Genomic DNA, 54,764 nt, shown 5'->3' with positions numbered 1-54,764 from the left:
AACAGGCAGCCAGTGCAGAGACCTTAACACCAGTGTAATGTGTGCGCTCTGTCTGGTATTGGTCAGTACCCGTGCTGCAGCATTTTGTATGTTTTTCAGTTGACCAATGGCTTTCTTGGGAAGACCAGACAGGAGAGCATTAAAGTAGTCAAGCCTGCTTGTAATAAAAGCATGGATGATTGATAGGTGAGAATTATCTGTTAATTGAATGATTAGAATATTCCGCCCTGAAACATATAATTGTATGGAATTGATTAGAATGTACAAAATCATAATCAATAAATGTGTAGTCCTAGTCAGAATTAGGGTAAAGACAATATGTCTTTATGGTATTTTAAACACAGACTGTCTGAGCTTGGTGCCGACCTGACTAGAGATTTGGGAGAGAACGGGGAGTACGACTCAAGGACAAGGTCTCCCTAATCTCTGTCGGCTGGGTAGCAGGACATAGCAGTGTGTGCGTATGGTTGTGTGAATGTGTGTGCGTGAGAAGTCAGTATAAAATTAATTGTTTTGTATTCTTGACTTTAGAACGTTCCCGTGAATAAACCTTTTTGACTATTTTAGCTGGGCCTCCGTCTGTTTCATTCGACCAGGATCTTACAAATTCTGGTTTGCAGACTGAGGAATATAATTAAATTGGGTTATGTACCTTCAGAACAAAATTCTCTGAACAATGAGTCTGACTGTATCAGTCAGAGAGAAACAGCTGCACCTTGGCAATGTGGTAAAAAGCTATTTTGGTCACATTCCTAATGTGTGATTTGAAATTGAGTTCAGAATCTAAAATAACAACTATCTTGATTGCGCATTAATTAAAATGTGCAGCCAGATTCTCTCTCAGTGCTTTGGCTCCAACAATAAGTACCTCGGCCTTGTTTTGTGAGCAATCCAAGTATTTAAAATCACTAAAACAGTCGAAAAATGTATCCGTGGAGTTAAAATCCTCTGGTGATACAGAAATGTAAAGTTGTGTATCGTCTGCCTAGCAGTGAAAATCAATGGTGTGCTTTCTGATGACCCTGCCAAGGGATAACATCAGTGGCGGTCAGTGCTGTTTAAGATGGAGGTTGATTTTCTTTTTTTTTATGAGCATGCCCTTATTTCTATTAAAGCATATTGGATGACTGTCATTCATATTCCATTCACCCAGCTCAATGTAACCCATCATTTGTATACCCATCATGAGGTTGCTACAGCCTAGCCAATGAATGACAGTTTACAATGTAGGTGCAGACAGGTCGAGACACAAATTTGAGGTGACAGTGACATTCAATACTGCCTTGCACACTCCTGCCAGCATCTAACTGATATACGGTGTAATCATTAGTCCAACAGTTGCAAACAAGAGTTTCTATTGGACAAATTCAGGTATGTTTATCCCCATTTTGTTCCGTTTGCTTCCTTTTAAGAATCGTTTTTCAACATAAACGGTGGAATGAATACACCCCATATCACGCGTAAACAAAGTTCACTTTCATAGCTACCACGTTGTATTCCTTCTCGCATCTATGCGCTCTCCTCTCACCTCTTCCCTTCGATTGTGGACTTCAATGCACAACACATCAGCTGTATGTGACCAGGCAAAAAAAAACACTACACACAACTAACATTGTTGTCACCATACTAGCTAAAGTAACGTCATAGTCAGCATAGCTAACAGAACTAACGATAATGGCGCCTGAGGAGATGGCTGCTGTTTTACGGTCCCCTAACCAAATTTTTCGCGTTATTCATAACTTATTTTGTACATAATGTTTCTGCCACCGTCTCTTAGGACCGAAAAGAGCTTCTAGATATCACGACAGCGATTACACACCCTGTACTGGAAGAAGATTTTTCTTTTTCTTTAACGAGACGGATGCGAAGGATTTACTCCCGACAAGGCCCTCATCCCAGTCATTCGCAGGAGAAAGAGACAGAGATATCTGGGACGCATGTCTGGGTGCCTTGTAAGGATTCTACGGCGAGTGGGTAATCTTTCTTTACCATTGGTACTATTAGCCAACGTACAATCATTTGATCATAAAATAGACGAACTACGAGCACGTATATCCTACCAAAGGGACATTAAAAACTGTAATATCTTATGTTTCACCGAGTCGTAGCTGAACGACGACATGAATAACATACAGCTGGCGGGTTTTACGCTTTTTCGGCAGGATAGAACAGCAGCCTCTGATAAGACAAGGGGTCAAAGGAAGTATCGAGGTTTTGCTCGCCTGAGGTAGAGTATCTCATGATAAGCTGTAGACCACACTATTTACCATTAGAGTTTTCATCTATATTCTTTGTAGCTGTCTATTTACCACCACAAACTGATGCTGGCACTAAGACCGCACTCAATGAGCTGTATACGGTCATAAGCAAACAGGAAAATGCTCATCCAGATGCGGCGCTCCTTGTGGCCGGGACTTCAATGCAGGGAAACTTAAATCTGTCTTACCAAATTTCTATCAGCATGTTAAATGTGCAACTAGAGTGGGAAAAAACAATGGACCACCTTTACTCCAAACACAGAGACACGTACAAAGCTCTCCCTCGACCTCCATTTGGCAAATGTGACCATTATTCTATCCTTCTGATCCTGCTTACAAGCAAAAACTAAAGCAGGAAGCACCAGTAACTCGGTCAATAAAAAAAGTGGTCAGATGAAGCAGATGCTAAGCTACAGGACTGTTTTGCTAGCACAGACTGGAATATGTTCCGGGATTATTCCGATGGCATTGAGGAGTACACCACATCAGTCATTGGCTTCATCAATAAGTGCATCGATGGCGTCGTCCCCACAGTGACTTTACGTACATACCCCAACCAGAAGCCATGGATTACAGGCAACATCCGCACTGAGTTAAAGGCTAGACCTGCCACTTTCAAGGAGCGGGACTAACCCAGAAGCTTATAAGAAATCCCGCTATGCCCTCCGACGAACCATCAAACAGGCAAAGTGTCAATACAGGACTAAGATTGAGTCGTACTACACTGGCTCATACGCTCGTCAGATGTGTCAGGGCTTGCGAACTATTACAGACTACAAAGTGAAACACAGCCACGAGCTGCCAAGTGACACGAGCCTACCAGTCAAACTAAATTACTTCTATGCTCGCTTCGAGGCAAATAACACTGACACTTGCATGAGAGCATCAGCTGTTCCGGACGACTGTGTGATCACGCTCTCCGTAGCTGATGTGAGTAAGACCTTTAAACAGTTCAACATTCACAAGGCAGCAGAGCCAGATGGATTACCAGGACGTGTACTCCGAGCATGCGCTGACTAACTGGCAAGTGTCTTCACTGACATTTTCAACCTGTCCCTGACTGAGTCTGTAATACCAACATGTTTCAAGCAGACCACCATAGTCCCTGTGCCCAAGAACACTAAGGTAACCTGCCTAAATGACTACCGACCCGTAGCACTCACATCTTGAGCCATGAAGTGCTTTGAAAGGCTGGTTATGGCTCACATCAACACCATTATCCCAGAAACCCTAGACCCACTCTAATTCACATACCGCCCTAACAGATCCACAGATGATGCAGTCTCTATTGCACTCCACACTGCCCTTTCCCACCTGGACAAAATGAACACCTATGTGAGAATACTATTCATTGACTTATTCATTGACCTTAGTGTTCAACACTATAGTGCCCTCAAAGCTCATCACTAAGCTAAGGACCCTGGGACCTCCCTCTGCAACTGGATCCTGGACTTCCTGACAGGCCGCCCCCAGGTGGTAAGGGTAGGTAATAACATCCACCACGCTGATCCTCAACACGGGGGCCCCGCAGGGTGCGTGCTCAGTCTCCTCCTGTATTCCCTGTTCACTCATGACTGCATGGCCAACCCCATCATTAAGTTTACCAATTACACAACAGTGTTAGGCCTGATCACCGACAATGACAAAACAGCCTCTAGGCTGGAGGTCAGAGGCCAGACCATGTGGTGCCAGGACAACAACTTCTCCCTCAACGTGATCAAGACAAAGGAGATGATTTTGGACTACTCGAAAAGGAGGAGCGAGCATGTCCCCATTCTCATCGACGGGGCTGTAGTGGAGCAGGTTGAGAGCTTCAAGTTCCTTGATGTCCACATCAACAACAAACTATCATAGTCCAAACACACCAAGACAGCCGTGAAGAGGGCACGACAAAGCCTATTCCCCCTCAGAAGACTGAAAAGATTTGACATGGGTCCTCAGATCCTCAAAACGTTCTACAGCTGCACCATAGAGAGCATCCTGACTGGTTGCATCACTGCCTGGTATGGCAACTGCTCGGCCTCCGACCGCAAGGCACTACAGAGAGCAGTGCGTACGGCCCAGGACATCACTGGGGCCAAGCTTCCTGCCATCCAGGACCTCTATACCAGGCGGTGTCAGAGGAAGGCCCTAAAAATTGTCAAAGGCTCCAGCCACCCTAATCATATACTGTTCTCTCTTCTACCGCACGGCAAGCGGTACCGGAGTGACAAGTCTAGGTCCAAAAGACTTAACAGCTTCTACCCCCAAGCCATAAGACTCCTGAACAGCTAATCAAATGGCTACCCAGTCTATTTGCATTGCCCCCCTCCCACCCCCATATTTACGCTGCTGCTACTCTGTTTATTATCTATGCATAGTCACTTTACCTCTACCTACATATTACCTCAACTAACTGGTGCCCCCACACATTGACTCTGTACCGGTACCCCCTGTATATAGCCTCGCTATTGTTATTTTACTGCCGCTCTTTAATTATTTGTTACTTAACACTTATTTTTCTTAAAACTGCATTGTTGGTTAAGGGCTTAAGGGCTTGTAAGTAAGATTTCACTGTAAGTTCTACACCCGTTGTATTCTGCGCATGTGACAAATACAATTTGATTTGATTAACGAGTTAGTAAACCCGCTACAATCATGCAGTAATGTTACAGTGTACAGTCAGTAAGTAGTTACACTGGCGGGCCACAGTGGCAATACCTCTGTAAAACTAAAAGCATACCTTGACTTGGAAGAGTTCCAGCGTTGTGTTGGAAAGTCAAAGCCAACTAGCTAACATACCATCCCTCTGTTTGAGCAGGGTGTTTCAGTAAGCTAAACTAGCTAGCTGCATTTGCTAACTAAGTAAGTGCAACTGAAAAAAAGGAAAAAAATCTATATTTCTCTCTTGCTTCTCCGTCATTTTGGAAGAAATGAATTTGTTCAAAACTGTTCAACTACTGTCTTCCTCTCTGAGTCAACTACTCACCACATTTTATACACTGCAGTGCTAGCTAGCTGTAGTTTATGCTTTCAGTACTAGATTAATTACTTGATCCTTTGATTGGGTGGACAACATGTCAGTTCATGCTGCGAGAGCGCTGATAGGTTGGAGGACGTCCTCCGGAACGTAAGTCTATGGAAGGGCGTGAGAACCATGAGCCTCCTAGGTTTCGTATTGAAGTCAATGTACTCAGAGGAGGACGGAAGCTAGCTGTCCCATGGCTACACCATGATGCTACCCTACAGAGTGCTGTTGAGGCTACTGTAGACCTTCTTTGCAAAATAGTGTGTTTTAATCAATTATTTGGTGACGTGATTATATTTAGTATAAGTTTATCTAAAAAGGATAACTTCAATGTTTTACTATTTTTATTTTTATGAAAATCACTGAGGAGGATGGTCCTCCCCTTCATCCTCTGAGGAGCCTCCACTGGGTAACATATATAAACTGAACAGTACCGGACCCAAATATCGATCCTTGTGAAATGCCACGTGATATATATTTTCTCTGAGTTATGTTCACCAAGGATGACAAAAAAAAACAACTCTCAACCAGTTAAATAGGTCCTAAACTATTTTAGAACTGTACCGCAGAGACCAGCCCACCTCTCCAGTCTGTCCAGATGAACATAATGGTCAACAGTGTCGAATACAGCACTTAAATCTAAGAGAATAAGGACAAAGAGATGTTTGGTATCTGTGTTGGCTGTAAGATAATTTACCACTTCAACTAAGGCTGTGTGCAGATTGGAATGTTTCTCAAATACAGCTGGCACTTATAAAACAATTTAGCTGTTTGAACACCAGTTTCTCCAGAATTTTGCTTAAGAATGGAAGGTTGGAGATTGCTAAGAGCTGAAGAATCTAGATTACTTTTCTTCAGAAGGGTTTTCACCATAACAGTTTAGTGGAGTGGGGAAAGTGCATGTGAACAGGGAGTGATAAACAATAGCTTGCACTTCTTCAGATTTGCAATTAAAAACAGTTTTGAAGAAGAGGATAGGATCGAGAAGGCAGGTAGAAGGCTTAAGTTGAAATATCACTTTCCTGGGCATGTCTGTGTCAAACAGGGGGAATAAATCCATAGTCCCTTTGCGTGGTAAGCTAGGGTACATATCAAACTTCTCACTGGGTCTTGCTTGACTGATAAGAACCAAAATTAGGCTGGGTATCTCTGAAATATGCCGTAAACTCATCACATTTAGATGTGAAGGAAAGTTTACATAGGTTTGGGGGGGGTACGATTTATCAGGCAATCAATTGTTGAGAAGAATTATTCTGATTAATAGTGATCAAGTTAGAAAAATTTGCCCCTCTGGCATTTCTAATTGCCTTGTTATATATGCCAAGTTGCTCTTTCAGAATATCATAATGGACCTGCAACGTTGACTTTATCCACTTCCGCTCTGCCTTAATGCAATTTATCTTTAATGTATTAGTTTCCTCGCTCATTCAAGGGGCTCTCTGTTAGGATGTGGTCTTTTTCAACTTTACTGGAGCATCAATAGTAGCCCTTAATTTGCTCTTAAAGTTAACAACTAAATCATCACAAGAGGGGGGCAGAATAGGTGGTGGGGTTTTGTTCATACACAATCAAATCTGTAGGAACTTTAGAGGTAAAATAGCATTTCTTAATAATGCATTCAGTATTACCCTATGCTATGGTAGTAAAGGTAGTACAAAAGGTAGTAAAAAATACACAGTGATTATCAGATAAAGCAACATCAACAATATTGGATATGTCAATACAAAGCCCCTTGGTAATAACCAGGTCCAGAGTATGGCCGTGGTTATGGGTGGGCCCAGCAACATGTTGGATAAAGTCCATAGAGCTTAAAAGATTAATAAATTCAATGGCCTTGGAGTCAGTTTCTTGGTCAAGATGAATATTAAAATCACCCAACACAATGATTTTATCATAGTTCTCAAGGACAATATAGAGTAGTTCAGATAAATCAGTAAAGAAAGTGGGTCAGTGCTTTGACGACCTATACAGGGTTATGGCCAGCACTGGTGTCTGAGATTTAAACAGTATAGCATGATGCTCAAAAGACCCAAATATCACCAAACAAAATGTCCTTACAGCTGAGAGCATTAGAAAAAATAGAGGCTGTCCTCACACCCTTTTCCCCTTTTCTGATAGAGTATGAAAAGCTGTAGTCCAGGGGGAGGCTTCAATAAGAGCGGCACTACAGTCTGATGACAGCCATGTTTCAACAAGGAACATGCAATCAACTTGGCATTCAGGGGCCTCCCGAGTGGCGCAGCGGTCAAATGCACTGCATCGGAGTGCTAGCTGCGTTACTACAGATCCTGGTTTGATACCGGGTTGTGTCGCAGCCGGCCGTGACCGGGAGACCCATGAGGCGACGCACAATTGGCCCATCTTTTCAGTGTCCTGAGGGGGGAAAGGTTCTGTCGTGACCTCTTCAGGACTGTCTTGGTATGTTTGGAACATGATAGTTCGTTGGTGATGTGGACATCAAGGAACTTGAAACTCTCGACCCGCTCCACTACAGCCTCGTCGATGTTAATGGGGGCCTGTTCGGCCCACATTTTCCTGTAGTCCACAATCAGCTCCTTTGTCTTGCTTACATTGAGGGAGAGGTTGTTGTTCTGGCACCACACGGCCAGTTCTCTGACCTCCTCCCTATAGGCCATCTCATCATTGTCGGTGATCAGGCCTACCACTGTTGTGTTGTCAGCAAACTTAATGGAGGGTGTTGGAGACGTGTTTGGCCATGCAGTCATGGGTGAACAGGGAATACAGGAGGGGACTAAGTACACACCCCTGTGGGGCCCCAGTGTTAAGGACCAGCATGGCAGTGCTGAGCTGTAGTCAATGAAAAGCATTCTCACATAGGTGTTCCTTTTGTCCAGGTGAGAAAGGGCAGTGTGAAGTGTGATTGAGATTGCATCATCTGTGGATCTGTTGGGGCGGTATGCGAATTGGAGTGGGTCTAGGGTGTCCGGGAGGATGCTGTTGATGTGAGCCATGATCAGCCTTTCAAAGCACTTCATGACTACCGACGTGAGTGCCACGGGGCGGTAATCATTTAGGCAGGTTACCTTCGCTTACTTGGGCACAGGGACTATGGTGGTCTGCTTGAAACATGTAGGCATTACAGACTCGGTCAGGGAGAGGTTGAAAATGTCAGTGAAGACACTTGACAGTTGAGTACATGTCCTGGTAATCCGTCTGGCCCAGCGGCTTTGTGAATGTTGACCTGTTTAAAGGTTTTGTTCACATCGGCTACTGAGAGCGTTCAGTGCCACAACTGTGTTCAGTAGGCTAATCCATAAACTGTTTACGCACTCAGAACCGGGGTCAGTGCAAACAACACTGAGCTAACAACTTGTTAATGAGTCCTGTAATTTACACTTTTTATGTAGCATGTAAGCTTCTAAAAAATAATCTGTCCTTTTACCCGAACACCCTTCATTAATACCTGAACACCAACCATCTGCTATCCCATTACTAATCCTCTTAAGGAAAAACTCACTTAACATCAATGGAATGTAATTGTATTTTGGCCACCCAACAGCATTGTAAGGCTACATGCTAAAGCTAAAAAAGGCAACAAAGGCAACCCAAACAGCCTTAGCATGTTGTGCTAGCAGCTATATCCTCTCCTGTAAAAATAATTTAACTTAAACTCTCGGACTTCGGTTGGTTCTTTAAAATGGCTGGAGACCATAGCAAGATCCATTTACCAAGATTTAAAAAATGAAATCGATCTCTAAGTACCTCTTAGGATCACATGACTGGGGGAGTCGTCTAAGGGACGCATCCTAATAAGTCTCATTGCAATAGGCCAGACCAGTTGAAAGTTCAAGACCGTCCCGATCAGCCCTGACCTCCTTTCAAAGACACTCAGATGATTATCCCCATTTCTTTATTAAAGCCAAACAAAGAAGATATAGTGGAACAGCACTGACTACAGATAAGACAAAATGCTCAAGGATATGAAAAGGATGCCTAAAGTGTTACTGTGTAAGAAAAGCGGTGGTTTTCCCACCATGATCCATGCTGCCCTGATGAGGTGGAGCTGTGGGGAACCAAGGAAACTGGACACATGAGGAGAGAGAGAGAGAAAAAAAGAGAGATCTGAGGAAAATAGGTAACAGGACAATGGAGAAGAACACAGAGGAAGGCCCACTGAAAAGAGATTAATGAGATGCATCGGAGGAAAGAGGGAGATATTAGCATGTCATGGGCTGAGGAGGACAGCTGTTAATGAAAAGCGGAGGTTGGAGGGATGACGGAGGGAAGGATGTGGTGATGGAGAGACGAAAGTGAGTGAGGGAAAAAGCTATGGGACAACAAGAGGAGAGAAAGGGAGCAACACCAACCTCATTAAATCAAATGATCAATAAAATCAGGTTAAGCTATAAAGACATCAACAACCCAACTATAAATTACCTCTCCTGCTTTTAAATTTACACTGTGCTCAAGACAAGTGCCCAGAGGTCAGTTTTGGCAGTTCATAAATTGACTGCAGTCAATGTTAGAATAATAGGCTACATCTCAGGCACCAAGTGCGCAAGAGCAATAATTTAGATATGACGCAAATTTAGGACCTAACTCAGCAAAACCATTATAATCCTGAAGGAATAGAACTACAATGTCCTCAAAGCAAAGGATTGTCAAAGTTGTTCAAGTATTATTTTGTTGTGATTGTTCATTGTATTATCATTCTGTCCAGACAACCAATGATAGACAAGTTAGGCCTATGTAGGTCATGAGGATGAGACAGAAAGGGAGGTGAGGAGAGAGGAAGCACAGAAGAACAAATACAGCTTTGAGGGAAATATCTCAATGTTATGTTGAGATGCAGACACTTAAATATGAGTCTAACCATATTACCATGCTCTCCCAACTCTGTTCCTATCCACCCCAATTATGAACACATTTCGGTCGGTTTAGGGACTCAGATTATTGTTGCCTGATTTCCATTGAAAGCCTTCATGCATTTATTCCCAGAATTATATATTATAGTACTGGTGCTTGCCTAGCCAGCCATGTGTTAGAGAAACAGGAACACACGTTTTCGTTAGAGGCCATCTACGGTTCAAACAATAACAAAGTGCGCCACCCAGCCACTGTTTTAGTAAAGAGCGGAGGGATGGGCTGGAGAAATTGAACCACTCTCAAATGTATAGACAGACCTATGAATCCAAGGACTGACCATGCTTAATATCATTTTTCCCCCCAAGAACCAAATGGGTACATATCCTTCATTTAAAAGTCAAAAAAATGTATTTAGCAATTTTGAACCGTTAAGCAGAACATAATTTTGATTAATCGACATGGCAATTTAGAGCTGCAGGAATGAATTTCCATTTTGAACTTGACCCCTGTGGTATCAACTAAAATTGAAGCAATAATTAAAGGATTAATAATCAAGTTTATTATTTAAGTTCAGTTCACTTTGAAGGGTATTCTGACATACAATAAATGTATAAATACAAATCATTTTTAGGCTATTAATCTACTATTTTTTACCTACATACAAATATTTTACCTGCACCTTTACCTGCACTATTTTCATTGTAAGCAACAAGCGTGTCAATAATAAACTCTTACTGAGTGTAGACTAGACCAATGCCTCCTGGGGAATTGATAGCCTATCGAAGTTAGTCTTCTATCTTGTCAGGCTAAATACCGTAGGTAATAAGCTACTGTTTGCCCCATTCTTCAACAAGCATTTCTGGAGCCTGAATGTATTAAACAAGCTGCAGTTATTTCCACAATCATAAAAGCCTTATAGTAGCCTATATCACCGCATGCTGTGTTTATTAACAGTAGATGTAAACGTATGTCTATGAAATGCATGCATTTTGAATAACATGCAGAAAAGCATTACTTACATCTTTAACGTTCTCCCCCTCCTTCGCATGGCGTGTGACACTCAACAGAATCACTTTAGTTTCAAGACGCCCACTTTCAAATCTTCAAAATAGATCATTATTCATTCCACTCCAAACTGGAATTCGGTCACTATTTTCGGTCGCTTCCATGGGGTCCTCTGTTGCATATCGCCAAACCAACGGCGCGCAATGCACCTTGAATTGAGTGCTTGCTCAATGCAGCTTTTTAGTTTCCACGCAACCAGAAAACTAACATTGCTGTAGCCATCGGGAAATTGGCAGGGACACAACACGCGAGTGTACGACGCCTATGGAGGGTTTCATCCAAGTGTGATCCTGCCAATTATGACAAATAATTATAGTGCAAGTGCAGCCACGGAGCGGAATATATTTTAGACACTGAAAAGACAGCGTTTGGCTACTGACAGCTGAAATCATTGTCCTAAGTGGGCACATAATAATGAAACTCCATTTGTTTGGTATTATACTCTTGTCTTCCAAGAGCTTGTGTTTTGACCAACAGTTTACGGATTTGAATATATATTTGAGTTGTATTAGAACACACACACATACAGACACACTCACTCATTGATTCTTTAACAATCTAACTTATAAATGCCTCATGAGCTTAGTTCAACTGTCATTCCCCATCAGAGCCCAAGATATAAGCTTGTGGCTCTCCAATATTTGTAAATAAAGTCAATGTAAACAAACAGTGTATAGCTTCAAAACATGGTTCAAACTATCATTTTCATCTCATGGATGGTCAGTCCTTCCATCCATAGGTCCATCTATACATTTGAGTGGTTACAGCCCCATCTCTGAGCTAATTACCAAAAACACTGGCTTTGTTATCGTTTGAACTGCAGATTGCCCTTTTAAGAAAGTGGGGTTTGACTAATCATGTTTGATCTGCAGGTTATTGTTCCAGTACTGTGTTGCCAGTGCTGTCTCCGGGCCTCTTCCTGTGTGTTGCCAACCGATAAGGAAGCCATCCAATCAAAACCACACTGTGATAACAGACACAGGCTGGGGCCCAAGAGTGGCTGCCAAGCAAAAAGGGTATTAATGGAATTTAAATCAATCAAAACACCCCATGTAAGTCCCCCTCAATGTCTCCTCAAACCATCAAATCAGTGTCAATGACAGGATGTGTGTGTGTAACTGAGTTACGAATGTATGTTGCTTTTACAAAATAGCTCAAGAATAGACTTGATAGGAATTAATTTGTGTTTTATCACCCGGGAAGACTAAAGATGCTATTGTGTATGCATTGGCCACATAATTACAGTGCTCAGCGAGAGTGGATTATGCTGCTTTTCCTCGTCAATTAGGTACGGATTAGATACGAGGATGAGCATATGAAGATGAAACAGCAGAAAATGCGACAAGTTTCTTATCATCGACAGGAGACGCGTCCCAAATGGCACCCTATTCCCTGTATGGTGCACTACATAGGGAAAAGGGTGCCATTTGGGATGCAGACAGAGGGGAGAGGAGGAGATAGCAGCACTTCCAGTCAGTCAAATGCCTTGCCTTCATCTTCTGCATGCAGCATCAGATTACTTCAAACGGCCCGCAATGGTGGACCTATGCATTCTGCATTAACAGAGTGTACCAAACAGTGGAGGCCGCTGAGGGGAGGACGGCTCATAATAACATCTGGAACGGAGCAAATGGAATGGCATCAAACACCTGGAAACCAAGTGTTTGATGTTATTGATACTGTACCTTTCCACTTATTCCACTCCAGCCATTACCACCTGCCTGCCCTCCCCAATTAAGGAGCCACCAACCTCCTGTGATACCTAATACTGATAGACTACCCTCCAAGTGCTCCAACTCCTTCAAGTGAATCAAAGTTAATTCTCCCCTCTTTGATCCAATCAGCTGAGCCTCTAAGGAGGAAAAGTTGCCTGGATCGCTTCCATCAACATGGTGGTACTGGAGTGCTGCTAAGTGTGAACTCAGCTGAGGTGCATACTGAAGTTGCTGTAATGTATTAACAATGGAACGTTGTGCCAAGATTAGCGAGGCTACGCTTCGCTCTCTCTGGCACAAGAACAAAAGGAGAGTAATTAATGAGATCCAGGGTCTGTGGTCCTCCCCTCTGTCTCTCTCTCTCTGTCAATCTTTCTTTCTCTCGCTCTGCTTGTCCCTCTCTCTCTCTTTGTCTCTTTCTCACCCTCTCTCTCTTTCTCTCTGTCTCCTCACTGCTCCCAGCTCACTCCAAGATCAAAGCCGTGGCTTGTCTTTGTGAGCATGACAGTACTTCCAACTTATTTATTTCCCTGGCAGTTAATTTAAAAAAAAATCTAAAGCGACAAGAGTATATAAAAATAATTCCCCCCACCACCTTGGGGAACAGAGTTACTGCAGGTCAGCCTATCTGTGAGGAACGCTTGCATCAAAGTCTACAATGCAATTAAACAATGCACCTCACTGTGGAAATTGGACATACACTGCTCAAAAAAATAAAGGGAACACTTAAACAACACAATGTAACTCCAAGTCAATCACACTTCTGTGAAATCAAACTGTCCACTTAGGAAGCAACACTGATTGACAATAAATTTCACATGCTGTTGTGCAAATGGAATAGACAAAAGGTGGAAATTATAGGCAATTAGCAAGACACCCCCCAAAAAGGAGTGATTCTGCAGGTGGTGACCACAGACCACTTCTCAGTTCCTATGCTTCCTGGCTGATGTTTTGGTCACTTTTGAATGCTGGCGGTGCTCTCACTCTAGTGGTAGCATGAGACGGAGTCTACAACCCACACAAGTGGCTCAGGTAGTGCAGTTCATCCAGGATGGCACATCAATGCGAGCTGTGGCAAAAAGGTTTGCTGTGTCTGTCAGCGTAGTGTCCAGAGCATGGAGGCGCTACCAGGAGACAGGCCAGTACATCAGGAGACGTGGAGGAGGCCGTAGGAGGGCAACAACCCAGCAGCAGGACCGCTACCTCCGCCTTTGTGCAAGGAGGTGCACTGCCAGCGCCCTGCAAAATGACCTCCAGCAGGCCACAAATGTGCATGTGTCAGCATATGGTCTCACAAGGGGTCTGAGGATCTCATCTCGGTACCTAATGGCAGTCAGGCTACCTCTGGCGAGCACATGGAGGGCTGTGCGGCCCCACAAAGAAATGCCACCCCACACCATGACTGACCCACCGCCAAAACGGTCATGCTGGAGGATGTTGCAGGCAGCAGAACGTTCTCCACGGCGTCTCCAGACTCTGTCACATCTGTCTCATGTGCTCATGTGCTCAGTGTGAACCTGCTTTCATCTGTGAAGAGCACAGGGCGCCAGTGGCGAATTTGCCAATCTTGGTGTTCTCTGGCAAATGCCAAACGTCCTGCACGGTGTTGGGCTGTAAGCACAACCCCCACCTGTGGACGTCGGGCCCTCATACCACCCTCATGGAGTCTGTTTCTGACCGTTTGAGCAGACACATGCACATTTGTGGCCTGCTGGAGGTCATTTTGCAGGGCGCTGGCAGTGCACCTCCTTGCACAAAGGCGGAGGTAGCGGTCCTGCTGCTGGGTTGTTGCCCTCCTACGGCCTCCTCCACGTCTCCTGATGTACTGGCCTGTCTCCTGGTAGCGCCTCCATGCTCTGGACACTACGCTGACAGACACAGCAAACCTTTTTGCCACAGCTCGCATTGATGTGCCATCCTGGATGAACTGCACTACCTGAGCCACTTGTGTGGGTTGTAGACTCCGTCTCATGCTACCACTAGAGTGAGAGCACCGCCAGCATTCAAAAGTGACCAAAACATCAGCCAGGAAGCATAGGAACTGAGAAGTGGTCTGTGGTCACCACCTGCAGAATCACTCCTTTTTGGGGGGTGTCTTGCTAATTGCCTATAATTTCCACCTTTTGTCTATTCCATTTGCACAACAGCATGTGAAATTTATTGTCAATCAGTGTTGCTTCCTAAGTGGACAGTTTGATTTCACAGAAGTGTGATTGACTTGGAGTTACATTGTGTTGTTTAAGTGTTCCCTTTATTTTTTTGAGCAGTGTATTTATACTTAGTTTCCTTTGAGTTGTTATATGAAATGAATTCCCCATGGTGGCGTTGAGCAATCTGAGTCTTTTTCCAAATGTGATAGAAATAAGCCATAGAACTAGAATTACACTGACAATGTCAGTTACCATGTCAGCCATATTGAGTGTAAGGCTGTGGTCAAAGGGGCTTTACCCGTTCTAATAATTATATATTTATATGGGATAGATCAACCTTGTTCCTAGAGAGTTGATCATATCTCAGGAGGATTCCTTCATCACAAGGGAAATTCTCAGTGCGCTATATGACAAGCTTATGAAAACGTTATTCAAATTTCTGCAGATATGACGTGAGAAGCATTGGCAATCAGGGTCGGGGTCAATTTATTTGAAGGCAGTCAGCTCAGAAAGTAAACTGAAATTACAATTCAATAATTGAAACAAGAGCATTTATTTTCAATGACTTCTCAATAAACTGAAAAGTAGAACCTATTTAATTAAAATCACTTCCTGAATTGACTGCCTTTAATTCGAATTGAACCCAACCCTGTCGGCGATGTAAAAATGATAGAGACCAGAATGGATTTGTGAATCAAGTGTTGGTGTCTGATAGTTTGTAAAGGGCATGTGGAGATGGGGATTCGATTGACACAGACATGACGACACACGGACACATCCACTCAGACTGTCTAATTTAGCTTCATCTCCCTCCGAGCCTCAGTCAGACATAATCTGTCAACATGAGTGGAGGGAAAAAAATTGGAATGTGTCAAAATCAATGCAAACCAACGTCTGATTTTTCACTTCTATATTGTGGCCTTGGTTGAAATCCAGTCAAAGCACTCATGTTCTGTTTAACTAGTGCGACAACACTAGCTAATGGACTTACATTTACTGGGCTGGTTTCAATATGGGGCTATTATCTAAAGAGTGACTGAGGTTGTAGGCTAGTGCACAGTACCTCAAAGGTGAAATTATTATGGTAACCGTTGCCATCGCCTGGCCCTGTTTCCTAATGCCCTTTCATTATGATTAATATTTTTCACCCTCTCATTGTGTCAAGCATATTCACAAAGGGAGGCAGGGAGGGGCATACACTTCAAAGGTCACTGCATGCGTACCTCTCCAAATATACTTCTTCTGGGAGTGACTTGGTCAAAACAGGAATGGGACTTAAAATGTTGTCAGGTCAGATTTCAGGATGTATTAACTTTGCATATGATATTGGATATTTATCTATTTACAATGTTGTGTCACATCTGGCCGTGATTGGGAGTCCCATAGGGCGGTGCACAATTGGACCAGCATCTTCCGGGTCTGGCTGTGGTAGGCCGTCATTGTAAATAAGAATTTGTTCTTAACTGACTTGCCTAGTTAAATAAGGGTTCAATAAAACATTTTTTTTATTTTACTATCTACATGAGTCAATAAGTGAAGACCCTCGTGTGAACTGAATTACATTTTTACACACACTGAACATTTTTAATAGACATTTCTGACATGCTTCACAACTGCTCAGTAAAACGCTTTTGGAGAGTTCATTGCAAGCAGATGCTTAAAAAACGTTTCTCTACCTCTATCCCAAGAACCACTATCCTTGTCTGACAGAGGACATCAAGCAACTCGAGATCCCTGTTAGACAGCTATCCGCAGATCTGCGACAAATCCTGTTTCCGTCTCCCCTGCTGCCACAACAGTCAGACTGCATCAAGGCCCCAAAAACACACCATCAATAAGTAAACAGGAAGGGAGGCAGGCAGCGAGTGTCCATCTCACTTCATTACCAATGTGCCTCTTCAACTTCAAATGGGCTTCTATTTTCAGATGCTTAGCGTGCTTGTGTACTCTGAAGTCTACCCCTTGGTCTGTGTCTGTGAGAGACTGTGTGTATGTATGTATGTGTGTGTGTTTTTGTGTATGTGTGTCTGTGATTGTGTAGGTGTTTGTCCCTCTAGTATTGGTTCATTCAGAAAGTGGATAGTCTGTTGTACTGATTGACAACAATCACACACTTTTCCACCGAGTATACAAAGTCTCACTGCACCACTTTATACACGGACAGGCCAGCCAAGGTGCATCATTAATCATGCAGTTAATTTACAGCTGCTAGGTTATCCTTAAGGACCATTAACAAATTAGCATCTTAGAGTTTCTCTTGAGTATGCAGTCTGCGTCATATCTGTGAATCTACAGTATTTTGTGTAGCACAGGAGGTTGGACCTTAATTGGGGAGGACAGGCACATGGTAATGGCTGGAGGGGAATTGGTGGCATGGTATCAAATACATCAAACATATGGTTCCATGTGTTTCATACCATTCCATTTACTCCTTTCCAGACATTATTATGAGCCGTCCTCCCCTCAGCAGCCTCCACTGTTGTGTATGTAGAACCAGCCATATATACAGTACTGTATTATATGGGTCACAGCATCACCCAGTATAGTCTACACTATAGTTCTGATATTAAATAAAACATTGCCAAGAGTTTGACATATTCATTCTTAGCAGGAAAACAAACCAACAGGGACATGAAGCCATGGCCACCGCCTACTAGTGAGATAAACCCATTTAGTACTGAGGGGCCTTGAGCCATGGGTTAAATAATTCAAACGTTTTTGACAAACCTGTAAGGCAAAAAGGGCTCCCTCTTCTGGTCAGACAGCACTCACAGTAGGAAACAAACTCACTCTCTGAAGATTATTTGAAGGCTTCAACAGTATGATGACATGTTAACTAAACATTGGAATACAATTTCTGGTCATTTGCACTCATGCAAAGATAATGTCCCTCTCCTTACTATCTAAAGAACAAGTGCCTAAAGTCCCTGTCAAGTGATCCAGTACCTTTCTTTACTTCTACAGCTAATGTATTGATCCTGAATCAAACGGAAATGTGATATTCCAGTCTCACTGATTGGGCGAAAAATTCAGAGGGTGAAGTTTCTTTTTTTCCCTCATTATTTGAACGTTCTTTGTTCTAGAAATGGGCGGTACAATGATGCTTCTGGTTAGAGATCATTGGCTTACGTTGGAGGGAAAAAATCTTAACCTGTCTGATAGGTCCATCTTGTTAGCGGGAGCGAGAACGTTCGAAGTTTGAACATTTCAAACGTTATGAGGAAAGGAAAAACAAGCGCCGGTTAGAGGTTGCAAATATTAGGGACAGAAAGTGAATAACGTTTACGGATATAAAAACTAGCTAGATAAATTGGTCAGAGGCTCAGAAAATTCAAGTTATCAAGTTTCCGGAACAGAATACAGCAGAAGCATGTCTGAACCATTGAAGGTAAGATAACTATAGCTAGCAAGTTCATATTGTCGATACGATAGGCTACAAACACGATGTAACGTTACAAACTTTCATGCAAAAATACTTTTCTTTCCATTTTTAAATTTTCATGGCTTTTTTGATGACTTACTACATTTTAGCTAGCTGGTAAGTGGTAGTTAGCTAGGTAACTATGCTTGACCTTAAAGTAATGTAAGTTAGGTAGCTAACTAGTCGGCTCAGTAAGACACACGGATAGAGCAATGAGGCTGAGGTTTAGCGACAGGGACGTTAGCTAGTTATACTAAAAAATAGCCCAGTCAGTAATGACGCCAACCATAGTCCTCCATTCAGTCCAGAATGTTACCTTTCAGAAGTACAATTATGTGATGACCACACAAACGTTTGTTAGTTTTATATATTGAATATTTAGACGTTTTGACCTGATGCAGAACAATCTGGCCCATCCGAAGGTATAGTAACCAGCTAAACAATCTGCCTGGCCTCAGACTAGACTTAACACGGTAAACGTACATCTGTGAGACTCAAATTAATATGATATGTTACGTTTGGTATGGTTACATAAGACCAGGGATGGTCATTTAAAACTAAAGTATTTCAAATAATGTTTTAATTTAAAAAAAAAGTGTACTTGTGAGACTTGCTCGAACGACCCCAGAGAGCTTGTGCCCTCTGCTTGTTTCATCAGAAGGATGGGGGAGGGGCGATAGAAGGGCTAGTGTGTTACTGTACGGTCTGGCATACTCGCGCTAGTAAGACAAACTTCGTGCAGCCATAACTTAACTATCATGCCATCTAGTGCCTGTCTTGGCTGAATCAAATCGTTGTACAGAAGCTAGCTAACTAGCTTCAGTAGCCAGCTATAGCTAAAGTAGATATTTTGCTGCGCTCCCTGTGCAATGTAACGTTATACAACTCCGTTCATATGGAACAGGCTACCTACCTGTTAGTTGAGCATTGTAGGCAACTTAATTCCATTTAGCATTTTTTTATAAATCTCCCACTTCACTTGCTACACATGGATCCTCCGACTGTGGCTCTGCTTTTATTTATCAACAATGTAACCTTTGTTTAAATTTTCTTTAACTAGGCAAGTCAATTATGAACAGTAACAACAAGTGAAATGTGTAGGCTATAGGTGGTGCTTTTTATGGGGCGCACGCATAAAAACAGTACAGAGTATAAAACTGTCCATTTGGATGAGTGGTCGTCTCTACATAAGATCGAAGGTTACTTAAATTAAGCCAACAACTAAAGGAGAGCAGATGGGTGGGCGGATAATCTTTTTAACATGTTTTATTTTGCCGTGGTCGCCTTGCATATAGGGAAACACTCCCTGGCCTAGCTATGTTGTGCCTAACCCCCCCTTTCATTTGTTTTATTTCACACAGAGCTTGTTTGAGAACAAGGCGGTGGAGAAGACCAAGAAGGACCCTAACCGCCTGTCAGTGGAAAGGATCTACCAGAAAAAGACTCAGCTGGAGCACATTCTGCTACGTCCAGACACCTACATTGGCTCTGTGGAGCCTGTCACACAGGTAACTAGTGCCATGCTACCTTATCAAACAAGTACCACACTGCCTCAATATTCTCCCTGAAAACTGAGACCTGTTTGTTTAGAGTCATACACACATTTGGTAGTGTGGCAGGGGTGTCAAATTAGAGTAAAATATAAGCGGACAATGCTTATCTTTAGAACACAACCAATGGTTGCTGTTTATTGTTAGAATTGTCACCAACGCATACTGTCACTTTTCTCTCCAGCAATTGTGGGTGTTTGATGAGAATGATGGAATGAACTGTCGAGATGTGACCTTTGTACCAGGTCTCTACAAGATCTTTGATGAGATCCTTGGTGAGTAAACTCCTATTAAATGAGTAATGTTACTGTATTCATTTCACGGATGGTGTGTTGTGCAGTTAAACCATCACCATATGAAAATCCCTTACAAAATTGTGAAGTGCCTATTCTCCGATTTCCCTTCTAACCACAGTGAATGCTGCCGATAACAAGCAAAGGGATAAAACCATGTCCTGCATTAAGATAAACATTGACGCGTGAGTATTCTCGTATATTAAACATGACACTGTTTAATATGAATCCGGAAGGGATGACGGTTGTCCTATGAAATGGAATAATTCAAGTGTATTATACCATGCTGTATGTGTCACTATTGGGCTATACAAAATTGATTACCAGTTGAAGGACATGTATCTGGTGTAGTAGAAACAATTATTGGTACCATGATTGTCTACTTAAAAATACAATTATTTCCACAAATGTTTATTCTGTTCACTGTAATGGGGAATCCTGTCTTTTGCTAAAAATGCATGCAGCAACTTCTGTGGCTTTAATGAGAGGTAGTCATCAGGATTTTGTTCAATCGCGGTGAATCGATTCATGTGAATCCAAATAAATTGTCACCGTAGTTTTAGGAAAAAATATTAATGTAGTTTTCCTTTTGGATTATGTGGCTGCAAAACTTGTTCTGTAGATAGATACTTCAGGTTGATATGAGCATTACATTTATGGTACATTACAACTCAATAGATTCTTCTCAGCACACAAAGTAAACACTTCTAAGGTAAGTTAAATATAACTAAACTAGAAAAGGTAAATTTCCTGAAGAGAATGTGCTTGCTTCAGTTCATATTTGTATGGTAGTGTGAGATGTGTTAAATGTAGAATTCAAGCTGAATGGAAGTAGTTAGTTATAGGAAGAATGTTTGATTACTTTAGTGCTTTTTATTTTTTTTAACTAGGCAAGTCAGTTAAGAACAAAATCTTATTTTCAATGACTGCCTAGGAACAGTGCGTTAACTGCCTTGTTCAGGGGCAGAACGACAGATTTGTCAGTTCTGGGATTCGATCTTGTAATCTTTCGATTACTAGTCCAACGCTCTAACCACTAGGCTACCTGCTGCCCCAATTGTTAGTTTTTCCCCCCAATTGTTACATAAATTATTAGAAATGTCAGCACTATGCCTCTGAAAAATGAACTGTGTCTAAAACTCTTCTACTCTTTCAATGGTGCTATCCAACTCCTGACACCATTGTAGTTAATATGGGGGGTTACCCTGACCAGGGCTCAAACTGAGGTCCCTGTGTTGGTCATTCCAAAACCATTATAACAAAAGGCTAAAATCTCTTGGTACGGTGTTGTACTAGGGTTGCTTTAGTATTTTCTTTTACAAGGGGGCACATGTTTTATTAGCTTGCTCGTCTCAATTTTCAAAACATGACATTCATTAAACAGTTGAACTTTGTATGGCCTTTATTGTAAGTGACGTGATCTTGTGCTTGGTGTTTTTCAGTGAGAACAACTCCATCAGTGTGTGGAACAATGGGAAGGGCATCCCTGTGGTGGAGCACAAGGTGGAGAAGGTCTATGTGCCAGCTCTCATCTTCGGACAGCTCCTCACCTCTAGTAACTATAACGACGACCAGAAGAAGGTCACCGGTAAGACTTAATGCAATCAGACACTTATTGTCACTCGTTCTTTACTCTCCCAGAAAAAGCGTACTCTATTGGTTCTCATTCCAATAGAGGAGTCTTGCCTATTTTAAAAACCTGCCATCTATCTTCACGTGTTATGTTACTCTATCTTTAGGTGGACGCAACGGCTATGGTGCCAAGCTTTGCAACATCTTCAGCAACAAGTTCACCGTGGAGACGGCCTGCAAGGAGTCCAAGAAGACCTTCAAGCAGGTTGGTCAAACTCTACTAACGGCATCTTACAATACACATCAATTTCTTGGAAGTCTGCTCAGGCTTGTGACAGTGTGTCCTATTACCGAAGTCTTAATTCTATTTGTTACCTGTTCTCTTTGTACCCCTGCAGACGTGGTATGACAACATGGGGCGGGCTGGGGAGCACAAGATCAGGTCGTTTGACGGCGACGAGTTCACGTGCATTACCTTCCAGCCGGACCTGTCCAAGTTCAAGATGCAGACCCTGGACAAGGACACGGTGGCCATCATGACCCGACGGGCTTACGATATCGCCGGTGCCACCAAGGGAGTCCGCGTGTTCCTCAATGGCAAGAGGCTACCCGTAAGTGCAGGCTAACCTAGTGGTAAACTAAGAGCGATTGCCACACTAATAAATTACTCTGCGCTATAGTGACTTTAACAATAGGATAACATCTATTAAAGGACAATCTGTCCATACTGAGGTCTCCAAATGTATTCCTTTGACGGTTGAAATGCTGTTGGACTGCAATGTTTGTCGGTTTTGATTACCAACATCTCTCTGTCCCTATAGGTGACGAGTTTCCGTAACTACGTGGACCTGTACCTGAAGGACAAGGTGGATGAGCTGGGAATACCCCTCGTTGTGGTCCATGAGGTGGTGAGCGAGCGGTGGGAGGTGTGCCTCACAATGAGTGAGAAGGGCTTCCAGCAAGTCAGCTTTGTCAACAGCATCGCCACCACCAAGGTAAAAAGGACAGTGGTCTAAGGGGCATGTGGTTTTGTTGTGACGTGTGTGTACAATGTGTTTTGGATTGAGCTGAGGTATGGAAGTTAAAGGCAACTGTGAATGTACTCTAACTGGATAATATTGTTTTGGGATTTTAAGGTTACGGCTTACCAACCACTTGGTTTTATTACCAATATGTCACCATCTTGGTTCCTTTTCCACACATCATAATCTTAAAATAGTATGTGGGACTACTATACATGGTTTCTGACTGTTCCTGTTCTCTGGCCCCAGGGTGGGAGACATGCTGACTACGTGGCAGACCAGGTGACATCCAAGCTCATTGAAGTTGTCAAGAAGAAGAACAAGGCTGGTGTGGTCGTCAAGCCTTTCCAGGTATATTTGACTTTTAGCAGATACTTTTTATCCAAAGTGACTTAGTCGTGCGTGAATACATTTTTAGGGCTCTCGAGTGGCGTAGCGGTCTAAGGCACTTCATCTCAGTGGTAGAGGAGTCACTACAGACCCTGGTTCGATTCCAGGCTCTCACAGCCGGTCGTGATTGGGAGTCCCATAGGGCGGCGCACAATTGGCCCAGCGTCGTTAGGGTTTGACTGGGTAGGCCGTCATTGTAAAATAAGAATTTGTTCTTAACTGACTTGCCTACTTAAGTAAAGGTTAAATACATTTTTTAAATTATGTATGTGTGGTCCCGGGAATCGAACCCACTACCGCCAGGGTCTACCTACTAAGCAACAAAAAAAGGGGGTACCAGGTACCCCACCAAACTGACCCAGTCTCCCTGAGATGTTAAGTTAATGTTTTAAGTATCCCTATATTTCTGTTATTACGGGGCTATCACTAAGTCAAGAGTGCGCATGCGCAGGAAGTTTGTTCGTTGTTGAACCTAGCCTTGAGTGTAATGGCTACCTTGTAGTGTGTTCATATAGTAGAGTAAACTTTGTTAAACTGGAACCTTGTCGTTGTGTCATTTCGAGTTAACATGAGATGCCATATTTGCTGTTCAAAGATGACAAGAGAAAACCGTATTGTCCATTACATTTTCATAACATGACTATTTTAATGAGATTGTACCTTGTCCACCTCTCCCCAGGTGAAGAACCACATGTGGATTTTTGTCAACTGCCTGATCGAGAACCCTACCTTCGACTCTCAGACCAAGGAGAACATGACCCTGCAGCAGAAGAGCTTCGGTTCCACCTGCCCCCTCAGTGACAAGTTTATCAAACAGGTAAACAAGGCCAAGCCTTAAGTTCATTGTTCCTTCTCTCCATAGAAAGTCCATTGACACTCATACAAAACATCATACTCTTGTTTGGATTGAATCATTTTGTACGTGGCTTATTTTCTGTCAACCAGGCCAACTCCTGTGGGATAGTGGAGAGCATCATGAACTGGGTGAAGTTCAAGGCCCAGACGCAGCTCAACAAGAAGTGCTCTGCCGTCAAGCACAACAAGATAAAGGGAGTGCCAAAACTGGACGACGCCAACGACGCAGGTAAATCACATTTGTAACGATATGCATTTTAGTCTGTCGCGATTTCTCTTAAGAGGTTAGCCCTTAGTTCACTTCTAGTTACTTATAATCTATAGCTGTTTTAAAACCGAAACAAATAATCAACTTGTTGATCTAGTAAAGTTTTACACTTAGTAATGACGTCATACGAATCAAAATGGTGAAGTCGCTGTGTTTCTCTACAACCAGGTGGTAAGAACTCCAACGGCTGCACTCTGATCCTGACGGAGGGGGACTCGGCCAAGACGCTGGCCGTGTCTGGTCTGGGCGTGGTGGGCAGAGACCGCTACGGAGTCTTCCCTCTCAGGGGAAAAATGCTCAACGTGCGGGAAGCCTCGCACAAGCAGGTCAGAACAGGCATAAAAAAAAAACTAGAAGTTGGTGATCGCTATATAGATATCGCTAAGGCTCTGCTGGGCATAATTGGGAATGCAATTGATAATGACTTTATTATCGCTACGGGGAAATTTTTGTTCTGTGTTGAATCGATCCTCACCATATGTTTTACAAAGGGCCTCAACCTCTAGAATGTTAGGCATCTGCTGTGGTTGTCCACTATTGAACTAGTTGTTAATGGTTTGATCCCTGTCTGTCCCCTGTGTCAGATCATGGATAATGCTGAGATCAATAACGTCATCAAGATCCTGGGGCTGCAGTACAAGAAGAACTACAGCGACCCAGAATCCCTCAAGTCCCTGCGTTACGGCAAACTCATGATCATGACCGATCAGGTCTGCACTGTCTACTTGCAATTTCTCCATGGAATTTAGAGCTTTTTGTCTGAACTCATTGTGTAGCTCATTGGAATGTTTTGTTTTTAAATGTAACCTTTATTTAGTCATGAAGTCCTATTGATTGAGATACCTTTCTAATGGTGACCTAGCCAGTAAAGCAGCTCTACTCTAGAACTGAAATAATAATTAGTCTTAATGGCCCTAGTCAGAGTAGACCAGTTGTCTCACTGACAGAATATTCATCAGATCATTGATGCTCTCCTGTGTGGTTGTTTGACAGGACCTGGACGGCTCCCACATCAAGGGGTTGCTTATCAACTTCATCCACCACAACTGGCCCTCACTGCTGCGCCACAACTTCCTGGAGGAGTTCATCACCCCCATCATCAAGGTACATGGTACAGTCCAGCTGAGACTGGCGGTTGCTATTTTGGGCACTGTGATACTTCAAGGCAACTCCCCATGGTGAACATCAGTTTTTAATCCAGCTATATTAAATACAGCCATGTCGACTGTCTACAGAACTAAGACAACGTAGAAGCTTGCTTGTACAAGTATCCTGAACTAGTCTTTACGTGCAACACCAGTGCCATCTGTTGGTGACATTTCATAACTGTAACAAACACATATTGTATTTATATTATAGTTTTACAGTAGCAAGCATTTTGAGGTTTTTGCAAATATAGAGATACCAGCTAAATCAGTAAATATTAACAAGTATAGCAAAGAGTCAAATGTCAATTTTTGGATTCTTCCAGGCCTTTAACAAGAAGCAGGAGCTGTCCTTCTACAGCATCCCAGAGTTCAACGAGTGGAAGGAAGTGCAGCCCAACATCAAATCTTGGAAAATAAAATACTACAAAGGTTTGTGCCCTGTGGTAGTGAAGCTGAACATGTAAGCAGCCACTTTGTATTTTTCCCATACCTGCCCCAAATCTTAAGGGGTATTTTCTTTTTTACCATAACCCCCCTCCCCATATATTTAGATGTGCTTCTAACATCACCACCTGTATCTATCCAGGTTTGGGTACCAGCACTTCAAAGGAAGCGAAGGAGTACTTCTCTGACATGCAGAGACATCGCATTCCCTTCAAGTACGCTGGACCTGTCGACGACGAGGCAATTACCCTGGTACGTTGGCCATTCACCATCTTGAATCCCTGTAAGGTTGAATAAAAAGATCAACTCCGATGACCAAACCAAGATCTTTCTCAATCAGCAGGTCTTTATATTTTGATTGGAGAATCTTTCGCCGTCTATAACCACGTTTTTATGCGAGAAGTCGTGCCGTATAAAAAAAGAATGTTACCTCACCTGGTTGTGACGGAAACATGACTTGTCGGTACAATTTCATAAATGTCGGAAGACAATTTGTTCGTCGACATGGTAGAATCTTTTTGTCTATGTAAAATGAATTATGTGACAATTCTAGCGGAAACTGTGCAAATGCATAAAATAAACCATATTAAGGTAAACGAGTCACGTGATCATATAACTTGTACTACAACATGGAAAAGCATTAAGAGTTTATGGGCATATGAAATAAAAGGATCTCCATGGTGGTTAAGTGATGAGCTTGATGCACATTTCCAGTAAATATTGAGGGTAATATTTGAATGCTGGTGACTTGATGATTGGCTGCCAATTATGGGGGGGGGGGGGGATATTGCTTCATATAACCTGCCCTGTCCAATTGATCAGTGAACTGCTGTCTAGAACATGCAGAAATGACAAATAAAAAATCAAATGCGCCGAAACCAATAGGTAGGGCTGTAACCAATGGTTATGGATAATCTTTCTTTGTGGAACAAATGGCTGACTGAAGACGCGACGGCCGGTCATTCGTGTCGTTGAGTCCCTTTCTGTTGTAACATGGACTCTACCATGTGATAACTTTGTTGTGCCTTGCTGAAACAAGAAAGTTGTTGTAGCAAATGAGTATTCGGTTGTCTAGGCCAGGGTTTCCCAAACTCTGTCCTGGGTACCCCGCTGGGGCAACTTTTTTTTAAAGTTTTTTTTGCCCAGGTACTACACAGCTGACTCAAATAATCAAAGCTTGTTGAGGAGTTGGTTATTTGAATCCGATGTGTGTAGTGCTAGGGCAAAAACCAAAAGTGCACCCAAGGAGGGTGCCCCAGGACAGAGTTTGGGAAACACTGGTCCTGCAGCAGCACATGCAGTCTGGAGGAGAGAGAAATGTACACTCCGTGACCAGTTTATGTATACCACATCATTCACAAAAATGGTTTACTGCTACAGGCATTAAGTCACTTGGCTTGCTGTATGAAGAAGGCAGATTAGATTGGATTGAAACCTAGCTTATGATTCTATTAGCAGTAGTTTCTCCATCTGTGATTGAGTCTTACCCTCTTTTTTTTCTCCCCTAGGCCTTTAGCAAGAAAAAGATTGAGGAACGTAAAGAGTGGCTGACCAACTATATGGTCAACAGACGCCAGCGCAGGGAGCACAACCTGCCTGAGGTACATCACTGGTGACCTTTGACCATTTAGACAGCCCAACCATAGAAATGGAATTGGTAGAACAGATATTCCCAGTCAAGTCTGCTCCATGATGGGTGGCTCATTCTAGTAATTATATTTCTATGAGCCTAGTCATGCCACCTTCTGTCTCTTTGTGTCCCAGGAGTACCTGTATGGTCAAGCCACCAAGTCCCTGTCCTACAACGATTTTGTCAACAAGGAGCTTGTGATGTTCTCTAACTCAGACAACGAGAGGTCCCTCCCCTGCCTGGTCGATGGTCAGTGGTGGAAAGGGGGTTATTTCAAGTTGAGCTTAAACAGTATCTGTGAAAAAGGGTGATGCCTGCAGCCAAAATGTATTTTAAATTTTTTGATGCTTTTTGTGCGAACCACCCTTTTTTCTGTCGCAGCTGTTTGTTGGTTTTACATTGCACCAGCCAAAGTTCATCACTATAAACCGTTACTTAGTTCATCCAGGAAATATATAAATCTATACCACTTGAAATGTTAACTATGTAGACTTGAACTATGTCTTGACTATCGTTACTGTTATTTATTGAATAATTACCTACTACATTGAATTATTACTCGATTAAAGTAACGATTAACTCATTAGGAATTTTGGGCACCACAGGAATAGTTCTTTAACGAGTTACTAGCTCCCAACTTACTCTAAAGATATTATTAATATCTCTTACATCAATAAGTCAGTTATTATTTAATACCTCATCAGTCTCATTCTCAACATTGACTGCGTAAATCTGTACGAACCCTAACCTAATTGATGAATCAGCGATACACAAATTGCCGTATTTACTAACTAATCACACAGATACATACACACACGGTATAGGTTATTGATTACTAACATAATGAGAAAGTCCCTAGTGTACTAACCCAACGGAAATGGGGTGGTGAAAGATAAAGAGCAGGAGAGAGAGAGGGCTTATCGTACATGCATTTAGAAACTACGCTCACCGGAAATATGAATATTTAGCACCCTTACAAATGCTCATTTGGATTAGAAATGCAACATGTATTTACACTTAGATGTCGTTCTCTGAAACCACTCGGTCCGTCTACGAAGTAGTTCGATGCAAGTCTCTGGGTTTCCACCAGAGGTCAGTGTCCTTAGTTGTGGGCTTCTTTGTCTTGAATGTTCATTGGAAGGATACATCAGATGTACCATACGGTGTTGAGAGAAGTGTTCTTCCCTAGTGTCTTAGTCAATTGTCCTAGACTCCTTCACATGCAGAGCTGCAGACGGTGCATGTTTTGGTCTAGTCTTCACCTCTCGTTGAGAGTTTCTGAGTCTTACCATTTTCTATCTTACCATCTATTTAAACTCCCCCCTTCTCTGGTGGGAGGGGCTGGCTATCTGTCACCAAGGATAGAGTCATGACGGCTAGGAGAGGTAAATAAAACAATCAAAACTGATATACTGTTGTCTCCAGGTCTGAAGCCGGGCCAGAGGAAGGTGCTGTTCTGCTGCTTCAAGAGGAATGACAAGCGGGAGGTGAAGGTGGCTCAGCTGGCTGGTTCCGTGGCCGAGATGTCAGCGTATCACCATGGAGAGGTGAGACCCAGGGAACTGTGGGGAAATGTAGTGACAACTTTCAATATCCCTCGACTCAATTTGTGCTATTCTATTTTGTTTATTGTTGGATCGGTATTGTAGTACTCATAATGGTATTAATAAGTGACAATTATTCTGACATACCATGGTAAAAGACTATTACAACATGTAGACTAGAGTTTGTCTTCAACCCCTTTCAGAATGGACTGTCATCCTCTGTATCCCTCTCTGTCAGATCTCTCTCATGATGACCATCGTTGGCTTGGCCCAGAACTTTGTGGGCAGCAACAACTTGAACCTGCTGCAGCCTCAGGGTCAGTTTGGCACGCGGCTGCACGGTGGCAAGGACTCTGCCAGCCCCCGTTACATCTTCACCATGCTCAGGTCAGCGCCACAACATGCTTTGGATATGCACTGTTATGATGCAGCGTACTTTGTTCCGTGAAGTTTCTTGGCGACAACTACATAGACATGAAGCTTTTAGAACCGCCTCCATACGACGTGACTTGCCTAAGCTGCTGCTGCGGTCTTGGCAATGCATGGATGGTGGGCTTAGCAGGTCACTTCAATTCCAGAGATTTACATTAGCTCAGTTTCGACCACCGTCTTCGCCAGGCTGCCGTGTTTGTCAGTGACGTAAGACTACGCTCTCTCCCCCTAAAGCCCCCTGGCCCGTCTACTCTTCCCCGCGGTGGATGACAACCTGCTGAAGTACAACTATGACGACAACCAACGCGTGGAGCCCGAGTGGTACATCCCCATTATCCCCACCGTGCTAGTGAACGGCGCCGACGGCATCGGCACGGGCTGGGCCAGCCGCATCCCCAACTTCGACGTCCGCGAGGTCGTCAATAACATCCACCGCATGCTGAACGGGGAGGAGCCGCTGCCTTTGGTGAGGGGAGATTCGTTAAAGGCCTATATAGATGGGAGCTAGGAGTTGGGATGGGTTTTAAGATCGAATGCCCTATGTGCATTCAGAATGTGTACAGGGCAAGTCGATCAAGACCTAATCAAGAATCCCATACTCAGTATTTCTTCTTTCAGATGTGAAATCTAGAAAAAAAAATTGATTTAGTGACAGTTCCTTTGCAGGTTTGGGATTGGCCCATAGTTTCAGATCCAGTTATAGTTTATTGACGTTTTGTTACAACCAAGTTCTCAATCAAACCGTTCCTTCTCAAGGATTCAAATGTAAACCAAATGACTTCTGTTCAGCTCCCCGGCTACAAGGGCTTCAAAGGCACCATTGACCAGCTGATGACCAATCAGTACATGAACAGTGGAGAGGTGGCCATCATCGACAGCACCACCATCGAGATCACTGAGCTGCCAGTCAAGACATGGACACAGGTTGGTACATAGTTATACCCTGGTCTTGGGTAGATCAGTTGGGTGGTTTATCTTTACTTGATAGAAGACAGTGACTTGTCACCGACCTGCTATATGAATATATAGTAGTGCCTTGGATCCATAAGAACAATGGTTAGAATCTAGATCTGTTTGCCTTTTGCGTACAACGGAAAACGTAAATCTTGTTCTTATTTGACAAGTTCAGGTAATACCTCTGTTTCAAAAACATGTCCACCTACTGAACACAACCCAGGTAAATTCTCCATGTCTTCCCCCCTTCCCCTCTCCCTCAGACCTACAAGGAGAACGTGCTGGAGCCCATGCTGAATGGCACAGAGAAGGTCCAGGCCCTCATCACCGACTACAAGGAGTACCACACGGACACCACAGTGCGCTTCGTGGTCAAAATGACCGAGGAGAGGCTGAGGGAGGCCGAGGCGGCTGGCCTGCACAAGGTCTTCAAGCTGCAGCAGCCCCTCACTTGCAACTCAATGGTAATGATCACCCTAACACAAACATGCTACTACTCCTTTGAATAATGTTTAGTCCCACCATATAATGAATTATTGACTTCTGGCTCCATTTTGTAATGATTGTTTTCATTTGTCTTAAATTGATACTCTGAAGGGTACTACTCATTCCCTAGAAATATAATACTGCAACAAGACAGTAGACAAGCAGAACATTCAATGTAATGTTTTATATCTATCAGAATAACCTCTCTCCTTGCCCCTCAGGTGCTGTTTGACCATGTGGGCAGCCTGAAGAAGTATGAGTTGGTGCAAGATGTGCTGAAGGATTTCTTTGAGTTAAGGATGAAGTACTACGTTCTGAGAAAGGACTGGCTGGCCGGCATGCTGGGGGCAGAGAGTGCCAAGCTCACCAACCAGGCCCGGTTCATCTTGGAGAAGATTGAGGGAACCCTGATCATCGGTAGGTACCAGCGCTGTCTCCTTCCCCTTTGACAAAAATGTTTGCTTCTCTGTAGGTTGGGAGCTATATTGGGACCCTGCTGTGACCCCCACCCCCCAGATCTGCAAACATCCAACAGTTGATTCTGTGTTCAAGTCCACACACACAATGCTCCTGTGTTTTCATTCAGCCTCGGATTGGCATAGGCAATGTAATGTTAGCTGTTGTACTATTGTTGTGAATTTCGTGAAAAGCCCATGCCGCTGTGTCTTATTTTGCTTCTTGCTTTTTTTAAAGGTAGCCATTGTATGTCTGTCTCGCCCTTTCTCCAGAGAACAAGCCAAAGAAACAGCTGATCCTCATGCTGACGGAAATGGGCTACGACTCTGACCCCGTCAAGGCCTGGAAAGATGCTCAGGAGAAGGACAAGGTAGTTAATTTCCTTCCCCGATATCTGACCATACTCCTAATTTGTTGGTCTTGGTTTTTTTTATCATATAATCCAACATCCAACCCACAGTTATAATATCATGAGCGTACATGGTAGCTTTAAGCCAGGAAAGTAAGTTTACTTTATTTGTCTCCCCTATTGAAGACTGTGGAGGAAACGGATGATGATGAGGACAAAGAGGAAGACGTCACTGGGCCAGACTACAACTACCTGTTAAACATGCCGATGTGGTACCTCACCAAGGAGAAGAAAGAGGAGCTGTGCAAACAGAGGGATGCCAAGGTCATTTGTGAACAAATGTTTCATTTTGGTTTTATAATAAAGTTTGTAGCATTGTGGGTCTGTTGTAGCTCAAGTCGACTACAAAATCCACAATGCAATGCTCTTTATGGGCTGGCTAGGTAGCAAGCAAACCTGGCTACACACAGTAATACCAAAGACAATATTGGCATCTAAATAAAGTAGCTAGTTATTGCAGTTTAGGCAATTTTACAGCTATTAATTTAAGAGTCTAGAATCTCACCATGTTCAACCTGCAGATCGATGTTCCTCAGAGTGGAGTTTGACAGTCGCAACGGCAGAATACTTTTGAGGAGATGGGGAAACGTTGCCCACGCTACGTCAATGGGCCATGCAGTGCCTTCTGGGACAATGAGTTGTCTCCAGAGTGAAGGAGTCTATTGTGTGCTAGCTCAAAACAATATTGGCATGGATTTCATCAACAAGAATTGCATTACAAATATTTTCAGAGATGTGAGATAATTAACTTTCTATCTGTAGTATCGTATAGCTTTGGAATCGTGACATTACGTACTCTAGGAAAATAGGCACGTTTCTCAACACATCCATTGACTTTGAGGGGGGTCGCATGGCGACAAGTTTAGCAGCCACGTGACGCAGCATGACGTTATACGTTCCTTCATTCATTGGATTCCTGTCTCCTTTCTATATCTCTGGCAACGGTACCATGCAATGCACCCTGGATTAAAGCCCTCCTTTAAATGGCACATTTCTCGAGTTGATAATCTTTTTGCGACATTCCTGATGGCTCGTTGGAGAGGAGACATCCTCCAGAGTTATGAAATCTGACATGTATTATAGACCTTTTCGCAGTCTAAAAGTCATGTTCCTGTTAACTGCCAGTGTAGTGAGCGACTTTATCACAGTGCTACGACATAGCGACCGAATTTCTGCCTGCTTTAACGCCAATAACTGAACCATGACATTACCCAGGGAATCGATAGAACATCACTCAGATGCACTAAATCGCCGTAACTTCGATCCTCTCGTGCAGATTACCGAACTGAACACCGTGAAGAAGAAGAGCCCAACTGATCTCTGGAAGGAGGACCTCGCTGCCTTCACTGAGGAGCTGGAGGTAATACGACATGACCAATCGTATATGTCATTCTGTAACAACACTTGTCGTTCTGTAGCATTGTCTTTCCTGTTATAACAGCACCTCATTCTATAACATTTTGTTATTCCCTAATGACACTATTCATTGGTTGCTCCTCCGTCAGTTGGTCTCATCGTGGCCATTGTTATGCATGTTCTATAGACCTCCGGAGCCATATTGGTGCAAATTACAGATGGCTTGGAAATATGATGACTGCTAAAGTTGGCAAATAATTAGTAGGAAACAAATTTTCTGTCATTATGTCGTCAAATTTACTTTATAGAGGTCAATGTTAGCTAGCGAAGACAGTGCTGTCCCCTGAATCTTAGCTAGCTAGCTAAAGTTATATTCCATCTAAAGTCAATCTGGTGAAATCACAATGATAGCAAAAGTTTTTCCTACTAATTGTCATCGTGTTTCCAAGCCACAGTAATAAACTTCAGACTAATCAGCGCTCATTGAGTAGAATGCTCAGTCCTAAATCGGCACTAAAAGGAACATTCAAAACAATATAGTGACGAAACGTGCAACCCATGAATAGTCATTCATTCCATAAGAACAAGTGTAATTCTGTAACGTTCTGTTATTTCATAACACCTGGATCAAGTAATCATCACTGTCACGTAATATATTTGACTCTGAGTTTTCTTCCACAGCGTGTGGAGGAGAAGGAACGGCAAAACGCCAACATGCCTGTTGTGAAGGGCAAGGCTGGCAAGGGCAAGGTGGGGAAGGTGAAGCAGGAGACCATGCCCACGCCCCAGGGGCGCCGCGTCATCCCACGCATTACCAGCACCATGAAGGCTGAGGCCACCAAGAAGGCCGTTGTCAAGAAAGGCAAAAAGGTCAGTGCCTCTTCTGGAACCTTTTGGTGTTGAACACTAACTAGACTACAATAATCATTTTTAGATTTTATGTAGTTCACTGGTAAAGGAACTTGTTGGAGATGGTAATTGACTATTACTTTTATATACACTGCTCAAAAAAATAAAGGGAACACTAAAATAACACATCCTAGATCTGAATGAATGAAATATTCTTATTAAATACTTTTTTCTTTACATAGTTGAATGTGCTGACAACAAAATCACACACAAATGATCAATGGAAATCAAATTTATCAACCCATGGCGGTCTGGATTTGGAGTCACACTCAAAATTAAAGTGGAAAACCACACTACAGGCTGATCCAACTTTGATGTAATGTCCTTAAAACAAGTCAAAATGAGGCTCAGTAGTGTGTGTGGCCTCCACGTGCCTGTATGACCTCCCTACAACGCCTGGGCATGCTCCTGATGAGGTGGCGGATGGTCTCCTGAGGGATCTCCTCCCAGACCTGGACTAAAGCATCCGCCAACTCCTGGACAGTCTGTGGTGCAACGTGGCTTTGGTGGATGAAGCGAGACATGATGTCCCAGATGTGCTCAATTGGATTCAGGTCTGGGGAACGGGCGGGCCAGTCCATAGCATCAATGCCTTCCTCTTGCAGGAACTGCTGACACACTCCAGCCACATGAGGTCTAGCATTGTCTTGCATTAGGAGGAACCCAGGGCCAACCGCACCAGCATATGGTCTCACAAGGTGTCTGAGGATCTCATCTCGGTACCTAATGGCAGTCAGGCTACCTCTGGCGAGCACATGGAGGGCTGTGCGGTCCCCCAAAGAAATGCCACCCCACACCATGACTGACCCACCGCCAAACCGGTCATGCTGGAGGATGTTGCAGGCAGCAAAACGTTCTCCACGGCGTCTCCAGACTCTGTCACGTCTGTCACGTGCTCAGTGTGAACCTGCTTTCATCTGTGAAGAGCACAGGGCGCCAGTGGCGAATTTGCCAATCTTGGTGTTCTCTGGCAAATGCCAAACATCCTGCACGGTGTTGGGCTGTAAGCACAACCCCCACCTGTGGATGTCGGGCCCTCATACCACCCTCATGGAGTCTGTTTCTGACTGTTTGAGCAGACACATGCACGTTTGTGGCCTGCTGGGGGTCATTTTGCAGGGCTCTGGCAGTGCTCCTCCTGATCCTCCTTGCACAAAGGCGGAGGTAGCGGTCCTGCTGATGGGTTGTTGCCCTCCTACGGCCTCCTCCACGTCTCCTGATGTACTGGCCTGTCTCCTGGTAGCGCCTCCATGCTCTGGACACTACGCTGACAGACACAGCAAACCTTCTTGCCACAGCTCGCATTGATGTGCCGCACTACCTGAGCCACTTGTGTGGGTTGTAGACTCCGTCTCATGCTACCACTAGAGTGAAAGCACCGCCAGCATTCAAAAGTGACTAAAACATCAGCCAGGAAGCATAGGAACTGAGAAGTGGTCTGTGGTCACCACCTGCAGAACCACTCCTTTATTGGGGGTGTCTTGCTAATTGCCTATAATTTCCACCTGTTGTCTATTCCATTTGCACAACAGCATGTGAAATTTATTGTCAATCAGTGTTGCTTCCTAAGTGGACAGTTTGATTTCACAGAAGTGTGATTGACTTGGAGTTACATTGTGTTGTTTAAGTGTTCCCTTTATTTTTTTGAGCTGTGTGTGTATATATATATATATATAATATTCAATTTTAATATTTGTCTGTTATTAGGGTGAGGAATTGGTGATGAAGATGGAGTTTGAGGATGGAGAAGAGAACGGAGAGCCGGCTGCTGCTGAGGAGATTGGCCTGGCAGCGCGACTGACCAAGACACGCAAAGCACCAGCCAAGGACAAAGGTGAGGATAATGATTTGACCAGAATCATCCCCCCATTGGCCGCTTCCAGTAGAGGTGTAGTGACATGTTTTGGGGATTTATTTTGTATGCTAGAACGTTAACACAATTATTTTAATTTATTATATAGATCAGGGGTGTTGAACATACATTTTCAATCCGGCCCACGGGTGGTTTGAGTAAAACGGTTTCAATGAACCTACATTTAGTCTTCACTCTGTCCAGCTTGCTAACAGTCATGGAAATGAAAGCTAGACAGGGTGCATCAAATTCAACAAGTGATGTATAGAGTAGACGTCGACCGATTTTAATTGGGGCCGATTTCATAACAATCGGGAATCTGTATTTTTGAACGCCGATTTTTATTTATTTATTGTATCTATATTTTGTTTTTTCACCTTTAACTAGGCAAGTCGGTTAAGAACACATTCTTATTTTCAATGATGGCCTAGGAACGGTGGGTTAACTGCCTTGTTCAGGGACAGAACGACAGATTTTTACCTTGTCAGCTCGGGGATTCAATACACACATATATCATTTTAAAACTGCATATTTAGTTAATATTGCCTGCTAACATGAATGTCTTTTAACTAGGGAAATTGTGTCACTTCTCTTGCAACAGTCAGGGTATATGCAGCTGTTTGGGCCGCCTAGCTCGTTGCGAACTGTGAAGACTATTTCTTCCTAACAAAGACGGCCAACTTCGCCAAACGGCATGATTTAACAAAAGCGCATTTGCGAAAAAAGCACAATCGTTGCACGACTGTACCTAACCATAAACATCAATGCCTTTCTTAAAATCAATACACAGAAGTATATATTTTTAAACCTGCATATTTAGCTAAAAGAAATCCAGGTTAGCAGGTGATATTAACCAGGTGAAATTGTGTCACTACTTTTGCGTTCATTGCACGTAGAGTCAGGGTATATGCAACAGTTTGGGCCGTCTGGCTCGTTGCGAACTTATTTACCAGAATTGTTCGTAATTATGACATAACATTGAAGGATAGTGCAATCTAACAGGAATATTTAGACTTAAGGATGCCACCCGTTAGATAAAATACGGAACGGTTGGCGGACGCATTCATTCAAACAGCACTTTCGTGTGTTTGCCAGCAGCTCTTCGCAATGCTTCAAGCGTTGAGCTGTTTATGACTTCAAGCCTATCAACTCCCAAGATTAAGCTGTTGTAACCAATGTGAAATGGCTAGCTTGTTAGCGGGGTGCGCGCTAATAGCGTTTCAATCGGTGACGTCACTCGCTCTGAGACTTGGAATAGTTGTTGCTCTGCAAGGGCCGCGGCTTTTGTGGAGCGATGGGTAACGATGCTTCGAGGGTGGCTGTTGTCGAATGTGTTCCTGGTTCGAGCGCAAGTAGGGGCGAGGAGAGGGACGGAAGCTATACTGTTACACTGGCAATACTAAAGTGCCTTTAAGAACATCCAATAGTCAAAGGTATATGAATTACAAATGGTATAGAGAGAAATAGTCCTATAATAACTACAACCTAAAACTTCTTACCTGGGAATATTAAAGACTCATGTTAAAAGGAACCACCAGCTTTCATATGTTCTGAGTAAGGAACTTAGCTTTCTTACATGGCACATATTGCACTTTTACTTTCTTCTCCAACACTTTGTTTGCATTATTTAAACCAAATTGAACATGTTTCATAATTTTTAATTGAGGCTAAATTGATTTTATTGATGTATTAAGTTAAAATAAGCGTTCATTCAGTATTGTTGTAATTGTCATTATTATAACAACAAAAAATTGGCTGATTTTAATCGGTATCAGCTTTCTTTGGTCCTCCAATAATCGGTATCGGTGTTAAAATCATAATCGGTCGACCTCTAGTATAGAGGACTACTTTTCCTAATATTGACGTAGAGGAAATATAATACATTTTAGGTTAGGTCCTCCAGACCTCTGTAAAGACAATGCGGCCACTAGGGGAAAATGAGTTTGACACACCTGCCATAATATCAATAAAAACAAAGGATATTAAAATACAAAACTTTTTTTGTAAAAATAGTATCCATAAGTTTTGTCATTGATGTTACTGCTTTGAAAATTGACCATTACAAATATATATACACACACACACACAAGGATTTTGAGCATTCCTTCCATTGGCAAACTTATCAGGGGAGGGTCACCAAATAAAATACAATTATTTATCGTACCATTTTAGTATGTCAGAAATTTGAGGATTCCGTTGATAATTTGGTGTCTAAATGGTGTCATTGTTAATTTAAATGAAGAGGAAACAACGTTGGGAGATTAGTCATAGCACTTTAGTGTATTCTTTTTTTTTAATGGTTTATGACCTTAAATTTGCGCTTCTGTCGCCTCTTAAGAAAATCCTCAATTTGTCATTGATGTTACCATTGTTGTTACTAATCCTACTGGTGGCACAATGTTATCATAATGGTAAATATATATATATATGCTGCCATATTAGATGGATTTTGAATGGGGAGATGTACTCAAATACTTTTTTTAAACAAATGCCACCACAATTCAAGAATGACCGCTATGTATGTTACCAATTTGTGATTCACTGACTAACCAAAGGCCCTATTCCCCTACAGTATCAAAGGCATTGGGTAAACAGACCACCCTGTCGTTCAAGCCCATGGCGGCCAAGAAGAACCCGTGGTCTGACGATTCTGGCTCAGACAGTGAGTTGGCGATTCCACTGGATGTTGGCCCAGTGGTACCCAAGGAGAAAGCTGAACGCAAAGCCAAAGGTGAGACACTACCCAGAGGGGAAGAGGCAAAAATTGCTACTTGGTGAATTTGTGAGGCATACAAGACATTGCGAGATGCAGATTAGCAAGACATATGCGCACGGTTCTGCCTGCCCCTCTCCCTCACACTGGCCTGCCTGCTCTTTCTCTTCATTAATGACACTAGTGTGTTTGGTCTATTGCATGTAGAGTAGACATGTTTAGGCTATGGGACTGATGTCGCCGGCATACAGTAGGCTATCTTCGGGCCAGTCTTGCGAGCATGGGCTACTCTTCGTTGCTGAATAGGTGGGGGGTGGTTTTGTCTCATATGAAATTACCGTAGTTTACCTGGTGTAGAATGTATAAATTACCCTTTTCACATATAATGGTATGTGGCCCCTTGACAGCGCTACGGCATGTTTGTCTGTTAGGGTAGGCTACGCTATATAGCGTTTTAAACGCCGACAACTTTCTCTGGAAAATTGCATTATACTTGTCTGTAAAGCAATGCCCCTTCTGAATCGGGATTAACCACCATCAGTAGGTGACCAGAACTGTCAATACTAGCCTGCTTGCACACAACACTTTCCTTTTAAAAAAGTACTTTAAAGTTTGTTAAATATCGTAACTTACCAAGACATTTTAGTACAACGAAAGCTAGACAGACCACCCTGAGCATAATTCTGTGGATTTCTTTTCTTATTCGTATGTCAGTTTTAAACATTACGATTTGTTTTCCATTTGTCACATCCCTAGTCTAAACCACCCAAACTGAGTTGTAAATCGGCAATTGCGTTACCCAGCACTCACTTATATGCTCATTGGCATCCCATGCTCGCGTGTAATTCATCAAGCCCACCAGGCAATAATACAGTATAGACAGTCCCGGTGCTTCCAAAGTGTTATGTCTGGCTGCTTGTTCTGTTTCATGATTGGGGGTCTTTGAAGACTCCTGAACATGGCGCTATAGCATCACTTCCTCTGAGTAATTAGCTGTACTACTCACTTCTGATTAGGCTCGTCTCAGACCTTAGCTTGATTACTTACTGTATGTTGAGGACATTCCCATGTCTCGTACTTCCATACAGGAAGCTGTTATTTTGGCACAACCCAACAGTAACATGTTGTCTAACAGTTGCTATTTTCTACAGGAGTAGAAAGGGATGTCTACCTTAAACAGTATGTGTTGCACTAACTTTAAGTTGTTTTTTTCCTTCTCCCCAATTTCGTGGTAGTTAGTCTTGTCTCATCGCTGCTAAGTTGCTGGGTGGCCTGATTAGTACAAAAAGATAAGGTAGCCAGCTAGCCTCACTTTGTGGCTCTGATCAAAAACATATATTAACCAACTTTTCAACAACAAGCTGCCTTTGTCATGGGTTTGTGATTAGTGTTCATGCAGTGATAATGCAACAAGTGTTGTCTTTTCCCAAAGCTGCTGTGAAGTACAATCTGTACAGCAGTGAGGATGAGTTCGACTGTGGGCTGAGCTCCCCCGAGAAGGCAGCGTCCGTTGATGACGGCTGCTTTGTCCCCGAGGCCAACTCTGCGATCGATAGCGAGGCAGACTCTCCACCACCTAAGGCTCCTGAGCCCAAGTGAGTCTATGATGAACAGTTTAGTTTAACAGGAATTTTGTAGGCCTGGTGACACTGGTGATAATTGTTGGGGGTAATGCAGTGAGTTAAGCCTATGTAAGCAATAGTCTAAACTCTGCACATTTTATTTAATTGTGAATCCTGACACCAGTCAAACTCTCTTCATATAGAAAGATGGTGAAAAGCAATTCAGCGACTGTAAGTGAAGCTAAAAGCAAATCCAGCTGTAAGTATATTCCAGACCTTCCCACCCCAATGGCACACTGTGGCAGACAACTGAGGTGATTATTGGACTAGCACAGTTGAAAAATGTAATACAAACTTGTTTCTGTGTTCTGCAGCTCAGTCTGATGGCGATGATGCGATGGCCTCTATGCCTCCAGCCAAACCCAAGGCAGCTCCCAAGAAAACAGCAGCTCCCAAGAAAACAGCAGCTCCCAAGAAAATGGCAATCGCCAAGAAGAAGCCTGCAGGTACTATAGAACACCTCTATCCCAGTACTGATAATACTGCCGGAGTTGTGACATTAGCTTTCTGCTTCAATGAGTAATAAAACATGTACAGGTTACTGTCAAAATAAAGGAAACACCAACTGTCTTAATAGGGCGTTGGGCCACCAAGACCGCCAGAACAGCATCAATGCACCTTGGCTGGATGCGACACTATTCTTCCACGGCAAATTTCATAATGTGGTGGAACGTGCTCTCTGGCGGCTACTCCAGAAACTCCCATAATTGATAAATTGGGTTGAGATCTTGTCACAGACACAAGATTCTCAAACTTTTAGGGCCGGTGACCCATTTTGTGATAGCAAATCTTATTAGGGACACCCCCCATAATCATAACACAACTTGAGTGGGATGAAACATTTTTGAAAAGCATACAAGGAGTTTTACTATGACTTTGGCAGCGCGTGGCTGGATGAACCAAGTCTCGGGCCCTGAGAAGGAACATTTTAAAAGCCTGCTTCTCAGCATCGGCAATAAAATTGTGCAGTATACAAGTTGTTAGTAATATCCATTTAAAGATATGTATTTTGAGATCTGGCCAGGGCCCTACTATGAGAGTCCTTGCTTTAAACCCCAATATGTTTCTTTGAAACCCCTCTTTCAAAGTCAGAGCTCTTCTAGCCATGGTAGACAAAATAGTGGGCATTTTTATACATGAACGTATGCAATGTTCCCTCTAAGCTGCGTGCGGCCGTGCACCACCTCCAGGACTGCCACGCAGAAATGCCAGGCTGTGCAGACGCAAGAAATTGAACTTCACTAAGTTCGCCCCGTTACTTTGCAGTATTTTTTTTTTTTTGTGTGTGATTAAATCAACATTATAAACTGGGTGGATGGAACCCTGAATGCTGATTGGCTGAAAGCTGTGGTATATCAGACTGTATATGACCAAAACATTTTTTTACTGCTCTAATTACATTGGTAACCTGTTGATAATAGCAATAAGGCACCTCGTAGTTTGTGGTATATGGTTAATATACCACAGCTAAGTGCTGTATCCAGGCACTCCGTGTTGCGCGCAAGAACAGCCCTTAGCTGTATTATGTTGACCATATGCTACACCCCCTCGGGCCTTATTGCTTAATTATATCTGCCCCTTTTCAATACAACAAATGGAACTTTGCAGGATTGAGTCTGATTTTGTTGTATGCTGAGCCAGAGCTCGACAGAGTATAATTCTATTGGCAGGGGTAGCCCATGAGCAGTCATTCAATCAGCTTGTCAGTGAATGTGCTTTTTGGATCGGAGCCATGTGTGCACATTTCTTAATGTTCTTTTGATAGTTTGAATTATTAGCCCAGTTATAGATAAGTGTATATAGGTCAGCAATGGGGAGTTACTGCTTCCCACAAGAGCACAAAACGTGTAGGCAACATTTCAAGTTGTCTTTGAAAAGCCAGTCATGTAAAAAGCTTATTTTGAGACAGGCTTGAATATGCAGATAAGCCAATACAGAGGGGTAGCCTACATTGTCTAATTCTCTGTATGGTAATAACAATGAATTGTATTTTGTATAGTGGTTTGTGTCATACGATGCAATTTAGTCACCTATTTGGCCTATGGTGCTACAGACCAAGTAAAAAGTAATTAATGTCAAGCCCTTCATAATGTAAAAATGTTTTTAAGTCTCATGCAATGTAGGCCTGCATTGAACTCAACATATAGGCTATATCATAGTAATGTAAAGCCATTTCCATGTGAAATGTTATTGGATTTGAGCTACATTATGCTCAAATAGCCTATTGGCCACTGTCTTAAATTGTAAGGGTACAGCTTCAATGTTCTCTGTAAATGTGCGCCAGAAGTTGCACAAAATTCTCACAACATTCAAGTTTCTGCTCGCAGGGCCTAAAATTTGCTCAGTGCCCCAAAATAATTAAGAGGGAACATTGAATGATGGAATGTTAATTAACTCAGGAACCACACCTGTGTGGAAGCACCTGCTTTCAATATAGTTTGTATCCCTCATTTACTCACGTGTTTCCTTTTATTTTGGCAGTTACCTGTATATTTACATGTTGTATATCCTGGATGTTATATTGAGGGATTATTCTGAACAGACTCCTAACCCCATCATCCCCTCCAGATGCGAAGCAGCCGTCCATCATGGATGCTCTGTCCAAGCCCAAGTCAGTCTCCAAAACCGCCGCCAAGACGATCCCGTCGTTTGACTCCAGCAGCTCGGAGGGCTCGCCCAATGCCCCTGCCCCGTCTAAGGCCGCTGCGGCCAAGCGCAAGGCCCTGGACAGTGACGACTCGGACAGAAGCTCTGATGACCTCATGTCCCGCATCAAGGACAAGAAGACTACCGTCGCCAGCAAGGTGAGTCCAAGCAGTGGCGGTTCTAGCATTGACGTGAGCCAAGTTGTTGATAATGCAATGATATCCTGAGCTTTTACAATTGACAAGGTGCTGGAAAATATCAACTTAAGCTTGTTAACCATGAGTTCAGGTTTGCACCCTCCCAACTTGTCAGATCCCTCACTCTGAAATAAAATTCACTTCAATTTGGATTATGTTTTCTTCTTCCTGCATCTCCTCGTAGAAAACAAAGGTATGGGATGATGAGAGCTTCCATATATCAGATGAGGAGGTTGTGGCTCCCAGGAGCAAAGCATTCCGTGCCAAGAAACCTGTCGCTTACAACTTTGACTCGGACTCTGATGAGGACTTTTAGGTTGGAGCATCCTGTTCTCTTACATGGTCAATGTCTCCTGTTATCAAGGATATTACAACTGAAGTCCCTTTTTTAATGAATCAATGCTTTTATATACTTCACTGCCACTTGGCCATTTATGGCTTTGCTTTGTAACATTAGAAGTCTTGATTTGCTTTTGCACAGAAGACTGTTGGTTATATTAGAATTTTATCATACATGGATGAAAAATAAAACTTGTTTAAAAGCTAATAACAAAAAAACGATGTCCCGTGAAGGATATTCTCACGCATTTTGCAAATGGCAAACTATTTGACAAATGTTATGCTGAATAATTTCACTAGTTTTAATCTATTCGTTACATGTTCAGTCTTCGGTTTTCATCTTTTTATTCATGTTCTGTCTTGTCATGTAAATATTTCATTGGATGTCTTTTTATATTTGTTTTGGGAAATAAAGTAGTTGCTTGTTATCATGTTGTGTTTGTTAGTAATTGGGAGAAGTTCCATGTCAATTTTGAAATCACGCAATGCTTAACAGCTTTTGGAATTTAGCATTCCCATTTATTTGCTTTGACACATCTCAGTACAGATGTGCTCCTTATCCCAAATGAGCAGAAGTGTATTAAGTGATGTGGAATGTTCTCAACATTGCAGACAGAAATGGAAAGAATAGAGCGGACATGATTCCCTGGTCTCTTACACATCAGTTGTGCATGATACATTTCTATCTGAATGTTCTGCAAGGTTGCATCCTCCCGAGCAGGCCCCTGATCAAGTTGAGCTTGGTTGCCTGATCGGGATGGGCATTTCAACAGTTCTACAACTCCTCTTCTCTACAAACTCATTTCAGGTGAATACTGTATTATAAGAACTTTAGTTTGACAAGAATTGGGTATCGTTACCCTGTGAAATGAGAACTCATACCTTACTTGGAACATGGATAATCTTTACTTGATACCTTTGCTCTGATGTGCTATGGCTATTTTCATCCATCTAGAATGGCAATATTTAAATAAAATAAAAAATAAAATAAAAAATGTAGTGCCCCCCCCCAAACCATATGGATTGAAAATACACATTTCAACCCATAAGATGTTATACTTTTGTAATCATACAAATATATCATAGTGAATTCATAATGTGACTTAATAAACCATTTCATACTTTACACTAAAACATTAGGAACGTTATAGCGGCCCCACTTCAGAGGCAGGATGATGTACATGAGACTTGGAACAGCAGCAGTATGAGGTTCAACTCAATTATCAGAAAGGTTTTCCTACTGTTTTGTACACTCAATTTTAGGAAGCTCTACACACTATTTCATATTTTACTTTATCCAAAATGTACATTTGCGGGAACCCCTCTATACCTGTATTAGTCTTTCTTTTTTTTTTACTATGATTCCACTACAATAGGTGGGAAGCTCCAGTACTGTCGATGGCTGTAATGCACCATAACGATGTCGCGAACTAGCTAGTTAGCACACGGTGTCGCTCCAGCTTCCCGCCTGTACTAACTGGGGGCGACCGGTAGGCAGTCTCCTGTCGGTCACGGTTGTCCCGCAGTTCTGTTAACGACGTGCAATAAACTCCGATAATACTTTTATTTCCCTTTTGACCAACATTAAAAAGTGTCACACAAGCATGAAGATGTCGGGGGCATTCATGCAGACACCAATGGGTTATGCAAAGGGTCATGAAGGAACACTATTGTTAATTTTCCCAATAGGAAATCAAATAAGAGCTAACTCATACGGTTTTTAGAACTACAAATATTTTGTTTGTACGACATGTTGGGATCTTTTTGTGTCGGTGAAATGTATTATTCGGGAAATGGCGGTGATTTAATAACCATAATATCGAAGCAAATTTGGAGTCATGCAATGACATTGTTTGGTCCTCCTCCCACTACAACTATTATTAAGGCTCTTATTCTGGAAACATGATGATCGATGCTTGACTACCGTTTGACAAATATTTTGCGTTTATCCATAATATCATGTAAATTAGCCAACCTGCATAGGCTACCAGTACTGTATCTGCGAGCTGTTGGCTAGAGCGCAGGTGCCCAGACCAGAGTAGGCACATTTGCTATTTCACGCAACAGTTTTTGACAAAACGACCGGTTTGGGTGAAAATGCAATGGAAGCACATAAAATTTTAGATTTTTATTTGGTACATGAAAACGTACATTTTGTCATCACGCACTGATTTTTTTATCCACAAGTCCATTTGGTGAAAACAAACCACAGGTGGGGAAATGCGCATAGTCTGTCCTTTATGCAGATTCTATAACAATCACATGAAAATCTTGTCGCCAAAGGGATAGAAACCTAGCTAGAGCGGCAATTTATTTTCATGTGAATATTCTACACCGAACAAAAATATAAACGCAACATGTAAAGTGTTGATCCCATGTTTCATGAGCTGAAATAAAAGATCCCAGAAATGTCCCATGTGCACAAAAAACGTATTTCTCGCAGATTTGTTTACATCCCTGTTAGTGCCATTTCTTCTTTGCCAAAATAATCCATCCACCTGACAGGTGTGGCATATCAAGAAGCTGATTAAACAGCATGATCATTACACATGTGCACCTTGTGCTGGGGACAAAAATGCCACTGTAAAATGTGCTTTTTTTGTCACACAACACAATGCCACAATTGCAATTGGCATGCTGACTGCAGGAATGTCCACCAAAGCTGTTGCCAGATAATTTAATGTTAATTTCTCTACCATAAACCGCCTGCAATGAGATTTTGGCAGTACATCGAACCGGCCCCACAACCGCAGACCAAGTGTAACCAAACCTGCCCAGGACCTCCAAATCCGGCTTCTTTACTTGCGGGATCATTTGAGACCAGTCACAGCTGATGAAACATGAGTATTTCTGTCTGTAATAAAGCCCCTTCGTGGGGAAAAACTCATTTTGATTGGCTGGGCCTGGTTCCCAAATATGTCCTCCCAGGCCCACCCATGGCTGCGTCCCTGCCCAGTCATGTGAAATCCAGATAGGGTCTAATTAATTTATTTTCTGATATGAACTGTAACTCAGTAAAATCGTTGCGTTTATATTTTTGTTTAGTTTAAAACCCGCATAAAGAAAATATGCGCATTTTCCCTCCAGTGGTGTTTCCACCAAACTGAATTGTTGCGAAGAAAAATAAGTGTGTGATGAAGTAGTGCACACAAAATAAAAATGTTCCCTTAAGTTTTCATGTACCGAATAAAGATCGAACGTTGAATGTTTTTCTATTACATGTTCAACTCTACCGGCAGTTTTGTCACAAACACTGTTGCGTTAAACAGCAAGTGTGACATTACTCTGGTCTTGTTACATGCGCTTTAACCAACAGCTAGTCTAAATCATTTCATTATTATGGATAAGAGCGAGAATATTTGTATGCCTATTTGTCAAACGAGCATCGATCCTAATGCCACCAGAATAATCCCTCGATATTTATTGGAAAGGAGCATGAAACTCATAGCGTGCACGTTCAACACCCTGTGAAGTTCATTACTTTACTCGCATGACAACTGTGGATGGAAACGTGGTTACTGATAGTCCAAATATGCGATATTTTTTGCTAATTCAAGCAGCGTGTCCACCCTATCGACAAGGGGAGATGTGCTATCAAACCGGCCCAGTTTTCTACTGCGGTCAAGTGAGCCGACACTCGCAAAACGCAGTCAAAAGACATCTGCACTTGAGTTTGCGCCTGGATTCCCGTGCGTGAATACACAACACTTTACGGTATCGCGTGTTTTCTGGTAGAGACACTGAGTCGGATGAACTCTCATGCACGGATAGAGACGATAGCTACAAATCATTCCAAGCAAACAGTTTAAAGCACACTTATTCAATCTTCCATCATCAAAATTATACCAAGTCGGGTTTTTTTTATTTTCAAAAATTACTTTGATATCAGGGGTAGAGTGAGGCTGCAAAGCCTGCAGTGGTGTTAAGGAAATGTCAAATTGTTAAAGCAAGTACAGTCATGACATACAAACACAGTGCACACACACACACACACACACACACAAGCAAGCAAAAGTAAGCAAAACATTACTGAACGTAACGCGCCAATGTAAACTGAGATTTTGGATATAAATATGAACTTTATCGAACAAAACATACATGTATTGTGTAACAAAGTCCTATGAGTGTCATCTGATGAAGATCATCAAAGGTTAGTGATTAATTCTATCTCTATTTCTGCTTTTTGTGACTCCTCTCTTTGGCTGGAAAATGGCTGTGTTTTTCTGTGACTAGGTGCAGACATAACATAATCGTTTGGTGTGCTTTCGTCGTAAAGCCTTTTTGAAATCGGACACTGTGGTGGGATTAACAACAAGTTTATCTTTAAAATGGTGTAAAATACTTGTATGTCTGAGGAATTTTAATTATGAGATTTCTGTTGTTTTGAATTTGGCGCCCTGCACTTTCACTGGCTGTTGTCATATCGATCCCGTTAACGGGATCTCGGCCGTAATGCTGAAGTCCCTAACGTTAGCTATCACATTTTTCCACACTTAATGTGATAGCTAGCTACCTAACTAATGATTTGCCTAAACAATGTTCCCGTCTTTTAATACCAATATGCATGTCAATATGCTAGTGTCACATTAGCTAGCATAACAGCTAAGGTAGCAACAATATGAGCTGACTTGACATCAAAGCAAAACTTTACTTTTGCAAATGGATACCCTTTCCCTATCAGTGGTGTTGCAAGAGGCTGTATTGGGAGGAGGATGCACCAACACCCTGGAAAGATGTTTGTGGTGCACTCACTCATAACACTTTTTTGGATTGATAAATGAGTGTACCATCTTCAAGCTTGATAAGGTAAACAAAATATTCTCATAAATGTAGTCCATGCATTAATTATTTGTAACAATTAAATCTTGAATTGCTTTAAAGTAGTAGCTAGCTCATGACATTTTTACCATGAAGGCAATTTTGACTTTGCGGCTTGCATAGTCAAAATTGTCTTTATGGTGAAAACAAAAATGTGCTTTTTTTGGTCATAATTTAAGGTTAGGGCTAGGCATAAGGTTAGCAGTGTAGTTAGGGTTTGAAATAAGATGTTATGAATGTGGCTAGGCCAGCTAGTGACCACTGCAGAGCTGCATCCCAGTAAAAGCCAACCTGCGTATCGACATGGAGGGCTATGATTCCAAACATGGTTAAAGTAAGTAACTAAATAATCTAAACTGTAACAGGGCAAGTAGCAATTAAACAATTTACCTCAGCCCACAGTTTCATCCGATACTGACATAAAAACGTATTAACCTCATGTAGCCTACATTTAAAGTTCAAAGTATGACTCAATCTAGCCTTTTTCTGCAGTGGGCTAAATTAGGATCACACAGAGTGTTTCTTGGTAGTCAAATTTACTTTAAAACAAAGTATTCACTTCACATACATGGTTATGGGCTTAAAAACTGAAGACACCTGTACCATGTCAGATATAGAGTTTAAATGTATTCAATTTTGAGTTTGCATCCCAATTTTACATTTCATATATATCACAGAAGACTGAAATATAACAAAACCGGTTGACATAGAAACACTGGATTTTAAGCAGGTTTAATAATAATGTTTATTAATTATGAAAAATATTACAAACATTCCACCCATGAGGCCACTAGAGGACGAATTGTTCAGTTGACTGCAGGAAAGGGGTGTAGGCTATTTGAAAATTAAAACAAAGTCAGGGACTGGCCGGCCCACCCAATCCCAATACAAAAGCACTCACAGCTGTCGTATCAGTAGGTCTACCAGTGCCCACTGGGCGCAGACTACAGTTCAACATCTAGTTTTGATTAACATTTGGTTGAGTTGTCAACTAATGTGAATTCAATGTGAAATCAACAAAACATTTTACCATGTCATTGGATTTAGGTAAAAATTTGGAGGAAAAATTATGAAATTCCCTTATGTTAACTTTTTTCAAATCCAATCAGTTTTCCATCAACTTCATCACATTATATATTTTGGTTGAAATTACGTGGTAACAACATTGATTCAACCAGTTTTTACCCAGTAGGTGGTGTATTGATGCTGGGGTGTTCCTGTGTTCTCCCTTGTGAACTGCTCAGGCCGATTGGGAAGTGCTGACTCTTCCTGCCATTAGGAAAAGCCGTCATCAGTCAAGAGTATGTACTCATGAGTAAACATTAATTATGTTTGTGTACTTTGATATCCCAGATAGGACATGACAGGAATTTCCTTCCTCGTTGACGCCCTAGCAAGCGGACTACTAAAAGCCAACCATTATCACTGTCTAACGTGGAGTTAGACTGTGGTAATAGTCGGCTTGCTAGGAGAAGCACACAACACAGGTTGGCTCCATTTTTCTTGTCATTGCACCTTTAATATATAATGCCTAATGTTATATATATGATATAATGCCTAATGTTTAAAGGTTTTTCTACGGATCTTAGTTTTTTTTTATTGACTGGCAATATTTTGATGACTCATTGACTGCTACCCATTGATTCAAGGCTGCCTCAGGCAGAAGTACCAAATCAAAGAAGGCACCTGCCCACATAAACAAGGCACCCAGAGTGTGTATGCCAGAGGCTAAAGAGTACTTCTACCAGGCTTGTACAGGAATCGGCTTATTATGACGATCTACCATGTATATGGTTGAAAAGTTTGGTATGTTCTCTGAGTATGTTTAACCTCTATGTGAGCAAGTTAAATATTTGTGTGGGTCGTTTTGTATGTAATATTAACTACATTCAATAATATACCTATATTGTTTTGCCTATGTGCTTCTTAACTAATCAAAACCTCTGTTCTTCAATGTCATTTAAGATCACGAAAGGAGCAGGGGTTTTCACTGAATTGGTTAATTTCCTAAGGAAGCTTAAAAGGAGTTGAAGCAACTTCTCATCTAATACAGGTATTTGCTTGTGTTAATTAATTAAATGTAATGTGGATGAGGAAATATATTGGAATAGCTATCTTTATTTAAAAAATCAGCATGTTAAACAATCAAATATTTGATCTGTCTTGTTTCAGGTCATGTGAAGGACACACGTCCATGGAATTAGCCTTTGATCTGTAAATCACCCTGTTAAGATTTTATCATCCATTTTAGTACTTCTTAAGGAAGGGCTTGTGAGCAGACTTGGCATTTTGACTTGACAAACCTGTGTGCCAGTAACTCATGAGGGATAACTATTTCTGAAAATGGACTGAATATAAGTTCCACTAGACCTCCAGAGATCCCCAGAGAGCCAGGAAGAATAGCCCAGGCCGAGTCCTCGCATCATGGGTGAGTGGAGCTTCCTCAGCGGCCTCTTCGATGCCCTCCAGGTCCACTCCCCTATGCTGGGCCGCTTCTGGCTGCTGCTCATGCTGGTCTTCCGCATCCTCATCCTGGGCACTGTCGCCGGCGACTTGTTCGAAGACGAGCAGGGGGAGTTTGCCTGTAACACACTGCAGCCGGGCTGCAAGCAGGTGTGTTACGATGATGCCTTCCCCATCTCCCAGTACCGCTTCTGGGTGTTCCACATAGTCCTCATCTCCACGCCATCCCTCATTTTCCTCATGTACGCCATGCACCACCACAACAAGAGGACCATGCAGTTAAGCCAGCCAAGGTTCAGCCAGCTGATTAGCAACCCCGCCAGGGAAGAGCGCCACCTCCGACAACTCTATGTTATAAATGTGGCCTTCCGTTTGGTGACAGAAGTGGGATTTCTGATAGGTCAGTGGTGGCTGTACGGCTTCCGGGTTGAGGCCCAGTTCCCATGCAGCCGCTTCCCATGCCCCTACACGGTGGACTGCTTCGTGTCACGCCCCATGGAGAAGACAGTCTTCCTCTGTTTCTACTTCGCCGTGGGAGTGATATCTGCCTTGTCCAGTTTCGTAGAGCTCGTCTACGCTTCATTGAAGTGGTTCCGTCCCGCCGGGGAGCAGCCAGAGGAGCGGGTATGCAACTGTCAGAACCTCCGGAACCTGCAGCAGGAGGAGGCAGAGAGGGGGATGGAGGAGGAGGAGGAGGAGGAGGAGGAGGAGAAGAAAAGGAGAGGAAGGACCATGTCCGAGGGTGGGAGTAGTAGCGTCAGAATGAAGGGAGGGGCAGTGAGGGGCAGCACCAGCAGGAAGGTGTCCAGCATTGGACACAAGAGCATCGGATATCAGGGCAGCAACCAGAGCACCAAGACCAGTGTTTCTCCTATATTCATTTAGCAGGAGTGGAAATTGTTGCCACTGCTGCAAAAAATGATGTAATTTTTGGTTTTAATATATATTTCTGCCAGACACACTTTTAAATGGATAGTCGTTGACTCAATGACTGGAAGTCTATGGGAACAGCTAGCATGTCATTGCGCTAACGCTAGTAGAAATCTACCCCCCGCTACCCTTGCCACCACTGCTGAAACAAATCCTATGGGAAACACTGAAGAGAGTTACGGTGCAATTTAGATTCATTTGAAAGAAGTCATATATTCAATTAGACAGTGGATTTGAGTACATTTTGATTTGATTTATTAGGATCCCCAATCATTTCTCTAGAAGTAAATGCACTCTCCAATTTCAATTAGACCCAATATGGCTCATGCTGTCTCTCTAGCCCTCACTCGCCTCTTCTGTTTGACGGTGATACCCTTCTGTTGCAGCGACTTCTCATTGGCGAGCTACAGGAGGGTAATCTCTTTGCGGCTGAACAGGCGGATGAAGAAGGCCTTCTCCAGCAGCTTGTCCGTCCGGGGTGATGCTGAAGCCAATGACGACAGCCAGTTAATGCATTGTTGGTATTACTACAATAACGTTAACTGCAGTAACAACTTTTTCCCTTTTCGATTATTTTCATTGGATTTACACAAATGAAGGCCCTGTGATAGGCTAGTTCCTGTCCACGGGGTGTATTTGCAGATCAAACTGCATCACGCTCACGCTACGTATACAGGAGATAGGCTCCTGCCCAATGGGCCATTCTGGCTTGGACCAGGCTACTTACTTACTTTATACAAAGGAAAGTCATGTGTAATGTAATGTTATTAGGTTACATGTAACAGGTTTGCAATTTCATGCACTTGGAGTACTTTTGTTGTTTATTTTTGTTGGTATTTAGACACAAGTTTTTCCCCTAAAATGAACATAAAGGAAATACTATTTTCTCTAATGTAAAGTGTGGCCGGAAAATATTTGTGTCAATACTCCATACAGGAACTGCTTGGAGACAAGACCTGTAAAGAAGTCATAACAAGACTGATTGGTCTAGACTCCAGAGGATGTATGAACAACAGGGGGGACTGATATTTGGAGCATGTACACAAAGAATCTCTGAAGTGCATATTGTATAGGCACTGTCATAACTGTGGCTCCATGGTTTTCAATAAGGCCTTCCTGCATGTTTAGATTGATGGCACATCCAGCCAATGTATTTCAGGATTCTTGTGTGTGGACAGTGATATTTTCCAATGGCATTCAAATGTGCTGGAATATACCAAAGTATTTTGCTGTTGGCGTTACAGCAATGTCTTATTCATCTTGATCCATTTTATGCAGAACAACAGTGAGTTAAAATGAAGTGCAATACAGATCAAATAACTTGAATTTAATATACTGTAACTTGGTATGTGTGGTTTCTATGAATCTAGTGTGCAAAATATAACCTACATGAGATCCATGCTTACGTCATTTTCATAATTTAATCTCTGCTCGACTGAACCTTTGCACCGGTGGAAAGAGCCTGCTACACAGTACTATGCAAGGTCTTCCGTTAAGAGTGAATGAAGAATGTTGCACACTGTCTGATACCATCGGTATTGTGAGACTGAGTAATATCTTCTTTTCACCGGCAGTGAAACGTGTGCGCATGAATATGCACAGGGGTATGCAAAGGCGTTTTTGTGACATGGAAATAAATGTTTTAGAATCAGTCTTGTGAACCTTTGTCTTATTTTAAATATATACAGTTTGTAGGACTCTCAAAATAACATAGATGTGCCTTTGTTATTACAACTATGTAATCTTCTTGAATGCAAGATGGAAACGCCTTTTAATTCCCTTTCTCATCGAGTGGAGAAGCTAGACCCGACCAGTAAGTGGTATCTGTGGACTCAGCTTGTGTCTTTTAACTGCAGTGTGAATCAGAGAACAATAGGGGTCAGCAGAGTCATAACTATGTGGCCTGGCCTTGTTTCTCATAGGCTGCGTTTAGACAGGCATCCCAAGAATTTGTCTTTTGACCAATCACATCAGATCTTTTTGCACCAGATATTTTTCAGAGCTGATCTGATTGGTTAAAATACCAATTAGTGAAACAAAGATCAGAATTGGGCTGCCTGTCTAACGCAGCCATGATATATCATAATTATACTCAACGGCAGTTACACTGAACATGACACAAACTGCCTGGGTTTTGAGACTTTCAAAAAGTTTTCATACCCCTTGACTTATTGCACATTTTGTTGTGTTGCAGCCTGAATTCAAATGGTTTATATATATTTATTTTCTCACCCATCTATACACAATACACTCATAATGATAAAGTGAAAACATGTTTTTAGACATTTTTACTCATTTATTGAAAATGAAATACAGAAATATCTAATTTTCATAAGTATTCACACCCCTGAGTCAATTCTTTCTAGAAGCACCTTTGGCATCGATTACAGCTGTTAGTCTTTCTGGGTAAGTCTAAGAGCTTTCCACACCTGGATTTGCCCATTATTCTTTTCGAAGTACTTCAAGATCTGTCAAATTGGTTGTTGATCATTGCTAGACAACATTTTTTAAGTCTTGTCATAGATTTTCAAGTCGATTTAAGTCAAAACTGTAACTCGGCCACTCAGGAACATTCACTGTCTTCTTGGTAAGCAACTCCAGTGCAGATTTGGCCTTGTGTTTTAGGTTATTGTCCTGCTATGTCTGGTTGAAAGCAGACTGAGCCAAAAAATACATATATGGGGAGTGGTACTCAGTAATGTGCTGTATTGGATTTGCTTCAAACATAACACTTTGTATTCAGGACAATTTTTTTTTTTCAGTATTACTTTAGTGCCTTGTTGCAAACAGGATGAATGTTTTAGAATATTTGTTATTCTTTACAGGCTTCCTTTTTTTTACTCTGTCAATTAGTTTAGTTCTGTGAAGTAACTACAATGTTGTTGATTCATCCTCCATTTTTTCCAATCACAGCCATTAAACTCTGTTTGGCCTCATAGTGAAATCCCTAAGTGGTTTCCTTCCTCTCTGGCAACTGAGTTAGGAAGGACACCTATTTTCTTTATAGTGACTGGGTGTATTGA

At 42.4% G+C, this 54,764-nt stretch overlaps 3 protein-coding genes across 5 annotated transcripts in view; 2 read left to right on the top strand and 1 right to left on the bottom strand.

Annotated features, from left to right (window-relative positions):
• lrrc3ca (leucine rich repeat containing 3Ca) overlaps positions 1–11,443 on the bottom strand; it is a 13,793-nt gene extending 2,350 nt beyond the window's left edge. Inside the window, exon 1 of the mRNA XM_071392122.1 lies at positions 11,112–11,443. The gene's annotated coding sequence lies outside the window, so the exon portion shown is untranslated. The remainder of the gene's footprint in view (positions 1–11,111) is intronic.
• A 6,803-nt stretch (positions 11,444–18,246) lies between these two features.
• top2a (DNA topoisomerase II alpha) lies at positions 18,247–43,958 on the top strand. Its single transcript, XM_071392121.1, has 35 exons — positions 18,247–18,410; positions 19,805–19,951; positions 20,178–20,268; positions 20,408–20,471; positions 21,729–21,874; positions 22,026–22,123; positions 22,257–22,469; positions 22,680–22,853; positions 23,130–23,231; positions 23,950–24,087; positions 24,216–24,354; positions 24,562–24,719; positions 24,978–25,103; positions 25,387–25,497; positions 25,865–25,970; positions 26,128–26,237; positions 27,494–27,586; positions 27,750–27,864; positions 29,041–29,162; positions 29,398–29,546; positions 29,826–30,057; positions 30,381–30,515; positions 30,809–31,009; positions 31,253–31,448; positions 31,760–31,857; positions 32,023–32,160; positions 33,173–33,256; positions 33,934–34,122; positions 35,869–35,995; positions 38,586–38,744; positions 40,159–40,321; positions 40,492–40,547; positions 40,663–40,794; positions 42,917–43,152; positions 43,376–43,958. Exons 1-35 carry the CDS (start codon positions 18,393–18,395, stop codon positions 43,505–43,507), a joined length of 4,698 nt encoding a protein of 1,565 aa, XP_071248222.1. The 5' UTR covers positions 18,247–18,392; the 3' UTR covers positions 43,508–43,958.
• Positions 43,959–47,563: 3,605 nt separating this feature from the next.
• LOC139570322 (gap junction delta-3 protein-like) lies at positions 47,564–53,392 on the top strand. Of its 3 annotated transcripts, none has more exons than XM_071392119.1 (4): positions 47,564–49,649; positions 49,998–50,154; positions 50,314–50,401; positions 50,521–53,392. In XM_071392119.1, the coding sequence occupies exon 4, from the start codon at positions 50,773–50,775 to the stop codon at positions 51,694–51,696; it is 924 nt and encodes a 307-aa protein (XP_071248220.1). In that variant the 5' UTR covers positions 47,564–49,649; positions 49,998–50,154; positions 50,314–50,401; positions 50,521–50,772; the 3' UTR covers positions 51,697–53,392. The 3 variants fall into 3 exon arrangements, with proteins under 3 accessions (XP_071248220.1, XP_071248221.1, XP_071248219.1); XM_071392118.1 differs by lacking the exon at positions 47,564–49,649 and adding an exon at positions 49,681–49,835; XM_071392120.1 differs by lacking the exon at positions 49,998–50,154.
• Positions 53,393–54,764: the final 1,372 nt, after the last annotated feature.

This window comes from Salvelinus alpinus, chromosome 3, assembly GCF_045679555.1.
Source record: "Salvelinus alpinus chromosome 3, SLU_Salpinus.1, whole genome shotgun sequence".
Taxonomy (NCBI): domain Eukaryota; kingdom Metazoa; phylum Chordata; class Actinopteri; order Salmoniformes; family Salmonidae; genus Salvelinus; species Salvelinus alpinus.
The sequence above is the reverse complement of the archived record's forward strand: the minus strand, read 5'-3'. Positions and strand labels throughout refer to the sequence as shown.

Coding starts and splice junctions, on each gene's coding strand:
- top2a (XM_071392121.1), top strand. Junction 31,010..31,252: donor CCCTCACTTGCAACTCAATG/GTAATGATCACC, acceptor CTTGCCCCTCAG/GTGCTGTTTGACCATGTGGG. Junction 43,153..43,375: donor AGACTACCGTCGCCAGCAAG/GTGAGTCCAAGC, acceptor ATCTCCTCGTAG/AAAACAAAGGTATGGGATGA.
- LOC139570322 (XM_071392120.1), top strand. CDS start 50,773: ATGGGTGAGTGGAGCTTCCTCAGCGGCCTCTTCGATGCCCTCCAGGTC.